General features: G+C 38.0%; 2 protein-coding genes across 3 annotated transcripts; both read left to right on the top strand.

The window, feature by feature from the left end:
* Positions 1 to 20,581: 20,581 nt before the first annotated feature.
* LOC127027761 (serine/arginine repetitive matrix protein 1-like) lies at positions 20,582 to 21,930 on the top strand. The gene is made up of 2 exons (XM_050913600.1): positions 20,582 to 20,883; positions 21,204 to 21,930. Exons 1-2 carry the CDS (start codon positions 20,582 to 20,584, stop codon positions 21,928 to 21,930), a joined length of 1,029 nt encoding a protein of 342 aa, XP_050769557.1.
* On the top strand, positions 21,848 to 71,743 carry RIC1 (RIC1 homolog, RAB6A GEF complex partner 1). 2 transcript variants are annotated; one of them, XM_050913401.1, is made up of 26 exons: positions 21,848 to 22,116; positions 33,047 to 33,154; positions 37,788 to 37,864; positions 49,867 to 49,974; positions 51,123 to 51,265; positions 51,504 to 51,640; positions 52,633 to 52,724; positions 53,796 to 53,884; positions 54,939 to 55,083; positions 55,594 to 55,642; positions 56,764 to 56,916; positions 57,278 to 57,481; positions 58,908 to 58,946; positions 59,215 to 59,325; positions 59,915 to 60,004; positions 60,607 to 60,767; positions 61,774 to 61,912; positions 63,822 to 63,938; positions 64,861 to 65,589; positions 65,908 to 66,066; positions 66,177 to 66,310; positions 67,335 to 67,621; positions 68,422 to 68,616; positions 70,491 to 70,668; positions 70,805 to 70,993; positions 71,380 to 71,743. In XM_050913401.1, the coding sequence occupies exons 1-26, from the start codon at positions 21,976 to 21,978 to the stop codon at positions 71,663 to 71,665; spliced, it is 4,260 nt and encodes a 1,419-aa protein (XP_050769358.1). In that variant the 5' UTR covers positions 21,848 to 21,975; the 3' UTR covers positions 71,666 to 71,743. The 2 variants fall into 2 exon arrangements, with proteins under 2 accessions (XP_050769358.1, XP_050769359.1); XM_050913402.1 differs by lacking the exon at positions 59,215 to 59,325.
* The last annotated feature ends 346 nt before the right edge of the window (positions 71,744 to 72,089 follow it).

Raw genomic sequence — 72,089 nt, 5'->3', positions numbered from 1 at the left:
AACCCCGTAAGTAATTCAGGTAAAAAACCCATGAACTCTGTTATGCTACATGACAGTAAAAAGTTTTACATTTGAACTGATTACTCAATAGAATTTTCTTCAGGAGGAATTTGGAAGCAAAAGTGAAAATGAAGCTCCACTGATTATTTTTAAACAGTAACTTTAACTTTTGTTGGAGGAGAAGATGAGTCTTCTCCATACCAGGCACTTATCTGTTTTACTTCCTATTACTGGAATGCCTACAAATGCCTCATTCAACTCCGAATATACTGTGTGCTGGGCCAGTTCTGGGCTTCTACAGTGCCAGTTTTGAAAAAACGCCCAACAGGAAACAACTTTGCATCTTAGATAGTCATCAGATAGTGAAGCAAGGGCACTGGGTAGGATTTGTCATATTATTTTCAAAGAGCACTGGCTCTGGTGAGCTGCATTTTCTCCTAAGATAGATGTAGCAAGATTGAAGAAGGGTGTTCACATGGAAACTACTTTTGTCATTATCTTGCTCTTGGAAGAGTGCTATCTGTTTCACAGAAAATATCATATCAGTAATGTTAAGGTTTTCTTCATAGCACTTGCTCTGGATTTACATGGGAGCTGCTTCTCCAGTGTCATGTTGCAGCTATTTACTCCAGCACGAAGTGGACCTCCAGTGCTGCTATCAGACCAGACAGACAGCATTCATACCCTCTTCTGTTTCACCAGAATAGCTGATTTTGAATAGCAGGGCTGCTGTTGATTTTACTTGTGGAAGAGAAAACCGAATATCTCTCTATCATCACCTCTACTTTAATATCTATGTATGGTACCTTTAAATACTCATTTGTAGCCATTGGATTCAGCTGAGACAAATCCACACTAGGCTTGATATGTCCTTGCTGACATGGCAAATCAGGTAGATGTCAGAGAATCTGAGGCAGCTTCTTGAAGCCTTGCTTAGCTTCAGATGTAATAGCAGCTTGGGGATTGCCCTGGCTTGCACCATCTAGCAATACTTAAGGGTCAGTGCATAAGGTCAAGCAATTTCTCCCTGTGCCAGATTTGTAGTCTGCTGGGAACTATGAGCCCCTTCTGTCAGCCACAGTGAAAAATCTAACCGACTGTGATCCTAGAAGGACTTTATTTTGCATTTTTCTTTTTCTTTTTTCTTCATAATCATAAAATGGAAGTAATTCAAACTGAATTTATGTGGATGAACACAAATAGTACATCGCAGCCTTTGAAATTAGGTTATGGTGATTATCATTGTTCCTTACTGAAATGAAAGTCATCTTGACATTATCTTATGCTGCTGAGTAAATGTTGCCTTGGCGTGGGCAGGGAAGAACAGGTGTGGGCAGCACTTCCTGCCCATGTTACAGGCATAGCAAACACTACCCTGTTTTCCCTCGTAACCGTCTGTACACTGAAAGGTTTCACCTGGCATCCCTAGGCAGAGGCAGCTCAGCTTTGCACAACAATCCTATGCCCTGTCCGCTCCATCTCATATGGAAGGAGCAATAGTACTATTTACTGTAATAACCGTAAGAATACTCAGAAATGTATCTTGGTTTACAAGTTTCTATTTTTACCAGCTCTCACTGGGTACTTATGAACTACAATAAAAATAAATCAGGATGATTGTCACATCTTGGTATGTGAAAGTTAGTTTGTCAGCAGCTTGACCAGTCTATATGTGTCTATGAATTCATGCATGAGTTGTTTTTTACTGTAAACCACTGAGCATATGATACGTGTGTGATACGATGAGTCTCTGTTCTTTCTGCTTCAGCTGCTGTTTTACACGCTGTTATCTTGAAACAGCTGAAGTAAGAGTTTTCAGATACAGGTAAACTGCCTGCAAAATGTTTGAAGGGTTTGGGGGTTTGGGTTTTTTTGATAGTTTTGAAGTTTACAGTGAGTCAAGAGCTGATATTATTAGACCATAAAATATTAGATATTTTTAGATGTAATATAAAGAGTAGTTTGTAGAGATTGACCTTAAAACTTACTTACACTCTCAACTGGCATTTTAGAGTCACATAGTGGATACCTTGCATAGGAAGCTTCCGTTATCTTTTCTGATATGTACCTCTGTTCATCTCCATATGTTTGTCCCAACTAGGAGAATGTCATAAGCAATAGCATGTTAGTGTCCTGTATAAAGGTATGGATTCAGTTAAAGTTGGTGGAATGTTTGTATGAAAAGATGTGCAAAGAGTCTACTCACTGGTTTAGTCACCAAAAGCGCCAAAAGAATTTTAATGATGACCATTTTTCACAAGCAAGTATAAAAAGAAGTTCTTAAGTATTTAATTCTTCTTGTCTGGCTAAGGAACACTACTTCTGCAATCCTCTGACGTGCTTTGCTATGAGTGAGATATTTGCCATTTTAGCACGGGCGCGACTGGCAAATTGGGTGATTATTCTTCCTGCTCATTCCTCACCTCTGCTATTTACCATAGATTTTAAGGGCTTGCAATAGGTTCATCTGGGCTTTTCTACCACAGCAACATTTCTAGTATCTGTGAGTTGCAGCTTGCTCTGTGATTAGCAGCACAGAGGAGAGTAAGATTACCTCTGTTCTGTGCCACATTCACTTTCATACCAGCAACAGCCTAAATCCACTCCATTTACTTGATTTCCATAGCACAGACATGGCTGAAAGCAACAGTTAACATCAAGAATGTTAATATCTTTGGAAGAACACTGAAGTGGAGCAGGGATTTCTAATGGCCAGTTGAAATGTTGTCTTACAAGACTTAGGTCTGCATACCAGAAAACTACCAGCTGATTCTGACGATGGCTTACTGGGAGCAGTTGGAAATGCCTTTTAGAGGTTTGGATTGCCAATGAACAAACGCCTGTATCTTTCTTAAGAAATAGTGCAGTTATCTTTTGTTACAGAATTTCTGCCTTCACCTGACAGAAACATGCTGCTTGCCACCAAAACTAGTATCTTCCTACTTCACAAAATAGCAAAGGAGAAACGTTTTACAAACCATCTCTATACTGTAGAGAATCACCATTACTGGAAGAGATCTAACTTCAAAGTTGGCTTTTCTTTCTGTGAGGGTCAACTAAGTGACCTCCAGAAGTCCTTTCTAACCCAAAGTGACCTTTGATTGTAATTCTGTTGTACAAACGAGCTTCCTTTGTAATTGGCTGACTTTTCTTATACTGTGATGAAAGCGTGGCCTGAAAGTATAGCCCCAGATCAACAACTGCCATCTGGTTTGACAAGACATCCTGGTTTTCCTCAGCATGTTGTCAAGTGTGCCCTGAAATACTATTTTATAGCCAGTCCACTGTAATATTTCACTCAACTTCAATACGCAGCCATATAGGAAAAAGTAGCTGACACAGGTAAGCGCACCATGCAAACACTGTTAAAAGCTGACTTGAAAGAAACATTAATCGAGTTCAGATGTATTTACTTTTGGCTTTTATGTTTACTGCCCTTTTTTGCAGCTGAGGTTTGTTTACTCACAACCCTCTTTCCTTAATGGGCTTTTCCAAGTGAGAAGTGAAATGTCTTTCATGCAAAGTCTGTGTTAGAAACCACTTTACATACAGAAATAAAACAAACCATATGCAGTAGAAATTTAAAGAGTGGGTTTAAGTGCATTCCTTACGCATACGTGTTTTTCAAGCAGTGGGGCAAGATGATTACATGAGTCTCAGCTGGTAAAGACAGGGCTTTCTGTGGTGAGGTGGGGAATCTATCTAGTCAGAAATTTAGAGTTCTAATTGCAATGGAAATGTTGCTAGCAAGAAGATTGCTGTGCTACTGGATGACTGCATTTGTGTATGAAATCCACCTTTTTTCAGGTGAGATGATGAACATACTCTTCCCAGATCTAAAAAAGACAATTGTCAGGCTTAACAATGCTCCAGCTTGGCAACAGCTATACCAAAATGCTGAGTTGACAAACAGTGAAATAACTCTTTCCACCTTGTATTCATGGAGCAGTAAAGTAAAACCTGGCAGAACAAAGAAGCTAGATATCGGTGAAGAGACACATAAACGTGAGACTGTCACTAAGAAAGGAGAAGCTTTTGGTGGGAAAAGGGAACAGCAGAAGGTCAATAATTTTTGTTTCAAGAGGGACCCAGCATTTTTGTGAGAATAGTAAAGTCTGATGAAGCTCTGAGCTCAAAGAATTTCCTGGTTCATGTAAGAAGCCATGAACTGCTGAGGGATGCTTCTGTACAACCCCAGAGTATTGCAACCCTAGTCCATGAAGCTGTCTCAGACTGGTGAGGAAACTGAAGCAGCAAGACAGCTGTAAATTTATTAAGCAAAAGCAACATATTTAGACCTCCATGCAAAGTCTTTGATTTTCTGTATGTTTGCCATGAACGTACCTCATGCTCCTAAAGAGTCGTGAAGTAAAATGTAAACCACAGAGTGTAGACCTTGCTGAGATATTGGGGAAGATGTCAGAGATAGAGCCTGCTTCTGGACTAGTTAAATGCTCAAAGCCAGGAGCAGAATCTGATTCAGCAAACTTAGAGATGGAGAATCTGGTGAATTCCCAGCTAAGAAGCTTATTTACATGAGAGCTAAATTTCACAGAGCTGGATCAAGATTAGTATATGCTGTGAATGGGAACTATTTCCACCTTCCCATACATTCTGCTGTTGACATAGATTTAACAGTTTAACTTCAGAATAAACCACTGGATCAGTTGTTTTAATTGCCCCTGTGTTACAGTTTATGAAGGATTTTTCAAGTTCTTTATAACAAGCCTCAAACTTTACCTCTATGAAGTTGTTCAGTTTTCCAAAACTGAAAATGTGTATGACAATTGCTGCAAGAGAACAGAAGATCAGAGCCCCAGTTGCCTCCACTGGGAGGAAGCTGGTTGGGTCAGGTATTCCCAGGATTTCCACAATGCTGAGTTGTACAATTGTACCCCACATTGGAGAGAGAAAGGTGGAAAAAGCCCAAGGGTGTGAAAAATTTTCTTGCATCAGTCAAGACAGTCTTGAACAAGACATACTCTGCAAACCATTTCAGGGCACAAGCCAGCTCTGCTCAGTTAGCCATTGGTGACCTTGCCCAGTCTCTGGTACTTCAGACAAGGGCGCCATTATGCTGGAAGCCAAACTGTGCACTGGGATACCTTAACATTCCTGGTGCTTCCAGGTGACTGGCTACAGTCTGAAACATGGAGATTTAGTTGCACATCTTGCCTGACAGGAGAACTGCTAATGGGCAGAAGCCGAAAGTTTCTTGACTCAATAGGGAAAGCTATGAAGAATTGTAGGAAGCGATTAGCAAAATTAAGTAGAGAGATGGGCTCACAGTCCCATGTAGAGAAGGCCAAGGATTTTCTCAAGTCAAAGGTCATCAACCTATGCATCTTCTCTGTGCTGGGTCTTGATATAAGTCATGCATCCTTTGTTGATCTGCATATTTTCAGCTTCATTCTTTAATTGATCTGCCTCAGGTACCCTGTCAGTTACAGCAGCACAACTTAACTCCAGTTCTGGGCTACACACATGATTTGCGCCTTGATATGTTATTTCAAAACAAGATCATAACTGAGATAATTAAGCTTCCTGTTTCCAAGCCTGCATAGCTGTGCTTTTTGTCATTGCCCTTTGTAGTACACCAGTATTCCTTGGATTTTGCCTGCCTGCCTGAGACAGAAGACAGCATTGCTGTTGAGAAAAATATCTCATTTAGGTTATTGGAGGAATAGTCCACCAGGATGGAAAGGAGTTGTTTAAAAGTCAATAGTGGCATAGAAACAAAGGTATAAAGTGGCTTTGTGCTAAATGCAGTGTAGAGATTAGGCTTCTTGAGAGTTTTAGACTAGGGAGGCTCAGAAGCAGCTTTTCAGTGAAAGTGGCAGGGCAAAACCCAAACTTGTTTACAGCTAAAGCTCAGTAAGTTTATGGAAGGGATTGTATGACTCGGGTCTTGTGACATCGGGCTCCTGGACATCATAATCATGAGATCTTCTCCACTTCTGTGCTCCTGTCTTAAAGATCACACAACCCCTTTTTACAACATGCTGACGTCTATACCTGTGAGGACACCAGCTTTCCTGGAGTTATAACTTTTGAGACACTGTTTCCCACCCAGTAAGTGTTGCCTGTATTAATTTTCCTTCATAACCCCCTTTAATAAACAAGAGTAACAAGCTGCAGTTATCCACTACTGAGTTCCTACTCAAGAGACTCTGATTGCTTAGGCCTATAAATAAAAAAAAGGTCTGTTTTAATAAAAAAGTTTTGCCCTTGGTGTCTGGCCAGACACTTGTTCAAATCTGGGTTTTTCCCAAGAGAACAAGAACATGTGCACTGCTTTGATATATATTGAAACCTTACTTGTCATGAGAAATAGCTCTCATCTTGCAGTGTGTCGTGGTTTAACCCCAGCCGGCAACTAAGCACCACACAGCCGCTTGCTCACTCCCCCCACCCAGTGGGATGGGGAAGAGAATTGGAAAAAAAAACTCATGGGTTGAGATAAAGATAGTTTAGTAGGACAGAAAGGAAGGAAAATAATGATACTGATAATAATAAAATTACATTAATAATACTAAAAGAATTAGAATATACAAAACAAGTGATGCACAATGCAATTGCTCACCACTCGCCAACTGATGCCCAGTTAGTTTCCGAGCAGCGATCCGCCTCTCCCAGCCAACTCCTCCCAGTTTATATACTAGGCGTGATGTCATATGGTATGGAATATTCCTTCGGCCAGTTTGGATCAGCTGTCCTGGCTGTGTCCCCTCCCAACTTCTTGTGCCCCTCCAGCCTTCTTGCTGGCTGGACATGAGAAGCTGAAAAATCCTTGACTTCATATAAACACTACTTAGCAACAGCTAAAAACATCAGTGTGTTATCAACATTATTTTCCTACTAAATCCAAAACACAGCACTATACCAGCTGCTAGGAAGAGAATTATCTCTGTCCCAGCCGAAACCAGGACACAGTGTCATGAAGTAAATGTTCTAGAACAGGGGCCTGCTGCTGGTTCAGAAACCAGAAACCTCACAGCAGGAATAAGGAACAACGTAAATCGTTCTTCAGTCCTGCGTGGTGACTGCTGTGAGCTAGTCATTCCCATGTGTAGGTAGATGCTCAGGCTTGCTCCATGCCAGCCTTTCACTTCATAGCTGTCTGACAGTGGGAGCACTCGCATAGATGACAGATACAAGTTACTCCCCTGCCTGCTGCTCCAATTCTGCAGGCATTGGCCAGCTAATGTGTGTGTGTGTGCCGTTCGCAGGCACAACATAGCATTGCTTTTTGCAGAATTGGGCTTTGTGCCATGAAGATATGCTCTGTGAAGAGCAGCTACAAAAGCATTTGAAACAAATCATGCTAGCCAGTCTGTGGGGGCAAAAGTGACACAACCTGGTTTAAACCCCTCCTTGTGACTATGAACGTCCCTGAAAGCCTTTTAAATTGTTAATTAAATCCAAAAAGTCACAGGGAGCTAAGAGAAACAAAACTGGAACAAGTTAGGGAATCCGGCTTGTATTTTCAGCCTAATTCTTTGAATTTTTCCACTTTGGTAGATTAATTCGAACTTTTCTTTTTATTAGTGTTTTAACAGGATACAGTGTCTTTTAAAAATCCACTTTTGTTCATGAAAAGAGAGGTTCCTCCTCTGGCTTTTGGAAGGCCGGGACAACAGGATAAGGTCGTGCTTGTTTTCCTCCAAAAACTGGTAACTGGAGATCTCAGTGCTGCAAGCTGCTTTGTATAAGCAGATGTGATAAATTTACAGAAGCCCACTGAAGGACAGCAGACTGTACTACAGCAAATATACTTGAAGGCAGGGAAGTACTTACTCGCTTTCATAAAGTGTCTGCCCAAACAGCAGGCCATACACCCCAGCGTCACAGTACCACGTTTATTTGAACTTCTAACTTTGGGAAACAGTTGCTGCTAAAAGCAGCAGCAAAATAGCTGACTACGTTCCTGAAAAAGTAGGAGTAACTGCATTGAAAACTCAAGATGGCTGCTCTCAGAAGGAACAAGGCAGCCTATTTTGGCCCCGTTTTCTGTCCTATGGGTATGAGTTCACATAGGAAGACTCAAGATAGGGACTACTTTTTTGTACTGAATTTTGCTATTTGCTATCTGATCTATTTCATAAGAAGCACACAATTTCCTGAGAAAGGGATTTAATTAGCTGACTTAATGGTTTGCTAAGCTAGTGAAGCATCAACACAGTATCTCCTATCTGAGAATCTCCAAGTGTTTTCCAAGTGTGTGTAAACACTATCATACTATTTTACTGATGGAGAAGGCAAACATGTACCTTAATAAAAGCAGACGGAAGGACATCAAAGGAATAAAACCCATATTTCTTGAGGTTTCACTACCATCCCCATATAACTAGTTTTACTATCCTTGCACAGCAAACTGTCAGTGAGCTCCAAGAGCAGGACTGCCCCATGAGGGGCTATGAACCAGGAGCAGAGGGCAACCTCAGCACCATGCCCTCCCCAGCAGGGCACAGCCCCATGGTGCCTAAGCAGGACCAGGGCTGGTGACACAATCTCTTAACACCCCTCGCCAGCCAAGGCGACGAGTCCGGTCCAAGACCCACCCAGGGGATCCAGTTAGGTGCAGCCAGCCAGGCCTGGAGACAGAGCAATCTACAGCATGGGCCGACGGTCTGGCCAGGAAAAGCAGTAAGTCAGGATGGCAGGGGACAGGGCGGGGCACAGACCTACCTACAGCTCAGCTCAGGCAAGGCTTGGGTGCCTGGGCATGAGCTTAAAGGGGGCTCTTGGGTGTATGGGCAGAGGATGTGTTGGTGGGGTCACCGATGAGGCTGGCCAGGGCAGCTAAAGCCTACTGTTGCACGTAGCCCCCTGGCAAGGAGGAGTCTGTTACCTTCTGTAAAACATCCCGTGTTCATTATTACTAGTTTTAATAGCAATCATCTTTGTACAAGAGCAGGACATCTCCTGTGACTCCTATTCTTAGAGCAGCCACTTCTGCAGTGTCTATACTCCTTCTGCTTTAACCGTCGTATTTATCTACAGCCCTGCACATTGCTATTTTTAAATATTAAAGGGTTTTTTTTCAATAGGGAAGCATAGATGCATAGCGCTATTATATTCATACTCAAATATAACTGTCTGTTAACAAAAAATAAAAATCAATTAACTTCCAGTTGCTCTTCATTGCACAGCAGCACGATTTTTTTCCTTAGGAAAGCAGGAACAGTCTGAGCTCCAAGCAGAGCTTTCCAAGAGATTTGGAAAACTGTGAGCAGAAATATAGCTGACTTGATCCCTGTACCCACTCAAATGGACTTTTCTCCCTGAAAATATGAAAGCAATCAAGAAACAAAAGTTGTCCCAGCTTCTCTACAGTTAAGCTCTGCTGAGCTGACCACTATGCTGCTAACAGATCTTATCTCAAGTTAGGCAGATTGGTTACATGCTTTAGTGACCTATTCACTTCTCTCTTTTTCAAAACAAACTTGGTTAAATCTAACAAGATGCCATCTCAGGGCTGCTTCCGACAGCTACACGGCATGACTTTGCAACTTTGCTACTTCTCACAATGCAGCAGACCACAAGATTGGTAGGGCTGTTAACGCAATAGCAAATGGTAGAGACCTTTCTTGCACTAGTTCTGCCTTTACTGAACAACCCTGCCCTGGCAAGGCCCTTTAACTTACAGACAGCATTATACAAGGTATCATGGTATGGAGCCAAGTGATATTCAGTTGAATAAATCATCAGCTCAGGTACTGCAGAAAGACCCAATACCAAACAGAGTAATGGAGAATTAAAAACAAGATGTCATAATAAGGTCCCATCATCTAGAGAAAAAACCATGGCAAAATGCAAGAACAAAGCAAGTAGTATTAAAAAAAGACAATGACAGATGGTAACTATGATACTTCTGCCCCTGCCCCCAAAACAGGGAACAGGCTGCTAAAAATCTGAAGCATGTTTTACTAAGCAGCCCTGAAGATGTGAAAAGAAAATAGTTTCATAGCTAAGCAAATTGTGTTGCTATTCAGTTATTTAATGCCTGTCCTGGCTGTTGGGCACGTAATCCTGGCATACTGTGTGTCTCAAACAGCAACAGGATTTTGATGGGGGTCTCTAATTATGAATTTAAATTAGTAATTAGGAATTTAATTAGTAAAGGTTTCTTTGTATGCTAGACTAATGGTTTTCAGTCTTATTTTCTGTCTGGTTCCTCTCCTCTCCCCTGCCCGCCTTTGCATATTTCATATTTCAAATTTCTCTTAAGCAGTATGTGCCAACAGCCACAGAAAAAGCAAAAATAAAATGACAACACATTTGTTAACATATTTACCTACATAACTAACAACAACAGAGTCAGAGTACATGGCTGATGTCTCCAATAATCCCTTTTTGCTGGTAAGTCTCTAAAGGCTTTACTTTACAAATATAGAGATCTGAATATTTCATGCTATTTGACTAAGGTGCCATTTCAAGTCAGACTCTACAAATACAATCAGACAAGCTGTCTAATGCCTAAGCACTGTGCTCTGTTCAGGGATGCTGGGTGTGTGTGAGGGCTGTTTCTGAATGCCATGAGAACAGCTCGAGTTGCTTCTCGTAGGAAACATTGAGGGAAAACAACAATACTGCTGAGATGTGTTTTTCTTTCTCCTTTTAAAAAAAAAATATTTGCTGTGTCTTTCTTCTTCTTTTTAAAAAACTTATTTGCTGTGCACTAGCAGCATGTATGCATTTTGTAACAAAGACTTGGAATCCGGCTCTAGTGTTCTTACAGTTTTAATAACACCTAGGCCTTGTCAAACAGGCATAACAGTGGTACCTTCCATTGCTATTGACATGAGGGAGGCTTGTATTTTACCTGTCATTTACATGTTGAAACACCAGATTGCTAAGCGGTTCCACCTGTTTTGTCAATAATGAAATTATAATGTCGTGTTCTTGGTACAAAATCCTGTATTTCTGCACCTCTTGTATTCTTCTACTGGCAGAAGCTCAGTTTTCAGCTCCTTAATTCAGATTTTCACATCACATTTGGAAACTTCTCCTCAGACCTTTACAGCCACATTTGCAACACAGTGCAGGACTCCGCCTGTAACATGGGTATTTTATTTTGCTGTCTCAGCAAGAGATGTATTATTTTGAAATCCAGTTCTTAGTGGGAGTATGAAGGAAGGAGGCATGAAATGTCAGTATTTCAAGGACTGTTATAAAACTTAGGGAAGAGGATCACAAGATGGAAGTCTCACAAGGCCAGGAATGTGACATGATTCAAGACAGCATGTGCACATGAACAAGCACTTCTTTCAAATCTATCTTTTCTCCAGATTTTGCTGAGCAATGGCATATTTGGTTGTCCCATGTATACATAGAGCTAAATCCTGTTTAGGGCACTGAGGGGGTGCCAAGCTCGTTGAAGCCCTTTTACGTTCAACGGAAGCTGCAAAAACTGAACAGCTTCAAGGACTAGATCTATACACTTAATTTTTCTACTGACTTCAGTCAAGCATGTCCTGTGCTTGCTTACAAGCCTTGCAAGCTTGTAATTTTTTCCAGCTGACAAAGCAAAGGTTGCAAGAACAGTTTTGCCTGTGTGCCTTCCCATAAGCTCTCACATGTCTATCAGAGGAATTAAACAGAAAATAAAATTTTGCAAATCCATCTATTAAAAATTACTTTGTAATTGGTGAGTCACTAAGGTTCCTTTTTTATGTCAATAAAGATTAATTAGAATTCTGTCTATTTGTATATGGTTTCTGGATAAAATGGATACTCTGTCAAAGAACACAGACATGGCATTTTGAAATGTGTTGCCTGAGTAAAAGCTGAAGGAGGAGGATCATTGGATACTGTGGATGAAGCATTAGAGTTTTGCCTCATTTAATGTTGGGGGCTGCTCACGGACTATGTATTATGCATCCCAAATGGAGGTGACACAGAAATGACAGTGATTTTGATTCTGGGCATTATGATTTTTATCCTTTATACAACCTTCTTCATGCTTTTCAAGGAACAATAGATACTGGCTGATCCACTGATTTTGGAAAAAATCATAAAACGGGGAGAAAACTTGGGTCTGCAACATAACAGCCTACCCAAGAAGTGGACCCACTGACTTCCTCTTTCTGTTTATTCAATATCTATCCAAAGGCAAGCTTCACTGGATACTCCCTAGGTCTTATACTGGAAGGGACAGTGAACACCAGGTCCTTATTCATACCATCGAGTTTGACAGATTTTGCAATGTTTCCCCCTCATCTCTTCCTTCCGTGATTCCCACGTAAACACAAACCACACTCACATAAGCATGGACATGCAGGTGGCCTGATCCTGTTCCTCCTCTCTGGCTGATCAGTCTTGAAAGTCAATAGTGAAACATGCACATGTCCTCACTCATATCTTAAATGTACATTCACATTTACAGTCCTTTTCAGGTCACGTACAATAATTTTCCACATCCTGTTCACTGAGCTTAACCCTGGGTCAGATCCTAGTCAGCAGCCTGGAGTCCTGACGCCTTTGATCATTCTTGTTGCCCTTGGTGCCCTTTTTGACATGAAAGGGTGAGAACAGCCAACAGTGTTCAAGTGATGAGAACACCTTGGACTTACACACTGATAAAATAATGTTCTCATTACTACCAGTAAAGTAATATTGAGCTGGCATTTGTTAGGGCAAAACATCAACGATTAAAAAAGTATTTAAGAGTTGATATTGTAGCCCTGGTTTAGGAGTGCATTAAAAACATGCTTCACTAATTTTCAATGTGTGAATAAAAACCTCTCATCTTTACAGTAGGGCACACTAAAAGTACTGAAGTGTTTAATGTATTTAAGTACCACTGAAGCCAATGTGAGTCACTGAGGCACTTAAAGCACATCCTTGCTAAACTGGAGTCTTCTGACTAAATATCTTGCTGCATCTGTCCTCTATCAGGCATGCGCATTTTCAGTAACAGAGATTATTTCAATATATTTGGGGTTGGCCAGCAATTTTCGTTGACCTACATAAGTAAAACAGAAAAATAACTCTTAATATGGAAGTATAGTATTCTTAATAAAACCTAGTAATTATTCATAGTAAGACTGTAAATACACCTGTCACTTGTGTTTCCCAGGATTGTTTAAGAACAATTGGTGCTATGTTTCGTCATATGATTCCAAAAAGATGAGTAATGGAAACATTTCTGCCTGAGCATGTCCTTATTTTGCATTAATTGTCCTTTATGTACTATAAGTATTAAGCCAAGTCATAAAGCAGTATGCAAGCTGGAAAACTGGCATCCAATGATACATAACATGCTTACCAAAACAAGTAAGCATCAGTGTACAGAATTGTGTTTTGTTCTGCCAGCATTCCAACCAGTTAGCTTCCCACTCAATAGTTTTGTGGGTATGGTCTACAAAAGCTGAAATGCTTCTCTTTTTTTATTGAGATCATATCACTGAAAACAAGTGCTTTGATTACATTTAGGAAAATGTCTACTTAACTCTGTCAAGGAACTGCTGAAAGGTTGGCATGGTTCAGTGACTGAAAAAATGTGACTACTGGAGCGTAGCCTAAAAGCAGAAGTTCATATAGCACTTCCCCTTTTATTTTGCTGTTTTGATGCTATCTAATTTATATCTCCAGAAGAACAAGCTCTATAGCTCCACACAGTGTTTATTTACAAACATCAAACCTCTAAACAGGCCACAGGATAGTTAATTAGAGATTTTTCTAAATGTGGATAAAGTCAACCAACTCTCTATAATTTTTCTAATGCATTCTTCTTTAATGGGTTTATTTTTCTGATAGGTTATTCAATATTTGTGAGGTCCACCTAAGAACATAACTGAGAGTATTCACACTTTTTGTGTGCCTGTATATTACCAGCTAGTCCTGATGTCGCCCCTTCAGATCTTCAGCTGAATTAAGTAGAAGCTTCTGCTTGACAAACAACTTGGAATCTGTCTCTGTAACTAATTTACACACATAACAGTTTGGTGAGGCACATAGCGTTAGCAAAATTTTAACAACAAAGACTTGGGTGACTTCCTAGAGACCACACAGATGTCCCTGCATGGTCTCAGACCACAAGTCAGAACTCTTGGCATATAATTGTCCTCACTGCTCTGAGCCTCCTGATTGGAAAACATATTTTGTTTGATGTGCAGGGGACAGGCATGAAGAAGAGCAATTCACTCACAAATACAGTAATGAAAAGGCTCTACTTCATGCTGATATTCTCGCATTGAATGGGCTACCATTTAATCAATGATTTGGGATGAGCAATCAGTTTTCATGTAATTTACCAAAAGAGAAATGATTTCTGAGTTTTGTCATGCAACTGGAAGATATTTTAAGCTGCAAGAGATAGACCATTAACAAATAGAAAAAAAAAAGCAGAGTTCGAAAATAATGTTTTACATTGGATTTGAACAGGAAACAGCTCAAAATATGATGCCTATTCCAACAGTGACAGTTTCAGCTGTACTTGCAGCAGTATTTTAGGGATGTTGGGACAGCTCTACCTCAGTATCAACTTGGCTGAATCTGACACAAGGCCCTTATAAAACAGCTGATTTTTTTTCAGTGTAGTCATTGATCACAAAGAACTAAAAACTGAATTGATCACCCATTTCTTTCAGACACAGCCAGGTCAGTATAGACAGAGATGAGGTCCTAAGGGGAAGAGAGATGGAAACTGGAATTCCTGTTGCCCAGGATGCTGTATGGTTGTAACACACAAACTGATAGGAAACCAGGCTCTTGAAACAAGCGTGTAATTTGTTTGTGTAGCACTTTGTGGATGTTCACTTACAGCACTCCGTGTTTATTTCCAAGCAGCTTGGGAATAAAATTCCAAAGTTCAGATGATGCTCTGCTAGCAAAATATTTAAAAAGAACTAGCTCAACCAGTATAAATACGTAATCAAAATAGAGTGAAGTTGCTACAGCTCTCTTTGCTTACCAAATAAAAGCCTGCAGAGGGCACTGCTAATGCTATAGGCACCTTAATACACTATCAGACGTTATTTAATATGCATCTCAGACCAGACAAGTGCCTACAATGAAGAGACACTGAAGATGAAATTAAGGTTAATATCCACTAATCATATACAAGAAAATCCCACTGTTTTCTTCTTTTCTTTTACTTTGTCCCTTGTATCTGCTCAAGAAGATACTTGCAAATGTATTTTGCATCTTGACACCTGTAAGTCAGGATCCTGCTTCTTGGATAGGCATGGTGTCCCATGCTGCAGATGAAGTCCAACAGCCTACCAGATCAGATTCCTGCCTTCAACACGTATGTTCTCCTTTACTGTTCATCTTCAGACTGAAAACATTCTTCTTCAAATTCAACAGTGGAGTCAGGGCATGATCTATTACAGGCAACACTGTTCTGCGATAACGTAACACTTGTCTTATGGATAACATGTATCAATATAATATGTATAGCAATATAATTCAAGTGCACTTTTGTGAGTTTCAGATGATACAATATAGCAAATGTTCATAAAATTCCAGAAATACCTAGTAAAACCAGTAATTTAAATGTATAACATATGACAAGTCTAGGTCATCCTATTTACCAATGCTTCCCTGTGCAAGAGCTCCTATCTCTCCAATCATTTTGTCCGCAATTCCCATATCCATGTAATATACTGTAACCGTACTGTGTACCCCGTACTTCAGGTAGGGGGTGTTACCTGGTAAAAACAAGCAGCCATCGCCCCAAAAAAGCTTAATTCATTTCTTTCCACACATGGCAGCTTTCACGGTTCTTTGGTCAGTTTGTTTACAGTGAATAGAAAATATTGTTCCAGCACTGGTCTACACTGAAAACAATGTTAGGAAATGCATACCAGAGTCATTTAGATCCTTCTACAATCCCTTTTTTCCTCTTGGAAAACCATATGTAGTTTGTATATAGCCTCTTTATTGATCAGAGGTGATCCAATCCAATTAAATGATCTGCAGTTCATAACGTTGGTGCTTTCCTTAAGAGGCTGCATCGTGTGTTCCAGAATCTAAAAGAATAAACTTACTTCCTAAAGCCAAGACTTTAAAAATTATCTGTGATTCTGGATGTTTCGGGTTCCTAGTATCAAATATCAAACACCTTCAAGGAATGCAGTTCTCTAGACGTATTCAGAAACCACAACGGCTTTTGGCAAAGTAATTGCGTGCACAAAGCAAGTACTTCAGTGGTAGGCTACTCATGAAACTAAGACCATATTCATCAGTCACTGAAACCCAGATAATAAAGTCTGAAAGAAGATAATGTATTTCTAAGGATATTTTCACTGATGTAGAAGAATTTTTTAAAAAATAACCCCCTACTGAATTTATAGCAGTTATGAAAACCAAACTGAAGTTCACAGGTTGTTTCTATATGGATTTTAGTCCAAAGAACCCAAACCTTCTGCAAATGTTGTGGTAGCTATGTTAAATCTGATAGCCCGTTTTGGCACATATATTTATTGATGCTGACAATGATTAATCCATTAAGTGATATAGGTTGCTTTCACAACGTTCAAATCTTTTTCCCCCTTCACATTTGGCTTTATCTATTGTGTATGGCTGTTAATGTATGGGTAAGAGCTCTGCTTTGATTTTCCTTTCTATTTTCTCAGAGACAAGTAAACATAAGAAAGTATTTTGGGCCCAAATTTATTTGATTTCTAACCTAACTAAACCATAACTACGACTTTATTGCAATATTTGTATCCACATATATTTCCGCTCAAAATTCACTAGCAAATTTACTAATTTACTTGCAAATTTTAGGTTTGGGTTCTTGAATGCTTGGTGAAAGCCACTTCTGAATAATAGATACATTTCCAAAATTCAGAATAAAAATGTGTCTGTTCTTCGGTTCATTCACTGAAAAAAACCCAGAAACACTATTGCAAAACTCTACTGCAAAACTCAGGAAACTGAATTCTAACGCTACTGGTTTATACTGCTGGTTAGTTACATAACTTGTCCAGTGAGAAACTGCACACAGTCCTGTGTGACTTGTGTGAAGGGACATACCACTATAAAATGGATGTTGAGTGTTTACAGGTAATTAGAGAATGATCTGAAACCAATAATTACTAATTGCATAAACTTACATATTATCAAATGGTAACTAATGTTGCCAAATGATTTTGTGACCATTTGTGAATAATTGATTGCTAGGAAAAACAGGTGGAATGCATCCAATTAATTTTATTACTTGCACTTTCTTTGCTCAGAATTAGCTTTTTATTCTATTTAACCATAGCGGAGTATAAAAATAAAAAACAATTTGACAGAAAGTGAGTATAAACATAATGATTAATCCAAAAGAACTGTACTGATCTTTTCCGGAATGATTGTTTTGTGTGGTAAAATGATGGAGTCTAGCTATTGTAAATGAGTATTATCCCAGTATTTCAGGTCACATACTGTATATAAGCACAGATTGCTGACTTTGATTTTGCAGTAACACTAGAATAAACTGTTCTTCCCCTTCCTTCTAGCAGTCTCTTCACAGGAATACTCCTTCCATCTCTCTTGGCTGAATTCCGAAAATGTCTGCAATAATCAGAGTGATTTTTCTCTGTGCTTTATTAAAACTCATGGCTTTACAGCTGACTAGCCTGAGCATTTAATCCACTGTTTGGGGTTTTTTTTTCTTTTCCTTTTAAAATACATAAGATTTTCCTGTGGTGTTATAGCAAGTAACTTCCCTTTTACTGTTTTTTTTTTTTTTAAATTTCTGATGTTAATATTTTGATATTTCTTTAGATTCCATCTTTAAGGATGGTAACAACCATTATAATTCACCCTCTGAAATCATCTGTGTGGATGGTCTATAGGAAAATGAGCTGAATATTTGCCCTACATTGTTCTGTTGAAACGGATCTGTTCTTAATGAAAAAGTCCATTTTTGGTAGGTCAAAGGATGACTAATAGAACAGGCAGTTTAACTAACAGGCTAATCTATGGCAATCTTCACATTTCAGCAGCAGAAATCTGCAAGGTAAAGGACTCGTTTGTTCCATAACCAGTTTTAAGAAGTCAAGATGACTTAATAAAGATATTATGATGTATATAACACAGATGCTCATGTCTAGTCACATACCTTCTGTGGTTTATATGACATAATGCCTGCATCTGTAAGCAGCATGGCAAAAACTTCATGCCATTGACTATGACCATGCCTCACTAACACTCTTTCTGTAAGTTTTTTTGGCTTTGAGCTATGTTGCTGGTAGTGATAATAGTGGGGGGAGGGGTCATTTTTTTTTTTAAATTTCACATACAAGGGAAACACACCCTCCATAATTGTTCATGCAACAGCTGCAGACACAACATTAGGTGAGAGCTAGCTGCACAATCTAAATGACAGCTCATGGCAACAGCTGCAAATCAACACCAGGAGTCTTAACAGTGGCAACTGTGCAGAATACCTATCCTCCTGCAACATTTTCATCCTGGATCTACTTTTGCCACCAGCAGTGTCCCCTCCTTCCTTTCGCTATCCTGCTATTATCTAGACTCATGTATCTAGGCTTATGACATTTCAATGTCCCTGGATGTTCCCACAGCTCTGCCTGAGCTCTTCCTTTTCAGGACACAGCTATCTCAAGAGTGCAGTTTCCAAAACAACATGATTGTCACTGAGTAGGCAGCTGCAAGCAAGTCTTATCTTCAGCTAGGTGAACTTGATGACAACTGACAACTGGACCTCTGTGCATAACGGGCTTTCACAATTCTGTTGAGCTTTATCATAGTCCTGATGCTATATCCTGTAATTGTGCCTTGGTAGCCACCGCTAGATCTGTTCAAGAAACTGTGACTTTGGTCCCCTGCATGCATTTAATTTCTACACAACTTTTGCATCCCAGGGTATTCTGAGTTACATTCCCATACCGCAACACTGAGAAATATACTTATGTTTTTGTACTGGAGTACAAACACGCTATGATTAAATAAGTATATTATTACCAAATTACCATTCTAGGCATCTAAATATGCTCTTGATTCAGCCCACAAAAATGTACCAAAAATGACACAGTTTAGATCATATTCATATCACTGATGTGAGGATTTTGATAGTCACACTTTTAACGAAACACTGCACCATCATCATTTCTAATTTCAGTTATGTGCCTCATGCCTCTCCACAGAGAAAGCAACAATAGCAGCAATGCAAACATTACAAAGACTTCAGTCTCTACTTTTTGCACAATGTACAGTTACAACAAAATCCTACAATGTAGTGGCTATTAACAGCAGTAGCTGTTTCCTTCATTAATGCTGCTCTCAGCACACAACCTGGCATTGTTCTGCAGGAACAGCACAAGCTGGAAGCATGCTTGCCTCTTATGTCTACATGTGTTAGGATGCTGTAGCATTAACTAAGGAAGCTACAAAGAAGGATGAAAGACACACAGGTCCCTTACTAATTGTTTCATGGACTTTCTTTCAGAAATTTCTCTGTACTTTCATCAAGATGAACTTAGCAAAATGTAATTAATCCAGAAGAAGGATGATTCTAAAAGTCATACCTATTCTTCAGGATGTATTTTGTGCCATTTATTTTGTAATATGAGGAATAGAACAGGAGTTAATAAATGAGATGCTGTTACATTCCTGAACATTATTTCCATTTCCTAATTTAGAAGGCTAGCTATCAAAAAAGCAGGCCAAAAAGGGTTCAGAGAAGAGACTATAGCAAGGACGGTGTTTGTAACAGAAGCATTGATTGGCATCTATTTGACAGCAGAGAATTTGATGGTAAGGCATTTCCAAGTTGCCCCTTTAAAAGTCTAGGGTACGAAATACCTTGGTATTTTGCTCCTTTACTACATTTTTTTTCAAGGCATATTACGGTTTTGTCTGGATTCTAATATGTACATCCTTATAACTCACTTCCCTTTTTGTGTTTTTGTTCAGACAGAAATATTTCATCTGGAACATGGTATTCATATGGTAACAACAATTTATTACCAGAAAGGTATTAGGAGAGAGCAGGCCTTAGGTGTGGGGACCAACCATGTTCTTTGAAGGGAACTGGGTAATTTGCATGCAGTGAGACCCGTTTCGAGACAGCTCAGTCCAGAGGAACTCCTCTAAGCAGTGCTGGGGGACTGGTTCGGTAAACTTTCCTGATTATTTCTACTGGTAGCTATTTATTTCCAACACAGGCACTGCCCTTGCAATGGTGTGGACATCTACCTTTAGGTCTCCTCCATCTCCTTTTATTTTCCAATTACAAGAGGAGATTAACAAGCCTCATTCACTACGTCTAAAGCTATAGCTTTAGTTTCTACTTTTCATCCTTCACACCACATGCTCCTGCTCTCTCAATGTGTGAATGAAAGCATTTGGGCAATCATGGAAACAGGATTCAGGAACAGGTGTTGGATGAATAATATCCTAGCAGGAAAAAAAAAAAGCTTGGGGTTTTTTGGTTTTTTTTTTTTTTTTGGATGAATCAGATCCTTGATCCAACTCATCACTTGGGAGAAATGTTTGTGCCAGCACCTGGCAGAAGCTTGACGCCAAAACCACGATGCTGCACATACACTGCGTGAGCAACTGTTCCCTGCGCCTGCGCTCATCTTGTCCCCAAAACACAGCTTCGACGGCAACGATCATGCTGGCGACTCACAGGTCTTTCTCACCCAGACTTGCCTTTATCACGTACAGCAGCCCTCCCTGGCACCCCTCTGTCACTAAACAACCTCTTCATCTCCTAAGTCGCAGGCGGTGCGAAAGGGACAAAGGCTCCGGCAGCACCAAGCCCCGACGCAGGCCCAGGCCTCCCAGGGCTGTGAGGCGAGAGCAGCCCAAGCGCCGGCGGCGGGAGCCAGACGCCGAGCCTTACCCGAGCACCGCAGCCTCCCGGCTTGCCTGTTCGGAGCGGTTTTTACCGCCCTGCGGACACGTCCTGCGACGGTGGGCCGGCGGAGGGCCACCCTAGCCCCTCACCGACCACTCGTCGGCGAGGACCCCCACTCCCCGGCCACGCTGGGGCGAGTGCTCCTCCCCCGCCCCCCCCCCCCCCCCCCCCCCCCGCATGCGCACACCGGCACCAGACACCCCCCCCCCCCCCGTCAAGTGGCCCGGGGGACTGCGCCTTTGCGCGCTTGCGCAGAACACCCCTCCCCGCGCTTCCCCTCCCCCCCGCATGCGCATCCGCATGCGTCCCCCCCGCCCATTCCCTCCCCGCCTGCGACGCCGGCGCGCGCGTTTTTCCCCGGAACCTTGGCACGGAGCCTCTCGGGGCCGGGGGCGGGAGCCTCAGACGCCTCCGACGCCTCTGACGTCACTTCCGTGCGGTCCCATCGCCGGGGCCAATGGGCGCCTCCGCGCTCGGCCCCGCCCCGCCACCGCCCTCCCCCTCCCTCCGCCGCTGGGCTGCCGTCGCGTTCGGGGCCGCGGCGTTCAGACGCCGTAGCGGGGGAGGAGGAGGAGGAAGAGGAAGAGGGGGAGGGGGCGGGAGGAGATGGCGGCGGGGGCCTCGGCGGCAGCGACGACGACAGCGACACGGAGAGCGGGCGGGCGACGCACCCGCAGGAGGGAGGAGCCGCCGCTGCAGCCGCCGCAGCTCCCGCGGGCCCGCTCGGAGCAGTGACCGGCCGCCTCCTCCGCCGCCTCCCTCAAGCCGCGGCCCGCTTGCCTCTCGCTCCTCCCCGGCCTCGCCTCCGCCTCTGCCCGCGGCGGCTGCGGCGCTCCCCGCCCCCACGCCCGCGCGAAAGCACCGGCGGCGGCGGCTGGGGGCGACGGCCCGCGGCTCCCAGCGGCGCGGAGGCCTTAGCCAGCCCCCTCCTGGGCGCGGGCCGTGGTGGTGAGCCGAGGGGTCCCGTCGCTTTGCTGGTGGTTATGCATGGTCAGCCCCGGGCCGCTGCTCAGAGCCCTTCGTGCGGAGGCCGTCGAGCGGGCAGCGAGCCCTCCTGCATCTCTCCTTCGGCTCATGTCCCCGCCGTCCCCCGCCTAGGCTAGAGTAAGCTGAGAGCTCGCTTCTCGGGAAGAGGGAAATCTACAGCCATGTATTTTCTCAGCGGCTGGCCCAAGAGGCTGTTGTGTCCTCTGGAGTCCCTGGAGCAACCTCTTCACATCCAGACGGATCCCCAGAGAGCTTTCTTCGCAGTGTTATCCCCATCTCAGCTAAGCATTTGGTACTGCAGAGTGAGTATCCATCCTCCTGTTAGCCCTCAGACCCTGCTCTCCCCGCTGAAAAGCCCTCTCATCTGTAAAATGTCTTTTTTTCGTTCCTGTTCCAGAAGGGGTTGTAAAATTTGGGACTAAAGCTTACAGAATACTTCATTATTTGTGAATCAGAGTGATTAAGCCATGATGTTTACTGATAGCAATGTAGTGTTAAGAAAATACGTAAGATCAATCTGCTTGGAGTTAACACCTGTGTTATTCCTGAAAATGAGACTTCTAACCAACTTTTTTTTTTTGCTTTGACTTTAAGTTGCGCTTAAGCATAATATAAGGAGGGTTTGTAGCAGTGCTTTTTTTGCAAATATGCTTCATGTCTTCTGCCTTCATATGTTCTGTGTTTTATATAAAAGGACATATGAATGTAGGAGATATGAAACATATTTTTTATAAAACACAGAACAGACTATAGCATTCTGTGTAATGGTATAACACAGAAGTTCACAAAGTTTTCTTTTTATGAAAAGTTTAAAAGTTTTGCGGCCCTAAACAGAAGTATTGTCATGGCTTTTGCATGCAAGTTGCTGCTCTAGCAACATCCAGTTTGAGACTACATGAATAATTGACGTTAAATGCCTTGCTTTTAATTCACTTAGAATTAGTGTGGTAACAAAAATGTTGTTTATCAATTTGATTTGATGCAGTCAATGTGATACTGACTTCAAATTTTGATGCTGGATCCTTTTAAATACTGCCTAGATTAGACCCTAAATCTTTCTATAAATATCTCCAACTCCAGATAATTTATAGAGTTCATCTCAGATTACAGTAGAAAACTAACAATCCAATTTTAGAAAGCTGATACTGAAAGGTAACAAATGACAGCCATAGCCTTAAAATCTTGTTTTAAGTTACACTGGGATTTCATCACTTTACCTTGTGTTACGCTCTGCATGGCTGTTCATTAGTTCCTGGGTGGGGTGCTGATGCTTTTTTTTTTTCACCTATAGAAGTATCCAACTGGGACATACCAGCCCAGTAACTATGCTGCGTGAACATCATCATGTGGCCTCTGTTTTCTCATGTTTGTGGCACATAGTGTAGATAAAGTGTACGCTCTTCTAGCTTTTGCCAGTTGTTAAACCTATAGTTGTAGTCTGTCAACAGAGCACAACTGATCTTCTTTTCCAGGAAAACACATAAAAAAGAACAGGCTTGTAGAATGCTTCTCAAGATGTGCCCTGTTGTCCAGAATGTAGTTTACTTTATGGTATGTTCCTGAGGACGATGTTCATTAACTTACATGCTTGGACTTGTTTTGAAATGTTAAATGTTGTATAACTGGCTACAGACAGAGCACTAAAAGAATTCACTTGATGCAGAGAAGCTGAGCAAACTTACAGGTCATTAAAATTTTTTAGATACATTTTAATTCAGTATATGATGGGTGCTTTTGAGGAAGGTTCTGACTTTGCCAGGCTTGATCGCTGACTGATCTTAGACTAAAAGTACATTACAATCTCACCACCTCTGTGGACATCCGGCTGTTAGGAAAATCCTGTAAGACAAAGGTTTCTGTTAAGGGCATTTTTTGAGAGAATCTCTTGCATTATTTTTAAGTATATAGCTGGGGTTTTGGGTGGGGTTTTTTGTTGTTTTTTGGTTTTGTTTTTTGTTTGTTTTTGAAGGTGAAGCTTAAAATCTTGTCTTGGACTTTTATAAAACAAACTAAAATTATTGCATTCTAGAAAATGTTTTCATTTGTCAGAAGTATCTTCTTTGGAACAAAGGCTGAGTTCTGGTCAGGTTGAACTAATTCAGTTTCTTGAAATAGAAAACCTTCAGGCAAATGTTCTTGTTAAGACTTATTACTACCTCAACTATATATGAAAGGTTTCATGTAAGAATGAGGTGATGAGGCTGGTGAAGTTCTGTTTTGAATTTTTCAAGAACAGGGGGCCCTTTGAAATACTTCCAGGCATGTGAATTACATTCAGTATGTGTATTTTTCAAGTGAGGTGGTAATGTTTAAAGCTCCTTTTCGCCTACGGTGTGCTAAGAACTAATGGAACTAAGGAAAATTTATCCCAAAGTGTGGATTGTTTTCTGGTTTGGAAACAATATAGGTATTAAGATTAGAAACTGGGGTAAATGCTGTAGGTAAAACCAGATGGAATTCTGTTAGTGTTGTTGAGCCAAAAAGTCCTTGACTATTTTACGTCTTTTGTAGGGAGAGATTGGATTGTGGATAGAAAAGACCACTGATCAGTGGTGAACTTTTTTGATCATGCACCAGTACTGGTGAAAGATTTTTGAGCATGCACCCCCAATATGTGTACATTTATTTATTTATGAATTATATACCTGCGCTACTCTACTAGTATGCACAGTATCAAGCATACACAACATAGAAATTAAAAAATAGAGTAGAATAGAATAGTCTATTTCAGTTAGAAGGGACCTACAACGATCACCTAGTCCAGCTGCCTGACCACTTCAGGGCTGACCAAAAGTTAAAGCATGCTGTTAAGGGCATTGTCCACATGCCTTTTAAAGACTGACAGGCTTGGGGCATCAATCACCTCTCTAGGAAGCCTGTTCCAGAGTTTGAAAAGGAAAAAAAAAAAGAATGAGGTAAAGCTGAAATAAACACATTTTAAAATTTTTACTTTACTTATTAATGATACAAAAAATACTTTCTTCTTGCACCCCAATGGATTGTATTAAATGCATCCCACTTTGGAGACTGCTGTTCCAAGTATTTTTCTTAAATCAGAATAAACTTTTGGCCTAGGTACCTCAGAAGATTCCTTGACACTTAAGAGCCAATTAAACTGTGTTCATTGACAGCATTGGAAAGCTTGTCAATGTTTTCATTCTGGTAGTGTTAAGTACTTGGATGCTTGAAATGAGAATTTTCAATTCATGAAAGAAACTTTCTGGAATGCTAAAATGAGGTAATTGATGTTTAATAGATTGACTTGGGAACTGAAGGTGAGGTTTCATGAGGCAGCTGTGCCGTCCTAAGTGTTGTGATCTTTCCTGCTTGCACCTGTATTTTAGTGGCTTTTATGGTGGATTAGTGATGGCTTTTACAGGGTTGTTCAGCTGGCTGAACAAATAGAAGCCTGTTTTTTTCAGCTCATGAAGGGATCAAAGGAGCATTTTAGTTGACTGGTTGAAAGTGTTACTCCTTTAACAGTAGTGGCTTTTAATTTTAAATTGGTTTGGTTATCTCGCGTAATAAGAGCTTGAGGCAGTACAGGGAATTCTAGATATTCACCCACAGGGCTCTAGATGTTAAGGGAAGATGTAAGCAACCGAGGAAGGAGGTGTGATAGATGAGTGGGGTTCCCCCCTTAAGTGTTGAAGAGTGAATTGTGTGCAACAAGACTAGTCTGGTGACATAGTTGTATGTATAAATATAGTTCAGCATTTCCTTTCTTTAATCTTAACAAACTTGTGGCAATGACAGAAATAAGTACTGGCCTTGAATATTTAATGAAAAATCCTGGAGGTTGTTGGACTGTTGGTTATGACTCTGCCAGTCAAAACCAGTTTTGTAAGCTCTTTGAAGCCAAGAATAGCTGGCCCCAACTACTTGTTTTGAGGAGCATTTCTTAATTACCTAGGTGCTTATCAGCTTATGATTTACATCTGCCCTTGTTTTTAAACTTCCCTGTTTTTTTGTGATCATCTGATGTTGAATGGGATCACCCAAATGAGCTATAAGCTTGTGGGAAAGCATGCATGTCAGAATCCTAGATTGTCAAATAATCTGTATTCATTCTAAATAAGTCTATATTCAGACAGCTCTCATAACTCACTCTTATGTGCTTTTCGGTCTCTAGCTGTTGCAGTATTAGAGTTGAACTTGATATGTGCTTTAAATCTAAACATACACATTATATAAACAAATAGGACAAAACAGGGGACTGTGCTTCTGTTAGAGAAGTGATCTCCGTAACCTGGGATTTTGGCACACTATAAAAGGCGTTACTTGTGACACTAGTGCTTATAGTTCATACGATATATGAATAAACATATTAAAAATATGCAGTTGTTTTTATAATTTTTTTATTACAGGTGACCATTAAAAGAAAAAAATAATTATGTTTTCACTGTACTTTTAGGATTATGCTTTCATCTCAGAAATGTAAGCAGAATAATTTACTGAATTATAGTATGTGGCCTTTTCCTAGATAGCATTAGATACAATCTCTGTAGCATTTTTATCTGGAATTTGATTGCAAAATGGACAACAGACGTCTTGATAATGATGTAAATGGTTGTGTATTGTGAACAATATGACACAGATAGCATCAGATGTCTTGCCTCTTCTGCTGTGTTTTTTCCTTAGTAATTTAACCCCTGAGATGCTAACCTCTCACTCATACCCATCAGACATTTGTCTCAGAAGGCCATTTCTTTTTATATGTCAATAACAGTAACAGTTGTGCTATTGCTTCTATTATAAAGATGTATTTGTGGTTATATAATTAAAGAAATGAGAAACACCTGTTAGACTGATGGATTTATCATGTGAAATGTAAAATTGTCATGTGAATATTCAGTAGGCCTTACCAGGTTTTCAATGTCTCCTGTATTAATATAAAATAGATGACGCCTGAAAGACATCTCAGAATTACTTGCATGAAGAGAAAAGCATCCTCAGTTGTGAGTTTTGACTGTCCAATTAGTTGCACATAACAGGGTCGTTTGCCAGTATGAGATCAGAGACGAGGTTAGAGAGTCTCTTCTCCATCACACGCAATTCCATTTAATCCAGATTTAAGCACATGGCAATTCATGGGGCTGAGGAGCAGCAAAGATCTATAGATTATGGCCTTTCTTATTGGCAATGTTTTTGAGCAGTAGATTAACTGAAAACTTTCACTTGGGAGAGGTAGTGGTTGACAATTCTGATGCACTTTGGTTTTTGGAACTCTTTCACAGTAGCTTACGTGAAGCACAGTATTGGGAGCTGTGTCTGCTGTGTTTGTTGGATGGATACTCTGCTGATTCTAAGCTTTCCAGCTGCTTTTAAAACTGAATTATAGGAGTTATGTTTTTATAATTAACTCTGCTTTTATGAATTCTTTTATCACCACCTTGTATCTCTTACTGACAAATGTCTTTTTGTGGTCTTTTTTTTTTCTTCTGGTCCTTACTAATGAATTTCCTTATGCATGCATGCATGCTTTTCTTTTCTCCATCTAACCTTTCTGGTTTATTAGTTTATAAACCTACAAAGCTTCAGCCTTTAAAATGGAGCACAGACCATCTAATGATGAAATGAAGTGCACAGTGTCACCAGGCTTTTGTTCTGTTTTCTCCCAGCTTTGTCTTTGTCACTTAGATCGTAAGCTCATCAGAACAGCATGTTTTTGATTTTTGTCTTGTGCCTACAGCCTAATGAAGCATTGAAGCATTTGTCTTATAAAACTAAACAGAACATTTGTGGTTTTTGAAAGAAATTGCCTCTTGATTCTAAATGAGATTAATTTTTGATGTCTATAATACTAAATTGTTAGGGGTTGAGAATACTAGGATTTTAACAATTATCTGCGGCCATGCAAGTTCTTGTATTGACGTTACATTAAAAAACCCAAACCCATACCTATACAGAGTACCATGTTGTCAGATGCTAATACTGTTGCATGCTCTCAGCAAATACAAGAATCTTCTTCCTGGACATAACAGTTGTGAAAAGACTGATAGTCTTCCAGATATTCAGTGTCTGAAAGCTATAATTAAATGTAAAAAATTCTTTGGGAAGTAAATTAGTAATAGTGAATTCGTGGCATTAAAGATGAGAATTCTTTAAAAGAGAGAAGGGAGTATTAAGGATTGTGAAATTCACTTGGGTTTAAAATTCAAGTTACTTTGGATTTGTAGTTACAATAAAAGGAGCAAAATAAAAAATGGAGTTCAGAGCTGAACATGTTGGCTATGGATAGGCTAGGCAAAACATTCAGAACTTCTCAGTGTTCTTGGGTATTATTTGGGCAGAAATAATTGGATTCAGTGCAACTTTATCAGTATTTTTAAAAAATCATTTAACTTTTCGTAGTATGTAAGAATTTGAGTATGACTATATCAACTGCTTGATGCAACGTTCTTAGAATTTAGGCAAGGATATGATTTTGCTATTCATGTTTAATACAGACATAACTACTTCTTTGTTTTGCATAAAAATTATGGGAGTGGTAGTGTTTTACAGGAACATCCACAGGCCTGAGCAAGAGTATTACTTCGTATTTTTAGTAATTTTTTGGGTGACTATAAATGGCAGTGTTCCTGTCTTGCTCTCTTTCCCTCTGGGTTCAAGTGCATTAATGGTAAGAGAGCAACAAAAAATAAAGGAGCGCTAAGAAGTTTCAATGTCTGAATGCATACATGCTGTTAGGTGTTTACTTCTCAAACTTAGTCCAGTAGTTTTTCATTGTATTTGCTGACCTGCTTAACTTGTTAAATCCACTATATGCACAGTTTGTCATTAACCTGCAGCAGTCAAACCACAGAATCCAAATCAGGGAAAACTCATTTTTCATTATTTTATATTCTGTCAAACAACAATGATTGTACCTCTCTCCAGTTGGTTAATGTACCATTTTCTCTGAAGCCCTTTAAACATCTCAATTAGGACAGATACTTGCTCCTGTGAGGGCTGCTATTCAAGTCCGTACTAATTGTCCTATTTAAAGATGGCCTGTTCAGAGCAACATTCATGTCTCAGTTTAGGGTTTAAGTGTCTGCTTGATTTGCATTTACATCAAATGTGGTAGAATGTTTGTGTTTAGGGAAGTGAAGTGGTAATACCCCATGTCTAAGCTTGCTGAGAGAATTTGCTGCAGGGTTTGTATATCTTGATAGATTTCTTCATAAAAACTACTTTATATGGTTCAGTGTCCTGAGACTACTTATGCTGCTCGTAGTTACTGCTTAAAAAAGGGAAATGGGAAAGATGTTGTATTTGGTCGAGTAGAATTAAGTAAAATAGTAACAATTTTAAATTATTTCACCATGGGTTTGGTTTGTATGTTGTTTTGTGGTGTTTTTTTAATTGTTTGCTTAGGTGTTTTGTCCTGACATTGATGCAGAGCTCATCTTTCTTAGTGGAAAGCCCAAAGGAATTCTTAATGTACAACAACAAATGATAATGAAACAGAAGTGAGTTTTAAAGTAGTTTGAGTTAGGTGTCTTTGCTCATGAAGCTAGCTTGCAACCTTACTGTTTTATAAATAGTGCAATGCCTCTATTTCAATACTGGTCACCCAAAACACATTTGCTTTCAGCTGCCTCTTGTGAATGTTGTCATAATCTCACATCAGTAAAAAAAGTCATGTTTTATGCTAGCAAAGCATTGTTGAGAAGCGTAGATTTCGGAGTAAGAGCTCCTGCGGAAAGTGCTCTTGTGAAAAGGTAGCCAAGGTAGCTGAATGATGTATAAGAAGGGAAGGAGATAAAATATATTTAACTATGGGAACAAGAAGTTCTGTTTCTCTCTTTTCGGTAGCATTAACTAGAGCACTGGAGAATTTGTCTACTCTTTGGTAATGATACTACTGTATTCTTTTTAAGGTTATGTTTCCCCCCCCTTTTTTTTTTTCTTCTTTTCACCATTTTTGTTTTCCTGTGAGCATCCACCTCCACTGTTCTGTTCATAAATGAGTGGCAGCTTCTGTTTTGCCTGACCTTACATTCCTCCTGAGAGGCAAAATGTACTGTATCAAAATGCTAAGTTTTCCCTGCAGCAGATTGTAAAATGTCAGATATGCTTCTTATCTATTTTGGGAAGCTTTTGCTAGTTTTAAGTTGCAACTTGAGTAAAGACTTGCTTACTCAGTTCTTTCTTCCTTAGTCTTCTATTCTTTCTTCCTTAAGAACTGAAGGTGTTTACTTTTGTTCTGTAGACAAAGAATTTTTTTTTTTAAACAACTCTTTATTTGTTAGGTCACTTGCTATGTTTCTGGATTCACCAGTTTCTCCAAAAGCTGTGGCTTCACCATTAATATTTCAGCAAGCAGATTTTAAGCATTATGAAGAAGGAGGATCAATATCTTGACTTATTTGAGACAGTGTGCATGTTTCAGTAGTTGTGCTTAACTAGATTTCTTTATAATTTTAGTAGCTGCATGCAGAAGTGTGAAGAGGAAAAAAACATGGAGTTTTCATGAAGCTGATATGGAGAGTTGGTTTTTCCAACAGAAACAAATGTAAAGATGTAGGGAAAATTCTGTGTAATAGAATCTAAACCCCTACTGTTTCTGTACAGGCTATGAGTTAAGTACCTAAAACTAACCAGAGAAAAGTATTGCACCAACTAGACCCTTATTTTTGTTAAAATGTGTGTTTAATGGCTTGCTCTGCTTGGGGCAAGTAATTAAAATTAGGCTGATATACTGCTATTTGTAGAACATACTCCTGTGCCATTATACCTCTTCGGTCACTTCAGATGTAATAAGTGACTTCAGATGTAAAATGACCATTTCTCTTTCTCTTGCATGAGCAGAGCAGGGTATTGAGCTGCCCTTCTAGCTTTGTTAGCTTTGTAGCAGTTCACACTTTTGTGGGAAGCTTGTAAACAGGGGGGTAAAGTTTGTATATTAGGGTTTTCCTCACATATGAAATAATGCTTTTGAGTTGTGGAGTAAGTGGAAATAAATTGTATCAGTGAAGTATTTATGGTTTAACCATTAGCTAGGTAGCCTTTATGACCTATTGAATTAGAAGTGGGTCTGCTTTCTAATAAGAAAAGAAGCTACTTAAACTGCAAAAAGAGAAAAATGATTGCATGCACTCTTAATGTTAACTCCTTTAGTCCTCATCTGTAAGGCACAAAATGAGATCAGTCTAGAAATCAATTTGTATAAATTTTATAGCTGCTGTGTATGCAGAACATTCTTCCAGGTTCTAAGGTGTAATAGCAGCTTTCTCGTTAATAAATGTCACAAGAACATTACAGTATAAATACTGTCATTATGCTCTGTAAATGTAGCAATATAGAAAGAAAATTGTTGTGCATTAGTGAGCTTCTAAAACTTTTTTTTGCCTGCTGCTAAAGTGCTTGAAGCACAGAAATGCTTTAAGATCCGTCTCCAAATCTGCACTAATGATGCAGATTACCAAGATTGTACTGTCACAAGGCACTTTTTCTCTGTATATCTAAGGCAGTTAAGGTGGGTCTAAGCGATGCAGTGAAAGGCTATGTAGTTCATGAGAACAATCAATAAGAATCTGTTAAGAATAATTAGTTATCTATTTAATATTAGATAATTTGATTTGCAAATATCTGCAAAAGAAGCCACATGAATTGAGAAAGCTGGTGTAAATAGTTCTTAGGGTAAAGATTAGTTTGCTTGTTATACTTTAGAGTATAAATATTTAACTTTATTTTTGATAATTCAGTTCTGTGTAGGTATGAAATTTAAGTAATAATGCTGTTCACAGGATGCAAAGTCATACTATGAATTTACCAAGGCTAAGACTGCCTGTGTGTCATTAATTCAGCTCCTTATTTTTATGTATGGTGAAAACATTTGATTACTTCGATTCATACTATTTTTCCTTTTAAATTAATTTGTTTGTAACTCAATTTTTTCTTAAGGGAAGCTGAAGCAACTGATTCCAAATATGATGGTAGTAGATACCCACCAAATTCTGGGGTAGCAGGCACCCATGATTTCTGGGTAGAATTAATGTTTTTAGATTTGTTGTACCAGCTTCTGCCGTTTGAGCAAGTAAACTAGCTAAGAACAATAGTAAGTTGCCATCACCAGTGGTCCTAGTGGTGGATGTCAAGCTTTGCCAAGCGGTTTCATGATTACTTTCAGCAAAAAGAGTGATAACTGTTTAGCCTTTTGGTTCCCTTCCAGGGGCTGGAGAAGTGTGCTCTTTTTGGTGCAGAGTTTACTGCTACAACTCTGAAGAAAAAGTGGCATTGATAAAGTTAGGGAGAGCATCTGTTATGAAGATGAGGGGAAACTTCTTTTACAAAAAGAAAAGTGTGGCTTGTTTAACTGAAGGCTGAGGAAGTACAGTTGTCATCTAACTAATATATATGCACATATTTCTCTGTCCCCAATTCCCAGTGGTGGAGGGTAGCAGAAGGGGGAATACCTAGCTAAGCTGAAAGCTATTATTGGTTCAAGAGCAAGAAAGTACAAACAGTTCTTAAATATATTTAAGAAGGAAGAATGCTTCTAAGCACTGGAGCAAGGAAGGGTAACTTTCCATTAGGTTTTTGTGTCACAGCTCTCAGCTGCTTTTGTGACGGGGAATGAAGACTTAGCGCCTATGGTAGCTTTGTTGGGGCTTCATGATCCCAGAGCTCTTCTCCCTTCTCAGGAAGAAAGGTGCTAATGGGTGCATCTCATCATATGCAAAATCTTTTCAGCGAACTGTAGAGGTGGTTTTTCTGCACAATTTCTGGCAACCTGTTATTGAAGAGATATAAAACAGATTTCCTGATTATCGTTCTCTTTAATACAATGGCCCATCCATTTAGTAGAAACTAAGCAAACAGATTGTACCAAATACTCTATAGAATATTTCATCCTAGTTAATTTGACAGTCCTTTTCATTATAGGAGCCTGTTTGAGATGCTTCTGTTCATCTTCACCATCAGTCACCCTTTTGTCTAACTTGAAACTACTTCTGTATTCTGTAATGACTCCTTTCTGGGCAAATGAAGTATTTTATTTAAAAGTCCTGGGTTTGAAAGAGTGAGATTAGGAATGATAGTGTGGTAGGAGTTCTGCATAAACTCCCTTTAAAAGCACCATTGTGTAATGCATTGTCAAATATGCACTGATTTTTTTAACCTCCCTCTTCAAGGGAAACACGTTGTTGCTTTTAAGGAGACATAGTTGTTTACAGTTATATCACAATGTGACAAACATCCCATTCCTTCTAGATATGAGATGTAATTTTTTTTTTTTTCTTCCAGCCCAGTGTATTAATTGTAAGCTACAAGGAACTATCAAAAGCAGCTTCTCAGTTTGGACCTTATAAACAAGCAGAATGGCGGCCTGACAGCACCATGATAGCTGTTTCAGTAAGTAGGGTTTTTACTTCTTACTGTGGTTAAACTGTTGCAAAGAGAGTTTTGTATTACCAATTTCTGTGCTTATACAAACTTGCAGATTGTATATACATGGGATTGATATTTATCTTGTGAAAATATGTAATAGTAGCAAGGTTTTTTTGAATGACAGAAGCTTCCTTTAGTAGTTTTCATTCATTTTTTTCCCCTGGAGAATGAATTGCAGTTCTTTGTATTACAGTAATGTTTAGATGTATTGGTGAGGGGTGATCGAGCATCTCATTATTTTAGTAATCTGGTCACAAAGAATAAGGGAATTTTAAAGACATGTGCAGGAAAGAAATAGTTGAGGAGTTAGGTGACATAAGCATATTTAGCTTGATAAACAGGGTTTACAGGTGTTTCAGAAAGGTGGGTCTTAAGAGGATGAAACTGTGGCTTTATTAAGGTGCAGTATCTTTTGGTGATTAAAAAAAATTGCAAGGCACTGAGAACACAGAAACAAGGGCAGTGATACGTTGTACATAGACTCTTCTGTTAAGAGTCTTAAAGGTAAAGATGAGATCCTGTCTTACAAGGAAATAAAATCTTGTTTTGTAGCTGGTGCTGTGCTCACAGCAGTAAAGTGGACTATTTCAGCACCAGCATTTAAAAATTCGAGGTGCAAGGTAGACACAACAAAGGTGGGAGTAGAGGTTACAGGAGTCAGAATATGGGGTGATACTCTTGGTGGCTTTTGGTCATGTCTTACATTAGGACCAGGTCTTAAATTGGGTAAGTTTCTTTTTCTAGCTTTTAAAATAAAGCCTATTGTATTTAAGATTTTCTTGTGAGAAGGTGCAGAAGAAAAGAATGAAATTGTTAAACTTCCACATCAGAAGTTGATTATGTGGAATTACAAACTGGATAACAACTACTGTATTTGTTGGTACACTGACTTCATCTCCTAATATAAACCATCTTCTGTGCTTAAAATGATGCCTGTAATGCTTTGTAGTTTTAAAAACAGTTAGATATTGTTATATTAGTGGAAAATAACAGATGGTTTATGGAATAGTTCATGTCTCTACCAATATCATCATGACTCTAAATCAGCTAAACTTCCTGTGCTCCCATTTTCTTGTGTGTAATGCAGGGGTAGACTTCTCTGAGTAGTTGGTTTAGAATATTTAAATCACCTAAAAGGATCTCATGGAATCAATGCAGTAAAGTATTTCTGTTAGTGTCAGATTATATTTTCAGTTAGCAAACACTAATAGTTATCAGCAAAGGCAGAAAGGAGACTTCTGTAACATTTACTATGAATGAAAAAGAATTCTTCAATTTTATAATACAGCATATAATCACAAGTAAACTATCTAAACACATTTTAATTATACCTTTATGCAGTAGTTCAGAAGAGATTTAAATTGTTATATTGAATTACTTTGCATATTATGTTTTTTTCTGTGATGTTGGGATCCATTTGCTCAAGAGACCTTATGGTTCAGCTGACAGTCAGACTAGCATTAATTTCTGCCAGTTCAGTTACTGTACTTTCAAGTTTTTCTGCAGCTAAATGTATAGTGTTCTTTTTGGCAGATGATGTCAGACTCTAAATGCCGATAAAGTCTCAGTTTGTAAACTTAAGTTTTACAAATTAAAACTCAAAATGGTCAAACAGTTTATAAAATAATGAGTGTCATGAGGTTTCTAATATTCTTCATGTTTCTTACGCTTATATTATATCTCTTGGGTGTATATATACACAAATAATACTGTCAAGCATGTTTGTTATGGTAGTTTTAACACCAGTTCTGTTTTGCAAGTTTTTTTAATATGCTTTTAGAATATAGATGAAGTTTAATTTGAAACAGTTAATGAGTCCTACTGAAAGACCATATTTACAAATATTGGTATTTTTGTTGTAGAGAGACAGGGTGGAAAGGCAGTTTGGGAGCTTAATGAAGAAGGTGTTCCTGCTGATGCATGATACTTTTATCCCCAAGTAAAACTGAACTTCTTTCCAAGAGAATAAACATTTTCTCCCTTTTTTTGTGACTTTTTCTTAAGAAGAAAACTAATGAGTACATATGAAGGAGCAATAGCAAAGCAAGTTATTAATTAAAAAAAGAATAGTTTGTACTACTAGTTTTGTTGAACTGAATTAACTTCAGTTAATTACTGAAGTCCTGTGCAATAGCTAAAAATCTTGTTTGAAAGCTGAGTTAGGTGATTTAGTTTCTCACCTGTTGTTACCTGTGGTCTTGAGTTTCTTGATTGTAGTAGTCTTATGTAATAATAAAATTATGTTGTACTTTATTTTTAAGAAGGTGAACAAAAGGCTTAGTATGTACATATTAGCCAAGTGGTACATTCACTTTTGGGTTTTTTTCAAATGACATAATGGTAGGGAGTGTAGTCTGGATTTAATGTCCACTAGAGCAGTGATATACAGTGTTTTTCGTTTCTGACTGCCAGTGTTCAGAGCATCTTTATGCAAACAAATCACTTTGCAGCATATGTTTTGAGGTAATTATTATTTGTACTGAAGGCAAACTTTGGTCTAGCATATATGGCTTTATATGCTTTATAACCTATATATATAAGGTTACCTCAAGTAACCTTAATGGTATGCAGTTAAACAAACTTCAGCAGTTGTCACACTGTCATCCTCCCCTAGGAATTCTAACTTCTTTTACTACTAGTATCTTCTATTGCTAAACTGTCGGCACATTTTCTAAATTGATCTTCTTTTTTCCCTGTATTTTGTAGTTTCTTCTCTCATATTGCTGCATTTGTAATTTTTCCAGTGTTAGCGGGAAATATTTTATTTCTTGTCTAGATTAGGACATACACCCAAGGTAGCTAATTCTAGTAGTTAAACTTGTGAATTGGGTCAAGATGCTTCAATATAGAGAAATATACAAGGCTTTTTAGTCCTTCCCCTGCTACAGGCAGTCCTCTGATACAGACTGCTCTTCAGTGTGCATTCCCATAGTTAAGGCAGAGCTTTAGTAAACATCGTAGCATATGAGGAACCATGTAGTGAAATCCCTTGCAAGGTACCGTATGTTTATACTTTTGACTGTCAGAGATGAGCGTGATCAGGGAATGGATGACAGTGATGGTTACTTTAGTAAGTTTCGTTGCAACACAGACATTTTTAAAGCAATCTAGAAACCTATGTGAATGAATATGATCAATTTGCAGGAAGTGTATGGTTGAATGCTTCTGCATTTCATCAGCTCTTCATGGAATTTGAGGTTCTATGTAGAAATGAACCTGTAACAATAGCAACTTGGTGCTTTGAATAGTGTTCAGTAAGGCCCTTTGTACCTAATACCAGTATAGAGATACTTCACAGTATTGTTTTACTTGTCCTTCCAGGATAAGATAACTTACAGGTTAAATATTTAATGATGTAATGGGAAGAACCTGTAAAGATGTTAGAAATAAGCATGTTTCTTTACCACATAATACCTGAACATGATATTACTGCACATAGAAAAGCTTCCATTTATTTTCAGCCTGTCTCAAGCTCACCATTATTGTTCAGATTTTATTCCTGCATGAGAAAGATACTCACTTTGAATGAGAATAATTCTGTTTCTTGGACTTTGAAGCCAAAACACAAATTTCTTTCATGATAAAGCAAAATGTTTGACTGGGGAAAAACATGGCATCTGTGAACTGATAAAATAAGCTAACAAGAGTGTCACTTTTTCCTTTATTCAAAGAAAAGGAAACGAACCTTGCAAAGCAACTTGAAACCATTCATTTCAGTGCTTCTTGTCTCCAGTAATAATGCTTTGGGTACATGCCCAGCCCATATTAAAATGATTGAATGGAAACACTGCTTAACCAAAATGCATTTGCCGATTTGCCTGAAGGATAAATTTGTGCTTTAAACAAGTCATACTTCTTTGAACAACTAACCTTATTGGTCATCTGCCTCTCCTGTGCTTATACAAACACTGGATCAGCTTCTAGTCATGACTGGAACATCTGATAACTAAATGATTTATATTTGTTCTCTGAATGGCGTTATAGTTTGAAGTCAGTCTTCCAGAATGACAGAATATGACTTGGGATTGAATTATAGTAGAATTCTTTTCAGACACTGGAAGCTTTTGAAAAGGTATTATGGTATCTAAAGGTACTGCGTGACATGAGGATTTTTTGAAAAGTACCTGGATGACCAACACTGAGAGGCAGTGCCTAGCTTCTTTGCACTCTGTAGTGTCCATATGTGTTCAAACACCTCGAGGTCTTGTTCTGAAGGCTTGCTACCTTCTACTACATGCTTTCTGCATTAATTCTCTTTGTTGGTGGGAATTAGGTGCCCGGGTTCTAAATATCTGATGTAGCTGTCTGGTTATATGTATTTATATGAATCAGGGGAAAATTTCTGCTGGACGCATACATCAATAGTGATGTTTTTCCGTTTTCCCTCCTACTGAGTGATCTGTTCAGTGTGTTTTAAGGGCTAGTATGGATTTTGCCTAGAATGAATTTCAATGCACATTTTTTTAATATATCTGAAACTTGATATGAGTGTATATTTGTATTCAATATATGAGACATGTAGAAATCGCAAGAGTCTGTATAGATTTTACTCATGCAGATAGACTAGATATATATCTTATCAGTGTTTCTCTTTCAGACTGCAAATGGATACATCTTATTTTTTGAAGTCCCATCAGCAAGAGACAAGTATCTTTATGAGCCAATGTATCCCAAGTAAGTATTTTAAACTTTCTTTGCATCCCCACAGTGTGAAAAAATATGACAAGTCCTAAGCAGGTTTTATGATAAAAAATATTTCCTTCCAAAGTATGTTTTAAAACCTGATGAGTATATGAAGCATCATTCCTATGAGTTAGAGTCAGTTCAGAGGAGAAGGTGGTCTAATTGGTTTGCTGTGCACTGGTAAGATTCCTTAGGTCATCTTATAAGCTCTCAAAAACCTAAATAGCAGGGTTAAAATTGTCTAATTTTATAATTTGAGGTAGTCTGAATTCATGATCTGTAACAAGCTTTAGTAATTCTTTTTGAGTAACTCAGTTGAATAAGTCATATTTCTTAGGAACTATTAGGGTGCAATTTTTTAAGAGATTTCTCTCCGCCCTAACTTTGTGATAACTTAGAGATTTTTGAAACAAATGGGGAATAAATTCTCAATATTTTGAAAATAATATGAATAACTTTTAGTAAGAATATACAAATATTTTAACTGCAGTGTGTTATGTTGTCATCATCTTATTTTCCTTATTGTGAATGATGGAATACTTTTTATGTGTATGTTAGATGTATTTGTGGTTGACTTAGTTGACTTTGGATTTGGCAAAATTGGGAAATATTTAGGACAAGTTAAAACCTCAAGGGGTGTATTTATGTGTGTCTGAGTGTGTTTAGATAGACAGAATCTGTAGTCATTGATTGGATCAAATTGTCCACAGGAATAATAAATCACTCTTGATTTCTCATTGGCTAGAAACTGCTTTTTTTAATATATCTCTATATATACCTTCATCATTATGACAATGCTAGTCAACTTGTTTTATGAATATGAAAAAAAAATTGAGTTAAAGTTGATCGGTGGGTGTCTCCAAATGGACAGCTGTGAGGATTATTGGATAACCTATGATGTCATGTAAGAAAAAAATATTTTGATTTTTTTAAACCATAACTGTTAAACCATGAACATTAAAAAAAAAAAAAAAAATCAGGTCTTCACAAGCATTTAAATTTTAAATCTCTATTCTTTTACAAATGCGTATAGGAAGAAATGACTTGGCGGGTAGTAAATTATTTCAAAGTGAGTTCTTGCTTCATTGAGTGGAAAGTTTTGTGTGTGTTACTACTATGATGCATATTTTGGCCTCTGAAATAGCCCTCAAAGCTCTGGAATTAAATGGAATTTACTGTTGCAACTTGCTTGTCTGTTTTCCAAAAACTTAAGACTAATGTAGACAAGTTATGTTACTTGCCTTTTCTGAGACCTGTATAGCATTTTTCAAACTGACTTTTCACATCTGACTTACTGTCACCAGAAAAAAAAAAAAAAGACGCAGACAACCTGTTGCTGCAACCTGTTGAAATAAGTAAAGGGATAGTATATCTTCAGCTGTACATAATGCAAAAGACTAAACAATAGTTTATGGTATGTTCTTCTTGTTCTATTTGGAAAGGTTTTTTTTTAAATTGGCAAAATCTGAACATATACAGAAATATGTATAAAATATGCAATAAGAGTTAAAAAAGAAGCTTTGGAAAGTTTGTTTAGACATGCCACATGTAGGAAATTTTGAAAATATCTATAAAGCAGTCAATGACTAACCAGTCTAACTTTTATATAAAACATTGGTAATTGATCTGTCTTGTCAACCTAAAAGTGTGTGTTTTATGAAAAAGTCTTTCTGTTAGCTGTGTGTTGAATGGTCAGGATTTTAAGATGTATTTGTATAGCCCAAAAGGGTATAACGCTGATTCTGTGGATGAATAAGACAAGGTATTTGTTCCTAGAGTGTTTATGATGGGTTGCTCACAATCTCCTAAGACTAATGCATGTGCTTAACTTTAAGATGAATGATCTCACTGAATTTACTGGGATTACTAGTCTGTCTATATTTAGCCCTCAATTTTGAAAACCTAAATAAAATTATTACTATTGTGGTTATATTAGATCAAAAGAAAGACACAAGCATTTGTGTGTGAATTATGCCTGCTGTGATTAACATCAAATTATTCTATAAGCTATTATAATGGGATGAACTTTTTTTTGGTGCAGATACAGTGCACTGCCTATAGGCAGTTTCACTAATTTGCTTTGTAGATCAAATACTAAAAAACCCCAAAAACCCCAAACAAGCAAACAAACAAACAAAAAAACCAACCAAAAAAGCCAACCAACCAACCAATTAAAAAACCCAACCCAAAATGAACAAACAGACAAACTAAACCAAAAGCTCAGAATTGAAACTTTTAACTTTCTTCTGGCATATGTTCATTTTCCAAAGACATTATTTGACTGAAATGCTTGGATTTCATTTGTACTGGACTGAACAATACTGAATTAATTTTGTTAACTCTGAAGCCATTAAAAATCAGTGAAAGGCCTCATATGTGACTTGCCTTGTGCTTGAAAGGGGACATCTTACTGTTTTTTCCCACTGTAACAGTGTGTTCTTGGCTCCTTCCTCTATGTTGGCAGCAGTGATTATGCAGCTGTGCCTTAAGTGAAGTCAAGTTGCTGACCCCATGGGGAAACTAAACCTGCCTATCTCCCTTCTTTACCCCTCCCCCGGATTCCAGTAGCTTAGCTTGCAAGTTGGCATATAATAAGAGGCTGGCAGTAGAAAATGGTGACCTTGAAGTAGCACTGAGTAGCAGCACTGGGAAGTTCAAAAACATGAAGTGACTGCTCAGTGATACTCATATGATAATTCTCGTATGATAGTTCATGATAAAGCAATTGCTTGCAAAATTTTAACTCTCATGCAAATATTAATTACCACTTGTCCAGCTCTGTCTTATGTGGTTATTTATCTATGTTAGGCAAAGTGAGTGCGAGGGTGGTGATTTTTGCAGAGAGTATAAAGATGTAAGGCTGTCCTTGCATTAGTGGTGTGATAGGACAGCTGCTGGAAACAAGTCAGTAAAAACAGTGAAATGGATGGACAACAGGTTCAAATGTAGGTCTCCGCACTTTGCATATTTGAGGTAAAGGAGTTTTTGTCTACCATTCTTCTCTCTGGACACCTCCACAACATACCAGAAAGTTAAGAGAAGTTGTAGAATGTCATCAGTTATGGTTTTTGTTCTTTTTTTTTTAGCTAGTGAGCACACTTCTGTCGGTGCTCCTAAAAGTTCAGTCTTATTCTACTTTTTAAAATTATGAATAATTCTCAATGTTGATGAACTGTCCATGTCTACTAGCTTTTTATAAGCAGAATGAAGCCTGTTCGCTGGTATCCTTTCTTTAAATAATAATGGCCGGTTCTGACAGAGACATAAAATTTCAATGTAGTGACTACAAAAATAAAGGAAAACTCTCTTAATACAACTTCAGCTTGAACAGAATTCTTAAGCAGTGCAAGTCAACATCATGAGGTGGTCATGCACTGGGAGTACACACCAGTAATGTCCTCAGCTGCACCAAAATCCTAGTGCAAGATTTTCTAGTTTAGTCAGTATCCTGAAGTCGAACTTGCAGCTAGGTTTGATGCCATACAAGTGAAAACATTGAGAAAGGTTGTTTTTAAATTTTTCTGTCAGCTTAGCTCTCATTTAAATGAATTGTGTATATTTTACCATAAGTAAAAAAAGAACGTCAGAAAAGTGGATGATAAGGTATATGATAGACAATCACTTTCTTGACTTCAGTTATTTTTGCAGTCTTCCAGATTGGGACACTGGTAGCTGCAGTAAAGTTACAGCTTTATGTGGTATTAGTATTTTTTAAATAACTGCTTTAAAATTTGCTTGATAATGGTTTAGCCTTGATTTGAAGAAAAGGACCAAAAAAAGTTGCTGAAAATAAAAATCACTCCTCATTTGTCTATATGGGAGAGGGATGTTTGTGGAGAAAAAGTGCAGACCTTCCAGTTTATAGCTGTTATTACACAGAGTTGTTACTATATATGGCGGCTGAGCAAGATGATCCAGAAGAGCTTGCCTGTATTTGATCTGTTTACAGAACTATTCTAGCATACAGTTTTGGTGTAAACTGTAATTACACTTGCAAAAGTTTTTTGCTGGTACAGCTTGAACGAAATGCCTCAAGGTAAAAAAAAAAAGAACAAACACACAAAAAACCCCAACAAAACTGCATGGGAAGTGACAGAAACACTTGCTGTTTGTAACTCAATACGTATTGCAGTGTATCTAATCACAGTAGATTTTTCTTTTTGTTTTAGGGCCAAGTCTCTCTCTTCTCTCCCAGTCTAATCAACACAGGTTTAGTAGGAGAGCTAAAGCGTGAGTTGAGGCTAAGCTCTCACCATGTTTGACGAATGCAAGAGTCTGCTTCCCCTTATCTTTTAATAGTGTGAAATAACCAGATTTTGGAAAGTAAGGTTGAATGAATTCCCCCTGCCCCTGCTATTGTTTGTTTAATACCAGACAGAATCAGAGTCTAGGAAAATTGATGTCCTGTTTAAAAATGCCCATTTGGCATGGCTTCCTCCTTTTCGTATCACCCTATTGTAATGGTCTTTGTATTCTGAAATTCAGTGTTTTAATGGAAGTGCTGGAGTTCAAGATTATCAACATTTGTGGCTGGAGCCCACAAAACCTTTAAGTTTGTTCTATTAATAACTGAGGGCATAGCTCTTACAAAATTGAGAATATATGAAATACTTTAAGATGGTTGAGTGGGAAATTCTTTTCAAATGATAGCTATTTTATACCTTCAGAGGTTTAATCAGTTTAAAATATACTTATGTAGATATGGTAAGGGTTAAGGAACTGACCTGTTCAACTTTATGCACATTTTATGTAAAATCTATTATTAGATTAATGTGATAAAACAAGTGCTCATATCATAAGCACAGCATTCTGTCATTAATTCTGAGTATTTATATTTCTATATATAAAAAGGAAGCTTTTTAAATTTTTGCTGGAGTCAATTGATAGTTTTTTGTCAAGTTAATATTTTAGGAATGTTATGAATTGCAGTTGTTCTATTGAAGGAGATATTTCTGGCTCTGTTGGTATTTGGCTAGGAATTGTTAGTCTGTTCTTGGAGTGAACAGACATTCATGCTCAATGAAAACCTGAAGTATCCTGCTTAATTTGTTAGACTGAAAACAGGGGAAAAAGCAGTAATTGTGTGGTTTTTTGTTTTTTGGTTTTTTTTTAAATTGAGCCAGAATAGTCTACAGCTTCATTCCAGCTCTTAGAGACTTTGCTCCAGTTCGGAGCAGACTTGGAAGAGAATCAGTGTTGGCCATTAGCCCACACTCTGGGATACTTTCCTGCAGTGAGCACAAGTACAAAGTCCTGCTTCAATTAGTTCAGTCTAATTTTACCACCATATTACTAAAGTCATTACAAGATAAAAGATGAAGAAAACGTATGTATGGTAAGATAATAGAATGGTAAAATAAAATTAATCTCCACCTGTGATACACTTAAGAAAAGTGGCAGTGCATACAAGCAAATTTGTAGCTTTGTAAGCTGTGGCAAGGATAAGTAATATTTTTTTGAGGAGTTTCCAAAGGTATTTGTACAGATATTCCTTTGTTTCACAGCGAAGAGATGTGTAACACCATCACAGTAGAGGCTTCCCTCTACTGAACTGATAGTTATTTCTGTTTAGAGTGTGGCAAGGAGAGTGACTTAAGATTTGTCCCTTGAAGAGACGGCGTGCAGTGGCTTAATGCTGAGGATATTTTTGCCTTTAAAAAAGACAAAACCTAAAAAACTTTACATGGCTAATCAACTAAATGTGGTAATTGGAGATTTTTTTGCCTCAGATTGCTTCATATCCTGAAGTGGAGCCTGCATTTGGGGGGTGGGGTGGGGGAAAGTGATATGAATGTTGTGTAAATTTAGAATGAGACCTCAATGCTGTGGATTTTTAAGTACCTGAAAATGTTTTAAAAATTAAAGTTGTTTTCTAACCAATATGGGCATGTGAACACACTAGTGTTTGTATCCTGGTTTACAATGCTGTATTGTTGCTTATACGTCTGGTTACTGTATTAATATACTACTCTTTCTGGCACTTCTCAAAGCTTTTTCCGTTTCTATAGCAAGATGGTTTATAGGTGCCATAAATTACCTCATCAGTGGGGATTTTTTTCCTGATTCAGCAGACTTAAGATTGGTGTGTACAAAGGTTTTGAACTTCAGATTCTGCAAGGGTAGCTGATGAGGTGTACAGGTAATTAACTTACTAAATAATTTTTGTTCGGAATTAAGCTTGTGCTAAACTTTAACAGTGTTGTTTTCCCTGTAGGTTGTTTTTGGCATCGGTTGGAAAATGTATTTTTAAAACTAGATTAGATTAGGTAGAATTTTTATTAACCATTATGGCACTTGCTAGCCCCTGATGTGGTTCAGGAGGTTTAAAATGTCATCAAGAAATCTTTGCAACTGGAATAATAATTTGGTAAACCACTTAGCTTTTTTACATGAATAGTTGATGAATATGCTAGCTAGTTATTTCTCTTCTCAAACCACAGAAACCTGTTACTACTCAAATGGGTAGAAAAGGCTGTACTAAGAATTACTTTTCTAAACCCTTATTCATTTATAGTTGTTTCCATAGACTCCCTTTAAATTTTTGTTTGTCTGGCTCTTGCCAGTCTGTGTGTGTGTAGCTCTGGATCCAGCCAGACATATTTCATCTTCAGCTGGTGGCTGCCTGCAGTGTATGGTGGAGAGATGCAGGTGTAGGGGTGAGAAGATGCTAGTTGTGTGGAAACCAAAGCTCATAGTGTAACTTGTTGTACTTGTTTAAGAACCATTCCTAAAAGGCAGGGTGGGCAGTGAATTGTTAGTGAAGAATCACATGTTTAGAGGTGATGATGCAGGCTCTTTGAATCAGGTATAAAAAAAATTGAGTCCTCAGCTGTACGGACAATTCACTAACTGAAGTCTTCACATGAACCATTTTGAAACAGTTAATAAACATTGTGTAATTGTGCTAATGCAACAACAATGGCTGTTGTCAGTTTTTTGCTTTTGTGCCTTCAAGGAGAGCAACTCACAGTTCTTGGTGGTTTAAATTAATTTAGAAACATTGTTTGCTGTGTTTTTCTCACATGTATAATGCTCTTAATAGTTGAAACATCAAGGTGTTGAGGGTTTTTTTCCCAAAAAGTACTACTGAAGAAACCATTTTAGCAGCAACAATTAAGAATATCATAGCCCCAAATTAGTATAAAAATATTTTACCTTGTTTGTATCAATTGTTCATCAGTAAATATCTTTAGAACAAATAAGTCTGGAGTCTTTAATACTTTTTTCAGTAAAATGTCTCCATTACTTCCCAAGCAGCTGCTATTTGACTAGTGGGAAGGGATGTTACTGACTTGTTTGTTTGTTTGATTGTTTTTTTAATTAATGCCGTATCTGCCATTAGCCACACTAATTTTGTTTTGAAGCGTAATATTTGTTGACTGTGAGAGCATCTCTGAACTTTTCTAAACTATTATCCAGCCATAACAGCTACCTGTATTACTATGATTACCCCAGATAGCAAAGTGGAAACTTAAATCCTAATCTAATGCTATTTCTACCTCTGGAATAGAATTCTCCAGTAATAAGCAGAAAACAGTGAACATTATTTTGAAAAACTGAACATTATTTTGAAATACTTAGACTAAAAAAATGATGTGCTATACCTTAATTGCAAATTATAAAGAAGTTCTTAAGTACATCCTTTCAGGTTCTGCTGTAATTAACTTCCTAAGTATTTGTTAGTTGCTTCTGCTAGCAGTGACTAAGTCTGGTAATGATATTTCTGAGTGAGTTTTGTCTGTGGATCATGCTGTATCACTTAACCGCTGTGTGTGTAGTGGAGGACATAAGTGCAATACTGTGCTGCTAGAAAAATTAGCTGGCTGGTGTCCTGTTTCCTCCCTGAAACTTCCCCCACCCCAGATAACAAACTCCAAGGAAATTCTTCCTCCCAGTTCAGGGGAGGCTAGCTGACTATGCTTTTGCATGGTGCTGCCTCTTTCTTGAATTTAAGATGCTTAAGGTGTGTTGTTTTGTTGGGGTTTTTTTTTGGGGGGGGGGGGGGGGGGGCATTAAATACACTTCTCCATTTTCTCATTGTTGCATCTTGCATCATAGTTTGAGCTTACAGTTTTTTCTTTTAACAGAATCAAAGTGTTACTTCCAGAGCCAGTTCTTCCTCTGTAAGATGATCAAACGAGTACAAAAAATTATGACTTCATGCTAAGAATTTTAGCAATTCACTTATTTATAGGCTCCTCTTTCGTTTTGGGGAAGTCAGGTTAGAACTGAACAGCAGGAGAAGGTGCATGTGGGGAAAGCTGAGAGAATTGGAGTTTGGAGAAAGAGGGCAAGCCCTTAAGGTAGACTTAGATTTACTGTTCCTCTTTACTCTTATTTAAAAGCTGATTCATGAGATACAGTTACCTAGGGTTTCAACATCTGAATGATGTTTTGTTACACCGTATAGTACTCTGTTTTCCGTGAACAAGTGTATGATACATGCTAAGTAGGGAACAGTGAATGAACCTGGTGATTTAAAAAATACACCTTGATCTTCAATTCAAGATCTGAAACTTCCCCATAAAACTTGTATTCTACCTTTAAAAAAAACAGCTTAGCATTCCTAATCTTTCTATGTTTGGGGTTTTTTTGGATTGCAGATGTAGTGGGAGATTTTTCTCAATTCTGAGTGTTAAGAGATTTTATTCACAGGTTTAGTTACATTAACAGATGCTGTGCGAGTAGAAGTGAAGTAATTATATTTGTTTCGACATGGAACTGTTTGGTCACTGGAATGTGTCCGTTCCTCTCCATTCTTGTGCAAAAGTGAGTTCCTTAAAGTTTGGCTACAATGGTAGCAGATGCTGATGTGGCAACCCAGACCAAACATTCTTTCCTGCTTCCGTCAGCAGTGCACATTCTTCGTTTAAAGGTCAAAGTAACTGAACTAGTAAGGCTGACTCATGCAGATGTGGACTATGTGAACACACTGCACTTTTGATTGCACCCCCCTTTGCACCCATAGTAAGGGTTTCTTTTTGAATCAATGAATTTGACGTAATCACAGGCAATGAATTAAAATACTGACATTTTGGAGTTTCAGTCATGATAGTAGTGCCTCAATGGAAAAAGGTATACTCCGCAGATGGTAACAAATTTGAGCTGGAACTAGCTCATGAACTGAAAATGTTCAAATATTCTTGCAAACTATTTTTATCAAAGGTGTCTAAAGAAAAAAGTGTTTAAAGAAAACTGAATATGAGCCAGCAATGTATGCTCACAGCCCAGAAAGCCAGTCGCATTCTGGGCTGCATAAAAAGCAGCATGGCCAGCAGGTCAAGGGAGGTCATTCTCCCCCTCTACTCTGCTCTCTTGAGACTCCACCTGGAGTACTGTGTTCAGCTCTGGGCCTCTAGCATAAGAAAGACATGGACCTACTTGAGCGGGTCCAGAGGAGGGCCACAAAGATGATCAGGGGGCTGGAGCACCTCCCCTGTGAAGACAGGCTGAGAGAACTGGGGTTGTTCAGCCTGGAGAAGAGAAGGCTCCGGGGAGACCTTATAGCGGCCTTCCAGTACTTAAAGGGGGGATACAGGAAAGATGGGGAGGGACTCTTTGTCAGGGAGTGTAGTGATAGGACGAGGGGTAACGGTTTTAAACTGAAAGAGGGTAGATTTAGATTACATATTAGGAAGAAATTCTTTATTGTGAGGGTGCTGAGGCACTGGAACAGGTTGCCCAGGGAAGTTGTGGATGCCCCCTCCCTGGAAGTGTTGAAGGCCAGGTTGTATGGGGCTCTGAGCAACCTGATCTAGTGAAAGGTATCCCTGCCCATGGCAGGCGGGTTGGACTAGATGATCTTTAAGGTCCCTTCCAACCCAAACCATTCTGTGATTCTATGAAAAAGCTGCCTGCCCACATGGAGACTTGAAATTTCTCTTCCAGCAAAAGACGTCTTTTAAACCATGTTGTTGCCATTCTGGCTTTATAGTTTGTGCTGTGCAGAAACACTGTGTTTATACTTGGTTATGTACCTCATTCAGTTACAACAGGCACATTATATGGTGTGTTATATGTACATAACAGTAACGTTTATACATTACACAACCCTTTTCTCTCAATTTTAGTCATTTGCTTACAAGATTCAGTTGTGCCACTGATTCTTGATAACCCAGAGTCATTTCATCTTGCTTGGAAGTATACTATCTGGACCTGTATGTCCACATGGGTTGAAAGGCATGTCTTCAGACACCTGGGGTTTTGTGTTTCTCCAACCCCCACGATACTGCATTGCAGATAGTGACATAGAGATTCAAAGGAATTAATCCTGTATGATATATTTTTTTATCTGTGAAATCCCTGACTCTAAAAGATACCAGGCCAAATCAGATGGATTTGGCTTCATGAACTTCAAGAAATGCAGTCTCATTTACTCTTTAAAAAAACCCCACAACAACCCCACAAAGCCAGTATTAACTAGTCACTTTTTTTTTTTTTTTAAATTTCAGACCTCCTGGCAGTCCATGATAGCTAGCTTACATTAAGGGCTATTCTTTCATAAGACAGCTGTATTTTGTAATTAATTTTCTTTTGAAATGCAAAACAAACATTTTAATAATTTAATGTTTATACAAGTTACCATCTGTGGGTGGTAGATTAACTAACCTTACAGTAATTTTTCTCATTTTTTGCTATAATCCTTCATGATCACCATGGTTTTGTTCTGGAAAGATGTTACTACTTCCATCTGCTAACTCCAGAATGTCAAAGGTTGCCTTGGCCTTACCTTAGCTAGCATATATCTTTGTCCTTGCTGCATAAGAAAAGGTGTAGTATCCATCAAAGAATAACAGATATGAATTTTGTGTTTTGCTATAAAATGGTAATGAAATTAAGGCACTTGATATCGACTGAGATACCTCAGTCTCTTTCCTGCCTCAGTTATCCTTGTGGTGTCAAACTTCTCTAAAACTGCAGCTGCTTTGGTTTCTGCCATGTCTTAGGCAGTTGCGTTGGCTACCCTGGTGTAAAATAGAAGAAATGTTTTGTCAGTTAAAATCCAGGTCAAGATTGCATAGATTTGTGTACGTACCTATTGTTTCTGACTAGTAAAGTTATACTAAACTCTGACTTGTCTGCAGTGCCTGTTTCATGTGTAGTTTGCTTTGTTTACTAGCATAATGCTCATGACATGGATGAGCTGGATGACATGTTACAATACTTACGATTCTATGTCAGTCTTCATTTTAAAAAAAAAAAAAGTTAATGGAACACAAGGCACATCTGATAACCCAGACAAATAAGGAGTACTTTAATGATGCTGTATTGAGTTTTAAAATAACCGCATTTCATTAGTGAATGAAATGTGAAATTTAAAATGAGTAAAATAAAAATTGGAAGCTTTGTACATCTAGAAGTTGATACTGTGTAATGATCTGTTTAAAGAAAGAGAATCAGTGCTCAGTCATCTCTTTTCTTAGTAGGTCTTAGGTTTATTTTTAATTTACTATAGGGAGATATATTCTTGTGAATTACTGTAATAAATGTCTAACTGTTGGGTTATGCATGCTGAATTAATAGTATAAACATCGATCTGGCAAAAGGAACTGAAGAAACAGGAACATTTTACAGTCTACAATATCTGTAATGCATCCTGGCAAAGAATGAATTGGAGATACTTAAAAATTCAACACATTTAATGGAAGCAGTTGAATACCATTTTATTGAATCAGAATTTGCATTAATAAATATCACTTCTTTTAGGATTATTATAGATGGGCTACACAGCTGTTGTAATATTCGTTCCTTGTTCATTGTCTTATTTTGCTTACATACTCTTTATAGGCATACAGGATGATATGGCAGACTAAACTTTTTGCACTAAAATTATGTCCTAGATATTAAGTGCTGCTTGTGGCAGGTTGCATGTGAGTGTCTGGTGTGTATATATATATATAGGGGGAAAAAACCCCACAGGAATGTAAGTCAGTAACTCTTATGTCTTTTGAGAGACATCTTGTTTCAATTGTAGTATTTCTCTTTTATTTTAGAGGAAGCCCACATCTCAAGGGAACCCCACATTATAAGGAAGAACAATGTGCTCCTTCATTAAATCTAGAAATGAAGAAAGTGCTGGACTTGCAAGCCTCTATCACAAGGTATGCTCACTAATCATGTCTTAAGAATTTTTCTGCGTATAGTGGTTACGTGTTAAAAAGTGAAGGGGAAACTGGATGTAAAAAAACTTCTAGTAAGTTTTTAGACTTATTAATAGTAAAGACTAATAGTTACTAATGGTAAATTACTAACAGTAAGCCTAAGGAGGTGAAAAAGTAAATTGCTGTTTAAGAATTCTTTCTTTCTATGCTTGGCTATACTGATATTTTTGGCATATAGAAGTATATAGCACGTGTATGTTCAGTATTACGTTATGTTACTATAAATGTGTTTGTCCTTGGGCTCAAAGTATGGATTAGAGATTTCATGGAGACATAGGTACATAAGAGCAAAACTGTACATAGCATTTCAACGTTTCTCCAGTTGCCTGCAGAGGGTCCCTATTTGTCCTGGAGAAACTTTTTGTTTACCTCTTCCTTTTTTTGTGGTGATTGCTTCCCTATAAATAAGCTTTGAACATGCTAAATAAGTGTGTGTGAAAAGTTGGTGAAACTGTGTAGCATTGGGGTGGGGTGGAAAAGTAACAAAAAGTAATTTGGGAAGAGGCCCCTTAGAAGAAAATGGATGATGGAAGAAATGCAGTATATGCTGGAGAAAGCTTTCCTGCGAAGCTGCAGGTTGTTGTCTGCATGCAAATAGGTTAACAATAGTTTTCAGAATTTTGGAGATGTTTGGGGAAGGATTTAGGAGAAGTTTAATTTCTGCTTCATCAATGAGCTTAGACCGTGGGTTAGAAAGTGTTGTGGATTATTTACAGCCTCGGCAATATTAGTAATTTTCTAGGATACATGAATAATTGATTGTTGGCAGCAATGTCTTCTGTTTCGTCAAAAGTATTAATATGATCTTCAGCAGTTCATATACCAGTTAAACAGTTACTCTAACAATACAGACCTGTTCATGAACTCTGATTCCTGGAGAAAAATAGGCACATATACCATATTTTGTCAGCTTCGTACCTTTACTGTCTAGAGGACTTAGGCACTTAGTTTGTAACTTATTTGATGTAACTTCTCAACATAGTTGCTGATACAAGAGGCAGTAATATGGTGTTTGTTACATTAATTGATTTTTCTGTGACATTGATTTGAGATGCAGTTTTTTAGAGAATGACAAATACATTTGTTAGTTTGCAGTCCATGTTAGAGGATCTACTTGTTGCTACTGCTGATGGATTTCTCCATCTTGTTCACTGGGACGGTATGACCAATGGAAGGAAGGCCATCAACCTATGTACAGTTCCATTTTCTGTGGACCTGCAGTCTTCTCGAGGTAGGTTTTGGGGTTTTTTATTGCTTATGATAGTTAACTATTGGTGAAATACTGTCTAATATAAAATATTATCTCTGTTTTCAAGCAGAGATGAGAAAAATGTGCCTTTTGTAAATGTGAACAAAATAGCCTATTGAAATTAGTTTTTTCTCTGAAGTAGTAAGTAAACAACTGAAAAGTCTCTTGGCTTGCAATATCACTGTGTTCACATATTTTTAAATTACTGGTATTTTCTCAGCAGGTTCATTTTTGGGCTTTGAAGATGTTTACATCAGAGATATGGAATACTGTGCCACGCTTGATGGTTTTGCTGTTGTTTTTAATGATGGCAGAGTTGGTTTCATTACACCAATGTCAAGTAGATTCACTGCTGAGGTATATTTCCTTTAGTATTTCTAGCATGCACTCTACAATAAATGTGTTTTCCTTGGTCTCTGCATTTCAGTTAACTTTCTACTTTAAAGTTCAGCTGCAAAGAAATTAAAATTCAGCAACTGCTTAAGAGATAACATATGAACAAGACTATATTTCATACCATAATTTGAACTAGATTGTTCTAGGGCTAGTACCTGTCTATGGGAGAGCATAATTGATAGTAGATTTAATTTTTGTTTATTGCTTCAAAATGTCATTATAGTTCTGAGGTCTTCTTACTGTCTTTGCGACAGACTTCATGTTGCTAGTTGTAAGTGGTGTGATAAGGAGTGGTTTCTCCTATGGCAAAGTATGGCGCTATTTCTAGCTTTTAGCTGTGATCAAGTTTAACTCTTCTCATAGTGACAAGCATGCTTCAGAATTTGTTTTAACGGAATCTTTTCCAAGTTAGGTGTTTTCTTACCTGTAATTCAGCCTGCAAACTGTACTACATTTTGTTATTAGATCTCTTTAATTACGGAAGACCCAGAAGGATTTGTGTACTCTGTCCCGCACTCCTTCACACGCTTACAATATCTGTGATTTCAGCTGTTGCAGATGGGAATTTATTTTCCTGTTTTGTGTTTTGTCTTCATCCTTAGTAGCATCTACTGATTTTTTTTTTTTTTTTAATGCAGTATCAGGGATATTATTGCCTTATAGGTATTGACTTGCTTTGGTTATTCAGAGCTCTGATAAACAGTTTCCTTACATAGTGGCATCTTTCTGTAATTTTTATTAAGAACAATGAAACCAGTTTTACATATACTGGATTTTGTTTATCTGAGCCATGTGAGTTAATCTTGACATTTGCAATAGAAGTTTCCTGAGGTGATGAAGGTCAAGTGGCAGATCTGTAATATGGTGTACATGGGTAGCACATGGATAGAAGCTGACTATCATGAATAAAAACACTGTTTAACCAAAAATTCTGTGAATTCCTTTCTTTACAGCAGCCCCATGGTGTTTGGGCACAAGATGTGATTGATGGAACTTGTGTGGCAGTAAATAACAAATACAGGCTAATGGCATTTGGATGTGCCAAGTAAGTTTTGTAAGGCTGGTTCAATGGGGGGGGGGGGAAATGATTTAATTATATAAAGCTTAAGTACTAGTTTCTTCTTACCAAGTTGTGTTGCAAGAGCTGTAAAGATGAAAATTACCAGTCTTCCTAGAGATTGTATCATCTGGTCTGTCAAGAAGGTAGGAGGGAAGAGGAAAGAAATGATTGCCTCCTTGAACTGCAATTGAAATTGGTGCTTGCTGTTCAGCTCTGGAAAAAAATAAAAAGGTGACTGGACCAGTAGCAGGGATTGGAAAGTGCTGCTGTCCCAGTTAATCTGAAAGCAGGATTATAAAGTCAGTTTTAAGCAGTTAATCGTAATAATATTGGACAAGAATCAACACTTTGCACCCAACTGAGAAAATGCTCTGTGAAGTGTTGATTTGGTCAGGAAAAACGTTGCCTGTTTGAGTAACTGTGAATATTTATAAATTAAATGTTGCAAAAGTGCTCTTAGTTGTGGTGGTTTGCTGACTACTCCTTCAAGACAGTTCCTCCTGTATAATACTGCTTTAGCTTGTATACAGTGCAGCTTTTTTTTTTTAATTGTATTTTATTTGGTTTTTAGAGCATTTCAAAAGATCTGGGTAGTATAGTCTTCAACTATCTTAAATAGTATTCTTGGTTGTAGTAACAATGCAGTGTGGTGTTTGCCTCTGAAACAGGAATAGTTACTATAATTCATTGATCTTGGTATGCATTAGTACACTCCTGATGAAACTTTAGGGCTGAGTGAATACTGACTTCCCTCATGGATTGTCTTGCAGTTGGAAACCCTAAATATATGTGGATTGTGTGTGCATGTGTATTTTCAGAGAATGAAATAGTCTTAGTGCATTGGTTATTATACGGCTGGTGTTTTGGGTCCTCCGCTGCCTTCTGGGAAGTATCTTATAAATTTGTTTCATCAAGTTCTTTGAGTGTTACTTGACACAATGTTTCTGTTCTAGATAAATTTGGTGTTGGTGAGAAAAAAACAGTTTTTATTAACCTCTTGAAACTGATGAGAAAGCCAAATGGTCTGTAGTCTAAAGCATGTGTAATCTCTTCCAGCGGCTCTGTGCAGGTTTACACAATAGATACCACCACTGGCGCCATGCAGTTTTCTCATAAATTGGAGCTGACACCAAAACAATATCCTGGTGAGCTGCTTTTATTGCTAGAATTTTCCAGCTGTTTTTAGGGTATTAAAGAATATTTTTATCCTTGGCTAGTTAACAATTATTTGTTGTTTGCATTATCACTGATGGGATTAGTATTTACTCTTGTATGTTTGTAGTAATTTACTCGTGCGCATTTCTTTTTTTTTTTTTTTAGTTGCTTGCTTTTAACTGACTTTTTGGATGTGTTTCATATGTGAGGGTCTGGAGATGGGGTTTTTTTTGGTGGGGGTGGTTTTTTGTTTTTTGTTTTTTGTTTTTTTTTTTTTTAACTGAATCTGAGTGTGAGTTAGCAGTTTACAGACAGTGCTGCTTTTGGTTGTTCCTTTTTAAATGCTGCAGATCTTAGTAGTTCCCACATGTAGTCTTGAGATTACTTTTGCGTTACCTGAGAAAATGAGAGATTATTGTCAAAACTGATAATGAACATAATAGAGGTGTGAATTAACTTGAAACAAGTGACATGCAGGGTGCAGAAAAAAATTGAGTAATCCAGCACCCTGCCTGAACTTCAGTGAACAAAAGCTCAGTAGAATTTTTCATGTAGTAGTGATGAGTATTGCGGGCTTGAGAGTGAGGAACTTATAAAGTGGGTAAATTGCATCCTCAACTGAAAATGTGTGTGCCTATTAGATTTCAACAAAAAAATCAAATCTGTAGATAGCAGAGTTTTACAGTTGTGCTGAGTGACAAAGGAAGAGGTTTCAAGGGTGAATATAAAATCTTCTTTTGTCCTAAAAATCATTTTGCCAGATTGCAGTTCTATGGTTGTGTTGTAGCAGAGTGTATTTCTGGCCTGTTTTCATGTATTCTTAGTTTCCTATGAAACCAAACACGTATTGGAAAGAAAACATGAATTCTTCATTTGCTCCTTATTCATTTTGAGACGGTCAGTTTGATGAATGCAGCAAAGAAGTTAATTGAAAAATCAAATATTCATTTCCATGTATTTTTGTTTTCACCACTCTTATGGTGAAAGCAGTTGAAGGACATTTGATATTTTTCACATGGTATTTTAATGTCTGTTTTTCAACAGATATTTGGAATAAAACAGGACCTGTTAAATTAATCAGATGGTCACCTGATAGCTGTGTTGTGATGGTGACCTGGGAATGTGGAGGCTTGTCCTTATGGAGTGTTTTTGGTGCTCAACTTATCTGTACTTTAGGAGGTGATTTTGCGTGAGTATCTTTAATGAAATTGTAAAATGTTTTATTAGAAACCTTTATTTTTCTAATTAAAAGCATTTAATTAGAAACTAATTCATTGAATTAGCTTTTAAAAATATTTTTCCATTATAATTCCTTAGATATTGGAATCATTGAATAATATTTAGGAGGGGATCATTTGAATATAAATGAAAATGTATTATTTTCTTTTTATAGTGGTCTTTTTGGCCGTAAAAGCAAATTACCCGAAAGACAAGCTTTGGCAGGCAAATATTAAAATTCCCTCAGTGCCAGTATATATTTGCTGAAAATGTGCTAACATCCAGAAATCACAATTCAGACAGTTTATGCTAGACATCTGACAATTGCGTTGCCTTTTATGCAGTGTCATGCATCAAACAGGCTTTATAGTTTGAGGTGAGGTTCAGTATAGAACCGTACAACAATAAAAATATAGGAAGATAATGTCTTATTTTAATGAAGTTATTTCCAAACTCAAACGTCTTCTGCTCTGTTTTTAAGGTATCAGTCTGATGGTGCCAAAAAGGACCCTCTAAAGATCAGTTCTATGGTAAATATGAATGTAAAAACACTGTAATAGGATGGCTGTTGATTATTTAAATTATTTTTAGTAAAACAGATTTTCAGAAAATCAAACTGGCTTTCTTTAGCTTTATTACTTTTAAAGAGTAAGATGCCTTTACTACATTTCCTAACACCAGTGTTGTACTGAAGGAAGAGGGAAAAGGGGACAGCTGATGATTTTTTTTTTTTCTTTTTTCATGTATATGCCTGATCATGAAGTGTGCATGACATGCCTTTTCTTGGCTTTGCTTTTAATATTAAGAATGAACACTTTTGGTTTTCCTTAATCTTTGTTTTTTTTAATCTGGTGCTGTATTTCAGGGTACAATGAGACACAAAACAACACTAATTGTAAACTTACTTATTTCCCTGAAATTACTAGCTGTTGAAGTAGCTTAATTCAGAGTGTGAATTCAAGAGAAACCTAGCTGCTGTTGTTTTAATGCAAACTAATTAACATGAAATCCTGCTAGTCTGTCAAATCAGTAGACGTTGATAAATATCAAACACAATCTTCAAGGCCTCTTTTACAAACAGCGATGAATTTTGTACAATACTTCTAAAACATCTGATTTTATTTATGTATAGCCTAGTTGCTATTAAGATTGAAGATTTTAAACATGCATCCCAAGTGGATGTACGTGTTTCCAAGGACAGTACAACGTGCCTTTTAAAAAACCCCCAAAGATTGAAATTCTGATACCATTGAATTTAATGAACAACAACCAATGTAATTTTGGGGACCAGGATTTTTTCATACCCGATTCTGTTTGTGGATTTTTTTGTTAGTTGCTTTAAGCTGCAAACTGAACAGTCTTCATTACTTATGTGGATGTCTTGCATAGTTACTTTTCATTTAATCAATATTTTTAACATAAAAAAAGAAAAGAATTTAAACTAGATTCTTACTGTTCCTGGTGGATTTTCCTACTGTGGGTTACTTATGTTTCCTATGATGATACATTTTAGAACATCAAACTCTGTGGTTTTTTTACCAGGCTCATGTCTATCGTAAGATCAGTTACAGTAAGTTTCTGTAGTTCTTGTTTTCTGAGAATATATAGCGCTGGTTTGAGGTTTTTATTATTGTTATTCTTTTACATTCAGACCTGGGGATCAGAAGGGTATCATCTGTGGGTTATTGATGGGAATTCTTCTTCAAACACGAAGCCTGAAAGAGATGCAAATAATGAAGCTCGCCAGTTTGGTATTCTGCAGTTTCATTTCATCAAGAGTGCACTCACTGTTAATCCTTGTATGGTAAGTTTTTTGTTGATAAACATATCCTTATTTTAGAGCATATTTCCAGTTTTCAGGTGACCTCTGAGTTATTCTCTTAACAGGTTTTAAGTTTGTTTTGCAGCCATTAGACTGGTCTTCCTTTTTTATCGTAGAGCCTTTAAAATGGTACTTTGAAAATACTGCTATGCAATACTGTAACATAAAATCTACTAGTACATAGTGATGCAAAAACTGAGAACTGCCTTAATGCTTATTTTTCATATTGTTTACGTAGAACCTGTTAATGTATTGATCATGTGTTTTCCTTTGTTTTCTGTATATGGAATTGAAGGTTGCTTTTGGTTTTTTGTTGTTTTGTTTTGTTTTGTTTTTAATGTAGAGTAACCAGGAACAAGTCCTCCTTCAAGGAGAAGATCGCTTGTATTTGAACTGTGGAGATGCAACACAGGCTCAGAGTCCCAGAAATACTTCAGCACACTCTGAACATAAGCCTACCAGGGAAAGAGGCCCTTTTTCAGATGGCAGTTTAGATTCTCAGGGTTTAAGCACTTTACTAGGACACAGGCATTGGCATGTTGTACAGGTAATTGTTGCTGGTTGCCCATATGTGCTCTGTGCTTGCAAGATTTTATAGGACTGGAATTTGCAGCTGGTCTCATCACTCTCTGCCATACCCTTTTCCTCTAGAATGAGATCATTGCCTTTTTATTGCCTCTTGGGTTTCCCCTGGTACAGCTTTTTCTTATTGCCAAATGGTAAAGGAATGTTGGTCATCTCGGCCTTGTGGCTATGAGTTTGCGTCCTAGCCAATAAAAAAATCTGAATGTCTTTTTGACTTCAGGAAGGAGTATTTAAATTACTTTCCTGTGCTTTGAAAGGGGGACTAAGTGCAACATGCAAGAAATCCTTTAGGGATTTGTTCTGTTACTTATGCAAATTGCTTTAAGCACATTCAACTGATGAATACAGCCTTCGGACTTTGGGTGTATTTTCAAGCAGTCTTTGATGGCATCTATTTAAGCATGTGAAAATGTCTCAATATGAAGCTTGCAAAGAAGAAATTATTTCCAGGGGTAGTAATGGGACAGATTCTATTTTCTCTGTAATGTAGAGGAAAAATTAAGTAACTTTTAATCTGTAATTCTAGTGTGTGTTCTTCCGTGCTTGAATTGGTAGATATTTTTCTAAATAAAGGTTTTTAAAAGGTCCCCAAGATTTTGTTTTTCCACATAGAACGTGAATCAGTATTATTAAACAGCATTTGACTCTAGGCATGTATGTCAGGTTCTAGATACTGTTTAATCTCCACTTCAGCTGGCCAGGTAGCTCTTCTGTCTTCTGAAACTGGTGTAGGAGGGGGAAGTCCTCATTCTGTGTAGGAGTAAAACTAGCACAACTGGAATTACTGTGGGGAGCAACATACCCATGAGAACAGCCAGTGGCTGGGTAATGAGAACACCTGCCTGCCTTATATCAGACCAAGGACTGGAGTTTGAACCTGGATTTGTATTGTCCCATGTGACGTGAAGAATCCAGGATCAAGATTTAATTTGACATATCCCAGTCAAGTGCCTTCATAACAAGGCCTTTGGATGTGCTGGTGTGTATTTCTGATGGGATTAGAAATTTCATCCAAACACTGAAAGTCCCTCCTGAATGCTGTGTTTATCAAAACTTGTATGTTCCCATGAAACGTTCTGATGGAGGAGAAGTACCTGGGAGGGGAGAAGAGCAAATTTGGACTATTTATCTGTAATATAGTGTTAGCTGTTTTATGTTGTTAATGCATTTCTATATTTCTTATATTAAAAACAGGCTAACATTTAGGCTTCAGTAACTTTCTTGGAGGGGAAAAAAAAGTAATTGTATTTAAAAAAGAAATCCCAACATTAAAAACCTTTAAGCCAGTGTTTTGGAAAAACATGGGCATTGTACAAATTCCTTTAGAACATTATAATTAATCACTATTTTAATAGTGCTTAGTATAGTTTTCTCTTTTGTTTTTTTAGATTCATAGTACGTATCTAGAGAGCAACTGGCCTATAAGGGTGAGTTATTTTAAGAATATATTCTTGCTTCTTTAAAAGTATTGGGTTTTTATAACTGTCCTTTAGGGTTGGATGAGCTCTGGAAGATGAAATCATTGTTTTAAATTACAGAAAGAAGAGTATGTTTTGGGCAGTAAAGTAGAAAACATGAAGATACTTTACAAGTTTTGACTCTGACATTATATTGCCTTGTAGTGATGTACTGGGATAGGATATATCATTTAAAGAAGTTCCCTCCTGAGGTTCTGGTTTTTTTCTCTTTGAACAGTTTTCAGCTATTGACAAGCTTGGACAGAATGTAGCTGTTGTTGGCAAGTTTGGTTTTGCACATTATTCTTTACTCACCAAAAAATGGAAGCTGTTTGGAAACATTACCCAGGTGAGAGGTTATGGTACTTTATTCAGGTATGCTAGGGAGATTGTATTTGTTGGACTGTACTCTTGGAGAAAATAAAAAAATATCTTTTTCAAGTAACCTGTAGACACACTTGGGATTAGGGATGCTGGTTTTGCATGTGTTTTTCATAAAATGGCTGAAATACTTATCTTGTGGCTTTGGCACAATAGTTTGTGTCTGATTATTAAAAGGTTTCCAAATCTGAGTGCATATAGTCAGACACTTACTCCCATATGTCTTATCTGAGAGTTTGTGTGAGATGTAGCTTTGGATGCCAAGCTTGTAAATTCTTGCTGGAAGCAGAAAGCTAATTTGAGAGAGTTCAGGGATGCCAGTAGCATAAGGAACTGTGGAGCTGTGTATTGTAAGATGATGTTTGTCCTTCACATATTATTCTTTAGTACTTTGTTTGTTTTAAACAACAAAAACTTCATATACATAGATTTTCTTGCCACTATCAGTAAAGCTTAGAGAGATCATGTATGGCTTTCAGAAATTACCCATAGAATATATGTGTGTGTGTGTATAAGTATATAAAAATACATATATGTCATTTGCTTGCTTTTTTCAGGAGCAAAATATGATGGTAACAGGTGGCTTAGCGTGGTGGAATGACTTCATTGTTCTTGCATGTTATAATTTAAATGATCATCAGGAAGAGGTGAGGTATTTTTCTTCAAAGTAAATAAATCATATTTAGAATATCTGTCTGTATATTATAGACATATGTATTATAAATATGAAAAGCTTGATACATAGGTGGCTTTTGGCCATGTTCAGAAATTCTTTATTAATACGTAAGTAATTCTTTGCAGAAAAATTTATTATTGCTATTAAAAACTATTTTCTGCTGACTACCATGAATCTACTCATTGTTCTGAAAACTTTGGGACGTTTTTGCATGTTAGCACGACGCCTGTTTTGAGGTATCTAGTTACAGTATTTTGGGACGCTTTTGTAAGGTTTTAAATTAGATAGGCAGAAGAGCTTTATTTACTCTTTGCTTTTTAAAACTAATTAATAAAACTCCTTCCTTATGTTTGTTGTTCAGTACTTTAGATTTGGCTGTACTGTTCTTTAACCACTTTGGATGCAATAATATAATGCAATGGATAAAACGTTTGATGAAACAAAACCACAGTAAGGTGTCTTGCTAGAAATCCTTGACAGCCATTCCACAAAAAAGAAAATAATTGAACATGGAATTACTATTAGTTTGTTGGTAAACAGAACCTGTATTCAAACTACTCCTTTTCCGTGTAGCTGAGAATCTACCTGCGAACGTCTAATCTTGACAATGCATTTGCACACATCACCAAAGTGCAAGCAGACACGTTACTACTGAGTGTCTTCCGGGACATTGTAATACTGTTCAGAGCAGATTGTTCCATTTGCCTTTACAGTATTGAGAGAAGGCCTGAAGGGTGAGTATCAGTATTTAAATGCTTTTGCACTAACGTACTTGCAAACTTGTTCTCAGTCTGAGTAAATTCTTACGATAATATAAAGTTGTTTGATAACTTACGGAGTCGGATTTTTAAAATACAGAGGGGTAAGTGTTATCTGTGTGCACAAGTTCATGAGTGTTGTCACTTGCATGCATGCAGACATGCACATTAGATGTGGAGGTAGTGACTGAGATATGTGCGTTTCCAGCTGTCTGTACAAACATGTTCTAGCTGGTAGAAACCTGAAAACTGAATGTAAATAGAAGAAGGTACTAAAAGGCACCCACATATTTGAATATTTTTGATAAAAAATGTTTCTAACATGAAAAGTAGGAATTGGTGAGGGTGGAGTGGAGTAGCAAAGATGAAGATAGAAAATGTTTGGTTGGTGGTGTGGTTGTGGGGAGCTATTTTGGTGCAAAAGAAGAAGCAACATAAGAGCCAGATACTTTCAGACAGTTAAGTTTAGTGAACCTAAGGAGGAGACAAAGATTCCCAGATAGTTTTTTGAAGTGCTTAAGCAGATCATTTTTCTTACAGTTATGGCATCTTGGTTTCAGCAAGAAGGGACCTTTTTTTTTTTTATTTTTTAGCAGAAAGCAAGCTGTTGATCCACTTTAGAGGAAAATATTTTCAGTGCTTTTCAAAGAAAACTCCAACAAAATCCAAACCCTGGAATTGTCTCATTGAAGGGTGAATAGAGTCTTATTCTGAAGTATCTGATATTGTCTTCTATCCACTCACAGCTGTATTCCCCAAAACTATCAAGATAAAGTAGTCCAGCCTAGGTTTATTTGGTAACTTTATGTAGAGTAGATATGTGGACCTGTGGGATTCCTTGTTAAAGGAAAGTAATTTTGGTCTGCAGTGTAAACTGTTTGCTGAGGTTAAGTTGCTTATTTTCATTAGGTTTACTTCAAGATATTAATTTTATGTTAAATACTATTTTAAAATTGCTAAATGTAGTCATCTTTCCTTTCAGTCTTAACCCTACAGCCAGTATCCAAGTTCTTCAAGAAGTGTCCATGTCTCGGTACATTCCTCATCCTTTTCTTGTAGTGTCTGTTACGTTGACATCGGTGAGGACAGAGACTGGCATCACCTTGAAGATGCCTCAGCAGGTAACAGGTCTATAGTGCTCAAAATTTAAAAGAATCAATGCCTGGATTTGTTAGCTTAGTCCTCAAAGGTTACCTGGCTGATAAATGAATCGTGAATCAGTGGTTCTTTTATGTAGTAAAATGCAGAACATGTTTTTTCAAATGCTTGTTAAATAGACATTTTATGTGTGAATTGGCGGCGGGGGGTGGAAACAAAATCCAAACTCTTACTTCTATTTCATATCTTCTCTTGTCATCTTGTAAAGTTTGGGGCCAAATCTTGGAGGACAAATTAAACTGAACTATGTCAAGGCTATGTTTCCCTATTGTGTATTAAAAGTTGAACACCAGAGCAATCCATGGCATTAGGAAGTGCCTTTCTTGCAGCAACAAGTCCATTACTCAAAGAATAAACAGAAGAAAGGAAAAGATGGCCTGTGACCCTATAAGGTTACTTCTAGTCAGTTTCCTACTAGACTAAAATAAAGATAATCTCTCCTACTAGTTACATCAGGAGATAGGCCAACAGCCAAACAATGACTAAGGTATGACAGTGAAGCCCTGTCTTAGCTCCAGGAAATGATTCAGGCCACTGAAAGCACAGTGCAAAGAGAACTTGGATTTTTGTTCTCTGTCGTGTAAACAAATTAAGCTTAACTATTTGAGTAGCTGCAGTATGAAGCATATTTTCTCATCAGAGCAGCTACCTGAAGATAGTTTGGAAGTTGCGTTGTGTGTGAGGCAAGCCCGTAGACATGTGAAGGTGCATCTTTTTCTCCACATACCGAAGCCACTGGCAGATATGAAAGCAATGGCACAGATGTAAAATCTGAAGGTTTGCATTTGCTTCCTTCAGTTCATTCTAAATTAGTGTCCCACGATGCTGAACATGTGTCCTGAGACTTTGATATGATCTTAGACAAGGGCATAAAAGGCAACATGCTTGTGGTTTTCTAGTCCATCTTGCTGTGAGACAGCATCCTTATTCCTGAACTACCTGACCTATGGTGTTACCTGATTTTGAGAAAAAGCTACTGAAACTTTTTAGAGCACTAGTAATATTTTAAACTTAGCTTCAGACTGAACAAATGTTACCCCTTTTCTTTCTAACTAAGAGCCCATATCTTCAAACTTTGTCAATCCTCCTGATCAAAAGAAAAGTATTAATGTTAGCACTGAGTATGACACTGCACTGTAGACAAAGCAAATGTGTCTGACTTAGTGGAGTGTGTCAGCCTTTTCAGTGTTGTTACCTGTTAGTGACCTTAACCCCTGATGCTGCAAATTTACCATACAGGCCCTCTACCCACGCATTTAAAAAGTAAACTTCATGCACAGCATGGTATTAGCTCCAGTGACTTGGTTTAAAATTAATATGAAACAGTTCTGAAATAAATCTTTAGAAAGAATACTTTGCTTTCATGATACACCTAACTAGAAAGATTTTTCTCTAACTGCAGCTTCTAAAAGTTCAAGATGCTGTACAAGTGTGGCTAAACTCTTTATGGCTCAACTCTTTTTGGCATGTGTACCAGTGTTAGTCCTTGCAGTCAGATACTGGCAATCATATAGTGGTGATACTGGTAAGAATACAGAGCTTTATTTTTCTTAAAATACTGGTGGCTTGTCCATGCCAAGAGGCATAGCTGGAAAAAGCCCATATCATATAAACATGTGGAATGAGTCTAGTGAACAAGAAGCCTTCCAGTATTTACTCCTTTGCACAAGAACTACCTAAATTAATCTATCTGTAGGTACTTAGTTCTACTTGATTTTTCTGAGTCCTTCTAAATTGAATTTGGTTGTTAGTCATCTCTGTGTGGCAGTGCAGTTAATTTACTCTTTTTGTTCTGGGTTTGTATTGTGGTTATGGGTAAAATGATGCATTCAAAAAGCTTAAATAATTTGCATAATACTCTTTTATCCTTAGGCTTGTGAGGCTGAAAGCATTATGCTAAACTTAGCAGGACAACTCATCATGTTGCAGAGGGATCGATCTGGACCCCAGATACGAGATAAGGATAATAATCCTAATCAAAGGAAGCATGTGAGTAAATAGATGTGGAATATGGTATATGGCTTCAAAGATGTTTTCAGTGACTGAAGAAGTTGTGGAAGGGAGTGGTCCAGGCATAAAGAAAAGAGGTCTTTAATGCAAAGCAGTGTCTACACTTACAGGCTGAATTGTTAGCTGGAAGTAAATCACTACTCTTGTGATTTTTTTTTTTCCCCCTCTAAGAATCTGTGAAATGTTACTACTTAATTGTGTGAATGTCTAACTAAAGTATTTACTGCTTGTTTTTACTACTTACATTGCATTGAAAGATAGGAGTTTTAAGCATAAAGGTCCTGTGCAAAATTTGGTGTGCACTAATGACAGAAAATCTCCAGTCTATCTAAAACTGTTCTGTATGTTTATGGAACATTATCATTTTTTGTAGAGTATGTTTACAAAGTTCCTAAAAACAACAATAATAGAAATCAGTGACTGAACTTTTCAATTTTTCTGTGCTGATGAAAAACACTTCTACATGAAGCAAGCACTTTGGGAGAGTGAAATCTGAAAAGTTTAGATGAAGAGTTGTTTGCAGCTCAAACACTAGCAGATTTGGTGTTTGTAGTAATTTTGTCAGTTCTAGGTTGCACTCTTGGGCTAACTGAAGAAGCAGAGAGCAGGTTTTTATTTTCCTCCCTTATTCTCACCCCTCTGGCTTCCTGACTAAGTATAAGGAGGTTTAAAAAATGAAAGAAATGTCTTTTGAGTTAATGTAAGTAATAAGTGGTGTTTTAACTGCACCCTAGCACCTGGGAAGGGATAAGCAGATTTGTTTCTTCTTTGTTAGAAGAATAACATGTTTGAAGAGAGTAGTTCTTAGCTGAAAAAAAAGTTCTTGTGAAGAGGGTAAAAAAAAAAAAAAAAAAAGGAATAATGAATTCTGATTTTTTTTTTTTTCCTTTTTTTCAAATAGCTGCCTTTTTGTGCTCCAGTTGTTCTAGCCCAGTCTGTTGAAAATGTATGGACTACTTGCAGGATCAACAAACAGAAACGCCACTTATTGGAGGCTCTGTGGCTCAGCTGTGGTGGGGCAGGTATGAAAGTCTGGCTTCCCCTGTTTCCCAGAGATCATCGAAAACCGCATTCTTTTCTGTCAAGACGGATCATGCTGCCTTTCCACATCAACATATACCCACTGGCTGTTTTGTTTGAAGATGCCTTGGTTCTTGGTGCTGTTAATGACACTGTGCTCTATGACTGTTTATACACTCAAACCAGTGCTAGAGAACACTTAGAGGTTCTCTTTCCTTTCTCCATTGTTGAGAGAACCTCTCAGATCTACCTCCATCACATTTTACGCCAGCTCTTGGTTAGGAACCTCGGTGAACAAGCCTTGCTTTTGGCCCACTCCTGTGCCACATTACCATACTTTCCTCACGTACTAGAACTGATGCTTCATGAAGTGCTGGAGGAAGAAGCTACCTCGCGGGAACCCATTCCCGACCCTCTGCTTCCCACTGTGGCAAAGTTCATTACAGAGTTCCCCCTCTTCCTGCAGACAGTTGTTCATTGTGCTAGGAAGACAGAATATGCCCTGTGGAATTACCTTTTTGCTGCTGTTGGAAACCCAAAGGACTTATTTGAAGAGTGCTTAATGGCCCAGGACTTGGACACAGCTGCCTCTTATCTTATTATCCTGCAGGTAATGGTACCTCATATATTGCAAGAGAGGTGGTATTTACTAATGTTGTAGTATTTAAAAAATATTGTCATACTAAAGTTACACGTTAAACAATTTTTTAATGTAACAGTTTTCTGTTGAGATTATGTCCAGTTATGAAGGGAGGGAATATCATGCAATGTAAGTAGTTTACTGTTATAAAAAGGAAACTAATAACATGACATTTGCTTCTTCTAATCTCTGGTATACTTGAACGTGACATGATGCAGCTTGACTTAATGGGACTTTTGTTGCTTGATGGCAAAAGCAAATGACTTAGTTATGCTTTGTTACTTGCAGAATATGGAAGTTCCAGCAGTTAGCAGACAACATGCTACTCTCCTATTTAATACTGCCTTAGAGCAGGGAAAGTGGGATCTTTGTCGTCATATGATCAGATTTCTTAAAGCCATTGGCTCTGGAGAAACAGAGACACCTCCAGCTACTCCAACAACTCAGGTTTGTGATGAAGATAGTAAATACTGTGCATCAAACCTTGTATGATTAATCTTGCTATTATATAGCATGTTTGCTCCTTTGACTGTATGTTTGGGTTTTCTTGGTTTTAGGAACCTAGTTCAAGTAGTGGCTTTGAGTTCTTCAGACATCGCAGCATTAGTTTATCCCAATCAGCAGAGAATCTCCATAGCAAATTTAACTTGACAAAAACATTGAGTATGCCCTCTGGCCCATCTGGAAAAAGGTAATTGGTAGTAATGTCCTCTCCTTCCCCACTTTGCTAGGTACCGTACTAACTCTCTTACCAATTTAAGTTATGGAAGTACATTATATGATAGAGTTAGATTTGTCATAGTCTCCCTCCACATCCTTCTGCACTTGTCTTTTCCTGACACTCGTAATGTCTGTGCCTCTCTTTTACATTTTTGGGAGAATATATTCTCACGTGTGTGTGTGTTTGTATGTATATATACACAGGCACACTTACATGAATATTGCTGACCAAAAGCCTGTGAATCCACTGGATGCATACGTAGTAATTTAAGTAGCTAGTGAGATGGCATGCGTTATATTTGAAAGATCTGTTTTGCTGAAAGATACGTCTTGAACAGCTCAAAGTACTGCAGCATCATACTATACATTGCACTGTGATACTGTGCACATCTTGATCTAGCTGTGTGTTGCCAAGCCATAAATAGAGCCTTTTACACCGTGGGCGAATCCCTCTTAAACTGCTGTATACAGAATTCATATTGATTGGTATTAATGTTCAGAAGCAGCACTGAGCTGGGATTCATTATTATCTTGGTTTTGGCTTTTTTCCCCATATAAGACCTTCAAAACAGTCTTAGTGCAAATTCAAATGCTTTTATTAAGTAATTTTCCATAGGGAGTACTATCTTAAGAGTTTTGATAGGAAGGGTCCTAGACTAATACTTGACTTGTTCTCTAAACTTGTTTCTCAGAAGTCGCTTTGCAATGGCATCTGCCTTTTATCTCTCCTTTCCTTTTTTTCTGCATTGCTAATAGTTCAGTACTCTATGGACACTGCTGCTGTTGTAACTTCCTTCCCTTATTTCACTTACCTGTTGAGGCAGTGGGATCTTTTAGAGAAAATAAATAGCAAGGAATGGTAGAAACTGCTTTTGTTGGTATATAGAAAGCTCCCACTACCACTCTGGTCACTCGATGTAGTGTGGTTGTCGCCAACAGCCTTTACGACTCCATTTTATCAGTCTTAACGTCACTGTTCTCTGGTCCGTCTATAGGTGGAGTAAAGACAGTGATTGTGCCGAGAACATGTACATTGACATGATGCTCTGGCGGCATGCTCGGCGTCTGCTAGAAGAAATCAAGCTGAAAGACCTTGGCTGCTTTGCTGCACAGTTAGGCTTTGAGCTGATTGGCTGGCTGTGCAAGGAGCGAGCCAGAGCTGCCCGCGTGGAGGATTTTGTGTTTGCTTTGAAAAAGCTACACAAGGATTTCCTCTGGCCATTTCCAGTCATACCGGCTTCGTCCATTAATTCACCTTTCAAGAACGGAAAGTACAAGACAGGTGCTGTAACATCTTAAGTTCATTTGGACTAGGCTTCCCTCCTGCAGTCCTATACCCGTCAGTCTGATTCTGTCCTTCCTCAGTTCATCCAAGCAAAGAACAGGCTGAGGCTTGCCACCTGCACAGCTTTCTCACACAGGGTGTGTTTTTTGAAGGGATTCTGTCAAGCACAGACGGCACCTCTTGTGTAGTCTGATTACACTACTGTTTCTGTTGAGGTTTCTTGCTTTCTCAGGTGCACTGAACTGGCTGTCACTTGTGCAGATGTTGAGTTGAACGTGGATATTGCTCTTTGATGTAAATTCTGCTACAGAAAATTACTAAAATCAACATTCTTATATCGTCTTTAGATGAGGTTTTGATTAACTTTTCTATATTTAAAAAAGTAATATTCCTAATATTTGAAATTTGCCTAAAGGGTAAGAATTTTGAGGACTTGCTGTAAACCTCTTTTGTATTACTAATCTCTCAGTTCACTAGTTTATCTTCTTAGGGCAAAGCTGATACTAGCTGCCAAGTCTTCCTCTTTTTGGTAGTAGCAGCACCATTATTTAGTTCTATTGATGCTAACATTTTATCAGCTGATACTTCTTTTATGCCAGTGCTGACATAAAAAGCTGATCAGAAATTCTTGAAATTACCTAAACTTGCTGCATTCCCTTGCTTTTGGTGATCCCTCAGCAAACTAATTGAATATTGACTTAGATACAAGTTCTAGCTTCCTGAAATGCCTGGAGAGAACTTTCCAAATTTCCTTTTTGATGGTTAAATGACTTTTCTTTGGTGGGTTCTTTTTTTAGCTGTGGGGGAGCAGCTGTTAAAATCTCAGTCTGCAGACACCTTTGTAAACATGGAAATGGACACAGGGGTTTCAAACACACCTCGGAGTCGCAGCTGGCTTGGCACTATCAGCTCCTCTCAGAGAGAGATTGACACAGTTTCATCCCATGGACCACACATGCAAGATGCATTCCTTTCTCCTTTGCTAAGTAAAGGTTAGTCACTCTTCTGTCTGCTCATTGGAAAAATGCACCTGGAAGTATGCACTTGTATTTTGGTATTTGCATGCTACTGCTGTATTGTTGCTTCTCAACTGCTGATAATCGTAATTCAGAAAAAAAAAGAAGAGGACTTGTTGAAAAGTGAGCTGAAATTTTTACAACAGAAAGATAATGCCCATGTCATACATCTTTTATTACTTGAAGTAGAATATGAAATCGATATTTGCTGAAGTTCCTGTCTGTGGTGGTAATTTGAAATTTAGTATTTTTACAGTCTAGCTGGGAAGAGTGTTCTAAGTTTTTTGTCTTTGTCTCTTGTACAGGTAGGCACTATTCTAATGCATGAACTTCATGCTTTTGGATTTCTTTAGGAAGATATTAGATAAATTCTTTATTGAGGAAGTTGAGGAAATTACAGTCCCATATAGTTTTCTTTTTTCCTATGATTTTGTTTAAATTGCTTTTCTAAAAGCCTAAATGTATGATCAGCTTATGAAAATACAAAGGGGAATTTTATTCTCTATGCATCTTTTCTGACCACAGTCAGAGACAGGAAATGTTTGTCTGACCATTCATCTCTTTTTTTTTTTACTCCCTCTTGTCCTCAAGCATAGTGCAACGTTTTCAACAGTGTCTATGTCATGTGATTTCTACTTTGTTAGGGGAAAGACCTAAGTACCTAAGTGTGAACTACAAGCTCCCCAAGATGCTAGGGCCTCCTGTGAGAGTCAGAGCACTTGGAGCTGCTATTTAACAAGTTGACAGGCTTTAAAAAATGAAGGAAGAGTGAGGTTCTCTCCTTCTGCTTGGGCACCGCCTCATTCTGTTTTCACTCCTCTTTCTCTATTTTATTAGTTCTGGAGACTGGAAGAATGCATTAGGTTTAAGTAAGTTTGTTATAGAACTCTCCAAAAAAGCGTAATTTAAATGGGGAAAATTTATTTCTCTTTTCATTGCACTATCTTGTACTGCTGCCTGCCACTACCGCTGTTTCTATAAACAAGTATCTCATTTTTTTCTGAGATGGATGAAGACCTTTGAGTTCAATGGACTTTGGTATGCATTTTGAAGCAGTTTATTTCTAAAGTGAAACTAATAGTCTTTAAAATGTTGCGAGCTGAATTCTGATGATAATAATTTCACAAATAACTAATCCAGCAGTGGTATTCATGGGCAAGAAGCTAATAAAATAACTTCCTGACTTCTAAACATTTTCCACAGAAAAGATGCATCTACCTCAATATGGAAACTGTTCTGGAGGGTGGGTGCCTTCATGACTCACCACTATGATGGTTTTAGCTTTGCTGTTACTGTTCCTGTGAAAATTCTGTGGCTACATCTACTCTTCATGTTTCTATTAGAAACACTTCTTTTTGTAATTAGTGCAGGTAAATATTTACATTACCAAGCATTCAAAATCTTCAGGGTTTTGCATGAAGAAAAGAACTTGCTATTGCCTCTTCATTTTTAACAAAGTTAAAGGTTAAGAAAGCAGTATCTTTAGACAGACTGCAACCCTTCCTACAGACTTAATTCTAGGACTATAGTATGTAAGAGGCTGTCACTGTGCTCTTACAATGATTGCCAACACATCTTTAGGATCCCTTTTTGGTATTATTCTGCAGAATTATTTTTACTTGATAGAAAGCCAACAGCATTCCTGCGATTATAGTTCTACCATATAGTGTGACAAGAAGAATGCTCAAGTGGGATGGACACTCTGCCTGAAGTAACAACTTGGCACTGTGATACACAGCAAAGCATTACTGTGTAATTTGTCAATTTCTATAGGAAGTAGTTCAGAAATTCTGAGTCTTACTAAAGTAAGTAGTTTCTTTTTCCCTTATGTTTCTGAGTGTTTTTGATAGGTGACGAATGCAGCATTGGTTCAGCAACGGACCTGACTGAAACAAGTTCTATGGTGGATGGTGACTGGACCATGGTGGATGAAAACTTCTCCAGTCTAAGTTTAACTCAGTCAGAGCTTGAACATCTCTCTCTAGAACTGGCTAGTAAAGGGCCGCACAAGTCACAGGTCCAGCTGCGGTAAGTAATGTACTCTTTGCATTTGAAACTTAAAATGACTAGTATGCAGCATTAGGAGAAAGAAACACTGTCTACAGAATTGCACTGGGATTTTGTCTTCAGAGTGGAAAAAGAAGTAGACTGTTTTTCCATATAGGTACCTGCTACATATCTTCATGGAAGCAGGATGTCTGGATTGGTGTATTATCATAGGCCTTATCCTCAGAGAAGCTTCAGTAATCAACCAGGTTTTCAGTATAATGCAATCCTCTGATATTGATGGAGAAATCTGTCAGAATATCAAGACTGGCCTATATGCTGTTGACAAATGGGCTTCTACAGATTGGTAAGTGTTGTTTTCCACTTTCATTTTCATTCCAGTTGTAGATAATTAGTTACCTAAAAAATAACTTTGAGTTATCTCAGCCCGAGCTGAAACAATTATTTAAAAGCACTTTTGCAGAAAACTTCAGGACAGTCACTTAATACAGTTGTGATCAAACTGGAAAAAAACCCCAACAAACCAAACCCAAAACAACGAACCCCGCAACTTTTATTGTTTGATTGTGGTTGCCTTTTCCCCTCTATTTAAAAAAGAGTTTCTGTACAGGAGGAATTATAGAAGATACTCATTTGTACTGAACATCTCTCAAGAAAAGCTGCTTTTCAGGCATATGACAGTAGTACTGTTTTTTAATTCACTCATGGTGTTCTCTATCATTATTTTCCTAGCCCTGGGTACAAGCCATTTCTAAATATCATCAAACCACAGATCCAGAAACTAAGTGAAATAGCAGAAGAGCAAGTACAGCCTGAAGCTTTTCAGCCAGTGAATCCTTCTAAGGTTACCGAACAAGCGAACCCCAGAGCTGAGGAAAGCAGGACTTCATCTAGCCATGGCACTAATCCTCAGAGTGATGCTGGCAACAGCAATGCAAGCAGGCATGAAGAGGACAAGTCTAAGACAGAGGATGAGGATTCATTCCAAGAAGGCAGTTATGACTGTATTGTGTCTTAAATGGAAGATGAACAACTTCCCGAGCATCAGGTGTGAAAGGAAGCAAACCAGCTGTTAAACATGCTTCCATGTTTTGGATTCGAACTGTTTTTCTTTTTTTTTTTTTTTTTTTTTTTGTATTTCAATCTTTGAAATCTTTAGTGGGGATAACTAAGCAGCAGTTTCATCTAATGATTTCAAAAGGAGGCAAGATTGGTTTTTTTTTTGATGCAGTCTTCAGACTGCAGCTTTAGGTTTTGATACTTAATAGCATTGAAAGACAGTGAATACATATGGAGACAGGTTCAGTTAATGTTCATCAGTACCTTTACATCACCAACACACGTTCTGAACTACTTATCTCTTGCTTGAGTTTAAAAGGTGAAGAGGGGATTAAATTTTAAAACTGTTATCCTTCGCAGCTTGTCTGCCGAAGAAATGTCTG

The sequence above is a fragment of the Gymnogyps californianus genome, chromosome Z (assembly GCF_018139145.2).
Source record: "Gymnogyps californianus isolate 813 chromosome Z, ASM1813914v2, whole genome shotgun sequence".
In the NCBI taxonomy this organism is placed as follows: domain Eukaryota; kingdom Metazoa; phylum Chordata; class Aves; order Accipitriformes; family Cathartidae; genus Gymnogyps; species Gymnogyps californianus.
The sequence above is the reverse complement of the archived record's forward strand: the minus strand, read 5'-3'. Positions and strand labels throughout refer to the sequence as shown.

Excerpts from the sequence above, each read along its gene's own strand:
- LOC127027761 (XM_050913600.1), top strand. The coding sequence starts at position 20,582 with ATGCTGGCGACTCACAGGTCTTTCTCACCCAGACTTGCCTTTATCACG. Across the intron at positions 20,884-21,203 it reads TGCGGACACGTCCTGCGACG|CCTCTCGGGGCCGGGGGCGG; the intron begins GTGGGCCGGCGG and ends CTTGGCACGGAG.
- RIC1 (XM_050913401.1), top strand. The coding sequence starts at position 21,976 with ATGTATTTTCTCAGCGGCTGGCCCAAGAGGCTGTTGTGTCCTCTGGAG. Across the intron at positions 49,975-51,122 it reads TTGCAAGCCTCTATCACAAG|TTTGCAGTCCATGTTAGAGG; the intron begins GTATGCTCACTA and ends TACATTTGTTAG. Across the intron at positions 66,067-66,176 it reads CAGCTACTCCAACAACTCAG|GAACCTAGTTCAAGTAGTGG; the intron begins GTTTGTGATGAA and ends TCTTGGTTTTAG.